Source organism: Phalangium opilio, unplaced genomic scaffold (genome assembly GCF_054372755.1).
Source record: "Phalangium opilio isolate 3A_F unplaced genomic scaffold, DU_Popi_V2 ptg000209l_1, whole genome shotgun sequence".
Classification (NCBI taxonomy): domain Eukaryota; kingdom Metazoa; phylum Arthropoda; class Arachnida; order Opiliones; family Phalangiidae; genus Phalangium; species Phalangium opilio.
The window spans coordinates 21,899,077-21,960,611 of record NW_028324217.1 but is presented as its reverse complement, the minus strand read 5'-3'; the positions used below and the strand labels follow the sequence as shown (position 1 = coordinate 21,960,611).

At 38.1% G+C, this 61,535-nt stretch overlaps 5 protein-coding genes across 5 annotated transcripts; all 5 read left to right on the top strand.

The window, feature by feature from the left end:
• The first annotated feature begins 7,184 nt into the window (after nucleotides 1–7,184).
• Nucleotides 7,185–12,881, top strand: LOC149621270 (uncharacterized). The gene is made up of 7 exons (XM_089855935.1): nucleotides 7,185–7,471; nucleotides 7,964–8,045; nucleotides 8,104–8,166; nucleotides 8,522–8,653; nucleotides 8,737–8,853; nucleotides 8,907–9,024; nucleotides 12,402–12,881. Exons 1-7 carry the CDS (start codon nucleotides 7,425–7,427, stop codon nucleotides 12,878–12,880), a joined length of 1,038 nt encoding a protein of 345 aa, XP_089712061.1. The 5' UTR covers nucleotides 7,185–7,424; the 3' UTR covers nucleotide 12,881.
• Nucleotides 12,882–21,841: 8,960 nt separating this feature from the next.
• Nucleotides 21,842–25,407, top strand: LOC149621269 (uncharacterized). Its single transcript, XM_089855934.1, has 6 exons — nucleotides 21,842–21,916; nucleotides 21,990–22,052; nucleotides 22,422–22,514; nucleotides 22,641–22,786; nucleotides 22,849–22,892; nucleotides 23,898–25,407. The coding sequence occupies exons 1-6, from the start codon at nucleotides 21,842–21,844 to the stop codon at nucleotides 25,004–25,006; spliced, it is 1,530 nt and encodes a 509-aa protein (XP_089712060.1). The 3' UTR covers nucleotides 25,007–25,407.
• A 4,214-nt stretch (nucleotides 25,408–29,621) lies between these two features.
• On the top strand, nucleotides 29,622–33,711 carry LOC149621268 (uncharacterized). The gene is made up of 3 exons (XM_089855932.1): nucleotides 29,622–29,661; nucleotides 30,733–31,685; nucleotides 31,827–33,711. Exons 1-3 carry the CDS (start codon nucleotides 29,622–29,624, stop codon nucleotides 32,766–32,768), a joined length of 1,935 nt encoding a protein of 644 aa, XP_089712058.1. The 3' UTR covers nucleotides 32,769–33,711.
• A 9,158-nt stretch (nucleotides 33,712–42,869) lies between these two features.
• Nucleotides 42,870–54,326, top strand: LOC149621267 (uncharacterized). Its single transcript, XM_089855271.1, has 3 exons — nucleotides 42,870–43,406; nucleotides 54,002–54,100; nucleotides 54,165–54,326. Exons 1-3 carry the CDS (start codon nucleotides 43,133–43,135, stop codon nucleotides 54,224–54,226), a joined length of 435 nt encoding a protein of 144 aa, XP_089711397.1. The 5' UTR covers nucleotides 42,870–43,132; the 3' UTR covers nucleotides 54,227–54,326.
• LOC149621266 (uncharacterized) lies at nucleotides 54,288–55,140 on the top strand (the record flags this gene model as incomplete). The annotated part of the gene is made up of 2 exons (XM_089855931.1): nucleotides 54,288–54,293; nucleotides 54,382–55,140. Coding segments are annotated over exons 1-2 (765 nt in total), but the record flags the coding sequence as incomplete, so codon positions are not given.
• Nucleotides 55,141–61,535: the final 6,395 nt, after the last annotated feature.

Sequence of the window (61,535 nt, the reverse complement as noted above, 5' to 3'; positions counted from 1 at the left end):
TTGCTCAACTGATTGTCGAAGTCAACAAGCTGCCCCAGCAGAAAGGACACTCGTGCGGGATATGTAAGATAATAAAAAAGTGAAACAATAGGGGCTAAAAAAGCGAGCATTATATGAAAATTTCTTTTCTAGACGCCATACCTCCAGTTGTGAGAGAGTCTAATAAATATAAACAGCAGAACTCGCAGCAGACAACTCCTTCTAAAGAATTAAGCTATCCACCTGCACCATGCCTAATGCACCGCTCGCCACCTCCTTAAACCAAGGCACCATCTCGGGCTTTGGAGGAGGCGGAGTCTATTTATCCTTTTTTGTAGCTTCGCCTAGAGTTCGTTCTGGTGGAGTCACCAAATAAGTGTTTACTTTAAAAAAACTCGAAATCGGAGTGACGGGGATGAAAACCCCCGAACACATGGTATTCCTGTCGCCATGCATTGCCAAAGCTACGCTAGAGAGACCTTGAAAAACCGGGACCAATACTCGTGCGAGGGGGGGATTCTCCCCCGCACGAGTAAAAACATTTGGAATGGTCCCTTGAAAGAAATATGGAGATCGATTCAATTATAGACTCTTTGTTTGAAAAACTAGAAGCACAGGAATCTAAAAATAAGTTTCATGAAAATGGAAATATTGAACCGATCTACGGTTTACCGGAAATGACCCCGGTTGATCTGGAAAGCGACTTACCGGTTATACCGCTTGAACTGAGAGATTAGCCGGAGGTGCTTATACATAGATTACAGGAATGGAGATTTGCTACCATTAACACAAGGAGACCCGCGGCCGTATTCTGCAGAAATTTAAAGTTAAGCTCCTCCTTCTGCCCTTGGCTCGCTGGTTGGACCGTCAACCATTGCCTTTTAATTGGCTACGTCTACCGATGACGTTACTTGCCTACGCTCAGTGATTGGAGGTTCAACCGGCAAAAATAAGCCTTTGAATTCAGTTCAGTTTGAGTTTCAAGTTGAACCAAATTTCGGTGTAAGGTACAGTGTAAATTTGTCGCCAAAGGTCAGTGCTGCAACCTTTCACCGGAAACGTTTAAGCTATTAACGCCACCTATCATATGAACTGAATAGTAATTTCGTGCCGTCTGCTCTTTTTTAATTTTAAATGACGTCAACGTATTTGAGACAGCCGCTTGTTAAGGTAACATCGTTTAATGTTGAGTAAGTTATATATTTTCACGTAAATAATGTGCTTGACATATTTGTATAAAAAATTAAAAACCAATTGTAATTGCCGAGTTAAGTATTAATCGTCAAATCTTTCCCTTTTTCCATGTTGTTACTTTGATAACATCGAACCACAACTACCTAAGCCTAATGAAGGCATAACGTGAAGGGCACACAGATTTTTGTGTCAGTAATTTTATTGGTAATGGTGAAACAGTAATTTTTTCATTCCTGTGTAATTTATCTTCAACTTTTGAAGTTGTAATTACATGTATATTTATATTTTCTAACATTGGTAAGATTTATTTGTAGTTATTGTATTGAATTATACATAGTAATGAAAAATGTTTAAAAAACTGAAAAAGGCGCCGCATTCCCTCTGAGTTGAAGGTTGTACCCTTATTGGTCATCAGTGACTTAGGTAACACGCCCGAAGAGAGGACAACGATGTGATAACATATCACAAAGCAGGTAAATGATGTCCACCGCTAACGCAGAACCCTTTCCCGAGGTGACAATGAAAGGCATTCCTCAACAATATTCCACTTGTTATAGAAGAACGTGAAGCTCTGCGTATTGCAAATTTTGTAAGTTCTCGTATTGTATTAACCATGTTATTAACATTATTTTTTGTTGCAGGTGGGTGCAAGCTTCTTGAATAGCCTTCCTCCAGTTTGTGCTGAAGATTACTCAAAGAGCCTTCTGCTTTCCATGAACATGGTGCTCATCCAATTCCACTGAAGAACACAGAAATGGTCATAAGAATGGTTTCTATTCGACGTAGGGTATAATAGTCCACCTTCTGAAAATTTCATTTGGACATTTTTTTTTGAGATAGAGGGTTGCTGCAAAGTCAGTTAACCATTAACATTTACTGCGGTGTCCTTTTAATCTTACTCTTCACTTCAACATTTCATTGTTCTTTTTCCAAAATTCCTTGCTATTGTTTCTGCATGCATGGCCTTCCTTTATTGTTTCATTTATAAATGGGCTAAACTTTCTTATAGCTTAGTCGCTGCCTAGTAAGAAAAGCAAGAAACGCTCATAGCTTCCGCTAATGCATGTTTGGAGGCCCTACTCATGTTTGCGTCTGTTTGGCAAATAATTACTGAAAATGAAAGGGCTAGGAATGAATTCGAAAAGCTAAGGTTTGAAAATAAAAGGTTTAGACTGAAAACCGAGAGTATTCAAGCCAAAATCATGACCGAAGTGAAAAATTGCAGCCTGAAAATAATGACTAGTTTTGTTTTTGGAAGACATGCTCAAGCGAAGCATGTTCTACTTTACTGTAGATAATTTTCTAAATGCCATGATAGGTTGTTTGAATAACGTTTCCCTGTATTTCGATTATTTTCAATGCTCAATTTGGCATGTCTGAAATACGTTGACGTCATTTAAAATTAAAAAAGAGCAGACGGCACGAAATTACTATTCAGTTCATATGATAGGTGGCGTTAATAGCTTAAACGTTTCCGGTGAAAGGTTGCAGCACTGACCTTTGGCGACAAATTTACACTGTACACTGACCTTACACTGACCTTACACCGAAATTTGGTTCAACTTGAAATTCAAACTGAACTGAATTCAAAGGCTTATTTTTGCCGGTTGAACCTCCAATCACAGAGCCAAAGCATGTAACGTCATCGGTAGACGTAGCCAATTAAAATGCCAAGGGCAATGGTTGACGGTCCAACCAGCGAGCCAAGGGCAGAAGGAGGAGCTTAACTTTTCTGCAGAATACGCAGTTTATTTTCGATCGAGGTAGCCGAAAGAAAAATAATTTTCGTATAATTTAATAATAATAATTTCCAGCCATAGAGATGGCTCCAGCGGTACTCGCGTTCCCTCTGAGGCTCTGAGTCCTCTCAAGGCCATGTTTGTAGTGTTACTAGCATGCTCTATAAAATTAGGGGCTCTTACACCTGGAAATATCAGGGAAAAACCTATGAAAAAACCTGGAAATATCAGGGAAATTGATTTTCCAGATTTTGTATGAACCCTGATATTATACAAGTAGCAAATTGCCTTGTTACTAGGGATGGCAAAAATTCCGGAATTCCGGAACATATCCGGAATTTTCCAAAAAATTTCGGTACGGAATTTTCCAAGTTGAAAACCGGAATTCCGTATCATACGGAATACCGGTTTGTACGGAATTCCGGATCATACGGGATACCGGTTTGAACGGAATACGGGATACCGGTTTGAACGGAATACTGGATCATACGGGATACCGGTTTGAACGGAATACCGGAAAATACGGAATACCGGTAAATACGGAATACCGGTTTGTACGGAATTTCGGATCATACGGAATGTTTTCAGCCAACATTACTCAAGAATCAAGAGTAAGACACACCACTATTGTCTTCAATCTTCATCTCTTCAAATAATACAAATGGAAACCTTCCATAAACGGCGTCACTCTCTTAAGGGGGGGGAGTTTCTGAATTTGTGACAGTCCGTGACAAGGGGGAGGTTGGCGTAATGCTATTCGTGTCGTCGCATTCAACTTTAATTTTGTTAGGAAGTCGGTGAATAAGAGGGGCGGATTGGCTCTCTTTCGTGTAAAATAATAAAAACAAAATTCTAAATTCCACCGTGGGAAACAAACGCAACAATATACAATAATAGCTAATGGTGTTTAGCCTATTTGTCTGTCCATAATTTAATAAAATTTATTTTCCTTGCCTTAATTAGTTATACATATAGCTAATGTAAGTTATAGCTATATAGTTAATGTTGATATCTCCGGTTTTGATATCGGTTAAATTCCGGATTTGGTGTCGGTGTAATTTTGGTTTTGATTCCGAAATTGAAGCCGGTTTGATTCCGGAATTGAAACCGGTTTGATTCCGGAATTGAAACCGGTTTGATTCCGGAATTGAAACCGGTTTGATTCCGGAATTGAAACCGTTTTGATTCCGGAATTAAAACCGGATTGATTCCGGGATATTTCGGAGTGTAAAAAGATTCCGGAATTCCGGTAAATTCCGGATTTGACATCGCCAAATACCGGTTTCGGAATTTTCTGAAAACCGCCATCCCTACTTGTTACACCTTAAGTCTAATAAAGACAATGAATTAATTATTTTACTTAGATAAATATTCGTAGGTTTTCATTAATAATAATTTTCCGTCGTGGAGCTATTTCTTCTTGGGAACATCCATCGAGGAGGCGCTATCTCTTTCCTCGTTGCAATTTTTTTCCGCACCATTTTAACCGTACAATAAAGGTAGAACTTGATATTGTTACGAGTTACTAATTCGAATAAAACCGCATAATCCTCGCAAATCTTGATATTCAAGCGATATAAAACTATTTGGCCCGCGAAGTTTTAAATTAAAAATAATCGAATTTATCCTTACCGCATTTAGTGTATAGTTCCTCTTCTCTCACAATCCAGCAAAGCAACTGATTTAATGATTTTGGCTTACACAATGCTTTTATCTCCGAGCACCAATCTTTTAAACGTTTGCTCTAAACGATTTTGTAGGCTTTAAATATAATGTAGGTAATTAGCACGGCTGTCTGTTAAATGTATTTTGGTGTCATTAATATTTTTAGAAATTCAAGATGTCGGACAATATGCCAATAGAAACTATAAGGCGCACCTAATATTCTTCGCAATCTTCTGAAAAACAATGTACCTTGTCAAAGGCAGGAACCATTTATAACTCATTCACGAGGGTGGAGCTAAAACTAGCCTTTGCTAAGCTTAGGGAGCCAGTTAACTCCACCAAAATTTAGTATCATTTCTTTAAACCACAGTCGAAAAATGAGGGGGGGGGGGTAGGCAACCCTCAGTATCGGGACAAACAAGGGGGATGATACATTGCCGTTTTTGCGAAATCTCATGACACAAATTAAAAGCAAGGTGGAAGGCAAAGTTTTACCCAAGTGTCTTTCCCTTTTAGTTACATCGAAATGGTCTATTGACAACGAGACATTTTTTTAGGAACGTCAATTTCACTTCGAAAATGCTAAAATTTAAAATTGTCCCTTCCCTCCAAGAATTAAGAGTAGGTTAAAACCAGACTTGCTGAATCTATCTTTGACTGGAAACTTTACATCTGTTAGTCAAGTCACGAAGAATATTTCGTAATATCTGCTTGTGTGTGTGTGCACTGTTTTGTGTCGCGGCGTGGTCAAACTGAACTTTCGATGGATATCATGTACAATATAAACACTTCATGGTGAACGAGATATCAACGCTGAAATACCTATTTTCCTCCAGTTCGAAATTGAAAATGATTTTAGTTAATTGTTGTTAAGATAAATTTCAGAATTTCATTTAGATCGCGAGCTTGACGTTAAAAATTTTCTGGAATCCCATTTTTTCCGAGCACATTAGTTAATCAAGTCACGAAAACTATTTCGTAATATCTGCTTGTGTGTACTAATTTGTGTCGCGTGTATATCTTTATATCCTAGGTGTTAAATTGCTACACAATACCCGAGTTTTCTAACACTGCACATATATAGTTTTCTATCTTGGAGGATTAACGTAGGCAACGGATTCATACTTATACACAAGGGCTAGTGGGCTACAAAAGTGCAGACTTCATTGTCCTCCACGAAAATTTTTTTATAGGACATGTGTCCAGTGGTACCCCCTTTGACTGGAAAATTTATAGGACATTGTCCACTGAAGTGCGCAAAAATTGCGTCTCGTATTCATAGTCAAGCTGTCAAAACGTCGGAAAAATTTACTGGTCAACCGCCGCGTCTAGTGACCCCCCTTAGTTTTTAAAACATTTATGGGACATTTTAAAATTTTATTGGACAATGTTGCCCTGCCTCCAAGTAGCTTGACCACCTGGTATGTATGCTCCTAGTCTGAAAAGTATGCATAGAGTAATGGCAGTACTACTTGTGCAATAGTCATATCCTTCTATCTCACACCTCAGTGTCACCTCCATACAAGAGCGCGCCCAGATGATCTACACACCTCTCTACTGCCACTAATCTAATTATCATTCGGAAATTTAAAAAATCCGAAGGGAATTAGTAGAGAGAGATGGCTCACTATTATTTCATTCCATTTACTACTTTCTGGCGATCCGAAAACTTTTTCGATTTCTATTTAGAGTTGTGATTTTTCGCCTTCTTTGAATTTTCCGCCGATAATCCGGGAGTTACTTGGGCCAGTTTAAAAAAATCCTTATTTCTCAGCCTGCGCAGCACCTTCAGACTGAGACTACTGTCAGAGAGGGTATTTGGTCCAGTCTGGGAAATAAGGATAATTTTTAAACTAGTCCTTGGGACCAGTGATCCCCTGGTGTCCTAAATAATAAACTGGTCTCCGGAGTGGTCCCAGCCTTTGTTCTCCTATAGAATTGCAATTAATAAACTGGTCCCAAGGACCAGTAAACCCCACTTCTTGAATTTAAAAACTAGTCCAAGCAATTAATAAACTGGTTTTGGACCAGAGGAAGTGTGCTATTTCCCAGACTGATTTGGTCGTGAACTCGTGACTCTAGCTCGAGAGGTAATCAGATAAGTATTGTATTTTCTAAATGCCACTCCAACCAATAACAAAAATATTACTACCTCCAAGCCCGAAGCAGGCTAGGAAATAAGACAGGTTTACAGGTCAAAAACCAGTTTATTAATAGCTTGGACCACTTTTTTTATTCAAAACGCGAGGGTCACTGGTCCCAATGACTAGTTGATTAATTCCTACTTTTATGAAAAATTGATATGGGGACCTCTTTAATTATTTTCATTTTAACATAAATTTCGACTCCAGGAGTCCAGTTGTGTATACAACCCTAAGCTGAGAGAGATTTTTTTAGAAGAGAGAACGACCACAAGTCCTGGGACCAGTAGAAAAATAAATATTGGAAGGGTTACTGGTCCCGGGACCAGTTTCATATTTAAGACATCAGGGCTCACTGGTCCGGAGGACTAGTTCAGAAATAGACCTTATTTCCAAGCCTGGCCCGAAGCTGGGAAACTTACCTCTCTCAGGCTGTCTGCTAGTCATTCTTATTATGGCGCGAAAAGCGGTCAACGAGACAACGAACATCGTAGACGGAAGCCCTTAAATGTGTATTACTAAAATTATTAATCCGTAGTACCAGAAATAATATTTATAAGGGAAGAAACTCTTTCTCCAAAAAGAACAAAAGGCATTAGTTACTAGTAACAAGAAAACTTTTCAGTTAGACGATAAAGGGCTTGACTTTTAGCCTTGAATGATTGGTTTAATCAGATTGGTTGACGGGTAAAAGAGGACAAGTAGGATGGATTCTTTGAAAGATTGTGTTGTTACGTTGAAACCTTTAAGCTGGTAAGTAATAAAAATATTTCGGAAATTTGAAGGATACCTCAAGAGGTTAATGGAACTGCCCTGGCAAAACCTAACCTAAGTTGATCTAATCCGGCGTAAAACAGGTTTCAGTTTTTTGGCCGATCTATCTTAGAAAGGCCAAATGGGTCAGAAAATCAAGAAAAGATTTGCTTTGTACTTACTTTATTGTACAAAAAGGGAAACTTTAATGGTCAATTAATATTTTTTGGAAAATATTTCCAAATCTTGAGTTGATTGAAAAAAAGACAGTTACTATGGGAGCTAATTCTAACAACCAAAAACATGAAATCTCGTACGCTTCTCGCGAAACCAGAATCAAAGATGAAATTATAATTCGCGAAATCATTGAAACTAAACTTGAAAAAAAGATCTCTAAATTAATTAGAAATTCATTTTTCTCCATTCCTTTGCTTGTTTTTCAAAGAATGTTCCATGTTTCGAAACATATCTTCATTCAAAGTTTAATTTTAGGGAAGAAATGTGTCGTCACAAACTGTCTTTACGCAACGCCTATATGAATTTGGTCAATTTTCAAAGGAATATTCAAAGACAGGTATATGAGAAAATATTGTTCTACCGCGCGAAGTTTAACATTACAATGAAAATTTTAGGAAATGGATGAGAATGATGGTTTCTTAAGCAAAGATGATAAAATGAAGAAACTGAGGAACAAGGTAATAATTGACAAAACAAGAACACTTACAAAATATTATTTCCATAGAAAAAGCATTGCAAGGAAATCTGATGGGAAGAACGAAACTAGGGGTGCTTTCGCTATTGTCTGGAGTTCAATGCTCATCAGCCATTAAATGGCTGATGAGCATTGAACTTTTGTAAATGTCCTGCCAATGAAAAATTTCACTCTCATTGGCTAGAAGTTTAGAGGATAAAGGTCCCTTGTTTAAATCATCATTAAAAAATGAGGATCAACAATGTTCTTTAAACGACATTGGTTTCCCCTCTCTCTTGTTTGTCCTATAGGTCCCATGGCTAGCTGTTATAGTAATGAAATGTTATTTGAATTTTTAGTTTGACGTTTTAATTTCAAACGTGAGAAAAGAGAGGATGGAAAATGAGCCAACTATTAGTGAACAACGAGGTAAAATTGACAGGCTCAATAAGGTCAGAGAAGAATTGAAAAACAAAGTCAAAGATCTTAAGGTGCGCGACATTGTTCATTTGATGAAAACGCAAATATGAGATTAGATATTCTTTAATCATCGTTAATTGTTTCCAAAAATTAGGGGAGAAATGGAGAAATTGAAAAGGTTAACAATGTATCAGTAAAAGTTGAACCAGTTGATTATGATTCAGAGCCAAAAGTTGAACCAGTTGATAATGATTCAGAGCCAGATAGCCAAGCATTATCCCTACCAGTTGCGGCACAGCAACAACCTCAATCTCAAAATGAAAGGTATTGCGAGAGAAAAAAGGGTGTATTGATTTTGTTGTTTACACGTGTTTTTTTATCATAATTTATCTGTGTAGTTCGGAAGGAGTCCCTACTGAGGACCGGAACCACAAGCAGCCTGGTGCGTAAATTTTTATATATGTAGAAATATTGTAGGTCTCCCCAAGACACTTGCTGGGTGCATAATCCTTTCAACCACTTGTTTCTGTAAGATTTTTGAGTTAAAATGTTGGAAAGTGTTAGTGCCCTTCATTTTCAGCATTAGCCCAAAAACTCACCCCTAGGTCCAAATAATTGGTTTCTTTTAAACTTTCATCTGTTTTAAAGATTATCGCTATTGTAAATGAGCTTCATTATATAAGGAAATAAGAGGAGAATTAATGGATAATCTCATTTGAAAGATGGACACTTTCCAACTTTGCTAAGGGGAAATAGTTTGACCCTATGTGCCCACAACAAGCCTCGCATTGGTTTGGAGAGAAAGCAACTACTTCTTTTCTTTAATAGTGTGCGCCTTCATATGCCCCTGCATTCCTTATTTTTTCATGTGCGCTTGCAGAACAAAGCATTTTTTATGTTAATTTATAAACTACGCATGAATATTACCAAGAAAAAATAGATGCGATTCTTTGAAAAGTGGGCGGATACTTTAGAAAGCTCGTGACTAATTAAAGGGGCTGGCCGGAGCTGTTGGGGTGAAGGGGGGTCAAACTGTTGGTTAGCATATTGCTTACCCGCCCACCGGTGGCGCCATGTCTTATGGCCAAAGAGCTGGGTGTTTTCTCCCTGAACTAAGGGCGGACTTCACTCCAACAGCGCCGGTCAGCCCCTTTAAGGGGTGGGTCATTCCATGTGATATGAGTCAAGTCGTTAACCATGGGTCGGCGGATTTTGATGAAATTTGGCACAAATGATCTTGTGGCTATTAGAAAAGAGAAACCGGAATAGTTTTTAAAAAAAATTAGCGGTTTATTTTTTACGTCAAAATTTGTATCACCCCAGAAAAACGGTGTTTCTCAAAAGTCATTTTGGTACCTTTTAGAAAATCTGCAATAACTTTCTAGTGTTCTGTGCGAATTCAATCAAATTTGCATACAATACGTAATATAACCCAGGAAATTGATTAAGCGACTAAAAATTAGCGTATCTAGTTTCGTTCACGAGTTACAGAAGCATTTTTGAGAAAAAAATAAATTTTCGGGGGTCTCGTTTTTGGGCCTATGGAGAAAAACGTCCAACTCGAAAAACCTTATAAAATATCCTGAATTATAGAGCTCGAAGAGACCTTTCTCACGGTGTATTAATATATTAGAGTATTTTGTTCCTCGTAGCCTAAATATTTAATTTAAATAAACACAAATTTTTCTTCAAAATATAAAATATTTATTTGCTTTAATGGTAAATTACGTTTTGATAAGAGCATGAAACATTTTTTGAACTTGCTTAGGGCAATCATCATCTAGTTTATAGTATCTTCTAGAATTGCTAGAAGCCTGTGGCTCGGGTAATTCGCATATAACATTATTAAGTGGGACAAGTTAAAGCGCTCGTCAGTTGTCTTAGGCCATGTGAGCAAATTCGTCTGTGAGTCCCTCACCATAAATTTCAGCATGAAATCGCTTTCATCCTTAAAGGAGGCCAGCACAAGGGCAACGTACCACTATTGGTCGTTTTTATAATTCGAGAAACAATCCGAGTCGTAATTTGTTTTATTTTAATATAACTGATGGAAAAAGCTTATACATTTGAAAATTTTCGGAGAGCTTACTACGCGTCTTCTTTCGTTCGTTTTTACATTGCCTATGACCATATTTTTCTATATTTCTTTAAAATTTCCGTACCCTAACAATAGGTAGTCTTTGCCTGTAGATATAAATTACAAATATTTCATAGGTCAAGTTACCCTTCTTGGAAAAAATTATATTTCTGTTGGTCATTTTATGGTCAGATATTTAAAGTATTTTAACGTTAATAATTTGAAGTAAATTTTATAAACCTTTCATTACAAATCAATATTACACTTTTTTAAAACAATAAACAAATTTTAAACTTTCTTAAAAAGTATGTCTAGTCGCGACAGTCGTAAACAGCAACATATTGTCCCACTGATATATCCAAAAAAGCAATAGTGTTTTTATCGTCATTTATCCCAATAAAAACTTTTGTGCTGCAAGTATCTGATGATACGCGGTACATTTCAATTTGATGTTGAATTTCTTCTTTAGAAACCCAAAAAAAATCTAATCCGTTTTATATTTTCTTTCGACCACTCAAAACATTTATTCGACGTGACTATTTGTTCTGTAATGGCAATTGCACAGAAGCTCTGGCTACAATGCGTTTTGCCGTACCTCCTATGCCGTCGCAAGCACTCTTGCCATGGCTGGTAGCTAAAAAGTTCCATTCTGCTGTTATTCCGAAATCAATTTCGTGTTGACATAAATTAATATAATTTTTCCGATTTTTATACTGTGACCTTGCATCATCGCTAAGGTAATTAACAATATTGCTTATTTGGATATATCAGTGGGACAATATGTTGCTGCTATTTACGATTAAGAGTTGTTCGTTGCCCTTGTGCTGGCCTCCTTTAAGGATGAAAGCGATTTCATGCTGAAATTTATGGTGAGGGACTCACAGACGAATTTGCTCACATGGCCTAAGACAACTGACGAGCGCTTTAACTTGTCCCACTTAATAATGTTATATGCGAATTACCCGAGCCACAGGCTTCTAGCAATTCTAGAAGATACTATAAACTAGATGATGATTGCCCTAAGCAAGTTCAAAAAATGTTTCATGCTCTTATCAAAACGTAATTTACCATTAAAGCAAATAAATATTTTATATTTTGAAGAAAAATTTGTGTTTATTTAAATTAAATATTTAGGCTACGAGGAACAAAATACTCTAATATATTAATACACCGTGAGAAAGGTCTCTTCGAGCTCTATAATTCAGGATATTTTATAAGGTTTTTCGAGTTGGACGTTTTTCTCCATAGGCCCAAAAACGAGACCCCCGAAAATTTATTTTTTTCTCAAAAATGCTTCTGTAACTCGTGAACGAAACTAGATACGCTAATTTTTAGTCGCTTAATCAATTTCCTGGGTTATATTACGTATTGTATGCAAATTTGATTGAATTCGCACAGAACACTAGAAAGTTATTGCAGATTTTCTAAAAGGTACCAAAATGACTTTTGAGAAACACCGTTTTTCTGGGGTGATACAAATTTTGACGTAAAAAATAAACCGCTAATTTTTTTTTAAAAACTATTCCGGTTTCTCTTTTCTAATAGCCACAAGATCATTTGTGCCAAATTTCATCAAAATCCGCCGACCCATGGTTAACGACTTGACTCATATCACATGGAATGACCCGGGTGTGACACGAGCTCCGTCCACATCTCATAGAATCATCGCGGTTTCCTTGTGTCGAATCTATGTTTTCCAGATGTTACATTTTCTGAAAGAAATGTAGTTTTGCTTTGTGTAGGTAAATCCAAGAAAAATCAAAATATTGAAGATAAAAGAGGAGTAGAACATCGCTCTAAAATTCGTGCTAGAGAACAAAGCTTCAAATGTGATCAGTGTAAATTTTCCAGCACACACAAAAGTAATTTGTTCAGACATCAACGACGTAAACACATTGGTGGAAAACACTTCAAATGTGATCAGTGTGACTACGGCAGCAAGCTGAAGCGTGATTTGATCAAACATAAACGAATTCACAGTGATGGAAAGCCCTTCAAATGCGATCAGTGTGATTATGTCGGCACAATGAAGAAATATTTGATCAGACATAAACGAATTCACAGTGCTGAAAGACCTTTCAAGTGTGATCATTGTGACTATTCCACCAGACTGAAAACTACTTTGATCGTGCATCAGCGAGTTCACAGTGGTGAAAGACCTTTTAAATGTGATCAGTGTGAATATGCCTTCGCGCAGAAGCATCTTCTGATCGGACACTAGAGCATTCATAGTGGTGAGAAACCCTTCAAATGTGATCAATGTGACTTTTCTAGCCTGTGGAAGTATAATTTGATCGAACATAAACGGATTCACAGTGGTGAAAAACACTTCTCATGCCATCAATGTGACTATCAATGCACGCGGAAGAGTAGTTTGATCACGCATCAAAGCATTCACAGTGATGGAAAACCATTCAAATGTGATCAGTGTGAATATGCTAGCGCGAGCAAGAATTTTTTGATTAAACATAAACGCTTTCACAGTGGTGAAAAGCCCTTTAAATGTGATCAGTGTGGCTATAAATGTACGCAGCAAGGTGGTTTGATTTTACATAAACGTATTCACGGTAATGAAAAACCCTTCAAATGTAATCAGTGCGACTATGCCTCCATAATTAAAAGCCAGTTAACCGTACATCAGCGCATTCATAGTGACGAAAAACCCTTTAAATGTGATCACTGTGACTACAGTGGCGCCGCCAGAGGTAATCGCGGTAAGCGACTGCTTACTTCAAATTTTGAAGGGGGCCTAATTTTGGAGGAAGGGCCTCATTTACAAAAATACGATTTTACTGAAAATATTCAAAATTTAGTCCTGGAGTGAGGAGTCGCAGGTGGAATACCGCGGTGGCTATTACAGGTTTGGCCGACTTTTGTCGCTATCATACTGGGATCGGGTTAGGTTAGTAAAGAATGCGCTTTGGGGATGGGGACCTTTAATCCTACCGGGCCTAGAAGTGAGAGGCGAAAATACTTTCACTTGATAGAAACCTCCTTCAGGTAGGAATTTATTGGAAGCGAAAGAGGTAGCTAAACCGAGCACTTTTCACTTCGACCAGCTCTATTGTGTTACTTTTTTGTGTACTGATAAGGATCGTCAACGGGACGGCGCTGACTCGAGGATTATTATAAGAGAGTTTATGCTGCACTACTTGTAGGCTTCTACGGTGCAGTTGTCCAATGCACTGTAGAACCTTACACGTATTGCAACTTAAACTCTACTGTTACTTCTTATTTCGAAATAGTAAATACGAAGAGGAGAGAAAGAGGGAGATAGAAACGCGCTTTATAAAATCCGCCGAAAAATGGGAAAATAGGGGGTAGTAAAAACAATTTTCGGTACGTTCAGTTTTAGGACGCACATCCTTTGCGCATGGGGGGATTGACCTCCTCGCCTTATCTCTGTCATCCTCTACGTCAACTGTGCGCGAGAAAGCAGCGCTCAGGCACCGCGGTGCACCTTAGATTTACCCCCGTTTTCACCACGCATGGATCACGGCTGGGTAGGGGGCCCATACACAAAATACCGCTTACCCCGCAAAAGTTTCTAGCGGCGCCACTGTGTGACTATGCTGGCACACGCAAGAGTCGATTGATTGACCATCAGCGCATTCACACTGGCAAAAAACCATTCAAATGTGATCAGTGTGACTATGCCAGCAGACAGAAGACTACTTTGATGACACATAAGCGCATTCACATTGGTAAAAACCTTTAAAATGTGATCAGTGTGACTATAAATGTACGTATAAGAGGAATTTGATGGTACATCGACGTACTCACAGTGGTGGTAGTGAAAAAATATTCAAATGTGGCGAGTGTGACTACTTCAGCACAGGGTTGGCAAAAACCCGGCAAAAACTAGTTTTTGCCGGGACACGTGGAAAAAACCGGTAAAAACCGGCAAAAACGGAAAAAACCGGCAAAAACTAAATTCATGGTTACAAAGTGGTAAACTAGAGAGTTTTAAGTGCATTTTCGTGATGTTTATTATTGTTATGTTAGAAAAATAACAATAGTATTTTTAATTTTTAAATTTCAGGTGGTTATTACTCTATTAAATTTTTAGTATTCAAATTTGCCATGTTTTTCGCGAATATTTAACGAATAATTAGTCAAATACTTCACACAGCAACTGGAAAAAACCTTAAATAGTGGAAAAAACCGCGGAAAAAATGGTTTTTGCCACCGGTTTTAACCTGGTTTAAACCGCGCGGAAAAATTAGTTTTTGCCACCCGGTTTTTACCAGGTAAAAACCGCGGTTTTTTCCACCCCTGGCAAAAACTTGCCAACCCTGCTTCAGCAAGAACAAGCATCACTGGATTGCCCATCAATGCATACACAGTGGGGAAAAACTCTTCAAATGTGATCAGTGTGAATATGCCAGCACGCGGAAGTGTCATTTGGCCTCGCATAAACGCGTTCATAGTGGTTAAAAACCATTAAAGTTTTAACATTGCGATGATGTGTCATCACACCAACGTAGAACGAATAGAATGGATTTGAGGACTGGTAAAGAGTAAATTCAAGGAATGTTTTTATTGTAAGACCTATTTGTATAATGAAAAATTTCCAATCATTGTAAAAATCGAAATAAATTGAGATTTCGCTATTGAATGAAACGATGTTGCTTTGACAAATTCCTAATAACCTTTCCGTTGCACGCACTATATCGGGCAATATTTTGTTCATGGTGTGATGAAAATTGCGCCCAACATTGATTATAACCCGAAAACTTTGTTAGCTTTCATTTCAGGTAGATTACATAACTGTAATTAGACATAGCTGTCTAATTACCTATGAAATCTATATTTATTTTGATATTTAAAATCATTGAAAACTATCACGGAGTTGTAATGGATGATACCATTATCCAATCTTCAATTACAAGTTAATTCTGAAATAATGTAAATTGTTTTCTTGATATTCTGATTTTGATTTATTGTAAATGAATTTTCACTAAGATTAAAATTTTTAAAATCTGCTTAAATGATATCAGTTTTCAGATGGTAATTTCAATTGAAGTAAGTTACCTAACCTTTGGGGGGCAACATCATACAAAATAGCGTACAAACAAATGAAAACGTTTACGCAGGGATAGATTTAATTTTATAAGTAGGAATGGAGAACAGTGTAATCTGGGCGCGCGTCAAAGTTCCGGACCCCCTTCCACGGGACGGAGGGGTATGAAAGATGATTTTGGGTCATAGCGAGTTAGCGACAGAGGTGAAAAAGAATTACGTAGTTTTCGCCGTTCCCGTCAGCAACGTCATCAAAACGTACTCTAAGTGAGCAATTAAGATAATTTAAACTTTTCGTTACGTATTGGAGGGAGGGGCTCTATACTGGGCTATGAGTCGGACTGAAGTAAATACTAACCGTTCTCCATTCCTACTTCTAAAATTAAATCTATCCCAGATTTACGCAAATCACGCTTTTATTTTATTCATTTATTACAAGCACACGCTCACCAAATGTACTTTATTTGTAATTCAAATATTTCTGAAAACAGTTGTGGATCCCCTATTGTATGATTCTTAAAAAGCCACTTGTTCCTGAAAAATTAGATCCATCCTGCTTAAAGCCTGACAATAGCTTAAAAACTTGAGTGTTATGATTATTGTCGTGATATACTACTCGATCTCTTTCAAATCAATTAGAGCTGTCATTGGCAATGGAGGAGGTATGGGAATAGCTAAGAATTGATCAATGCTACTAAAGGCGAAGTGAAGGCGAGCCTTTAACCAAAGTTGTTGCTCTTGAAATTCGGTAACCAGAATTGTAATTGTTATCGAAAGCCTGATACTCTAGTCTAGAAGTTATTAATTGACGAATTTATGAGACATACCTCATGCGATTCATTGAGCTGTTGATAAGATAATTCATTATAATAACATTATGAGTATTCATTTTAAATAGTGTTGAAGGTTTAATTATTATTAACCCATTAATCTAGTTTAATATAATAAATAACGTAATCAAAGGGCGGGTAAAGCTGACTGGGTTTGGTATTGGAATAATTTGTATGTCATTTTGCCATTTGTTTCAAGGTCTGAAATTATTTTTACGTCGCGAGTCCGGCAGAATTTCAGTTCTTTTTTTCCGAGCGAGTTTGCGTCGTTGAGTGCGTGATCGAGTGGGCTATGGTTTTTGAAAACTGCTGTCGCATATTTCGCGATGACGGTGATTGAAAGGCCGTCAATTTGCCAGAACGCAAAAGCAATTTGCAAAACCACCGTGGCCAAACTAGCCCAGAAAAACCGAACGGAAATTTCTGCCGGACTCGCGCCAAGACTGAGAATTAGAAATAAGGATTTTTAAAATGGACATTTTTCCAGGGCCACCACCTTATTTCTCACATTCTCAGCCTGCTGAGTCTAGAGATTAGTCAGATAAGTATTGCATTATCTTAGCCAACATTATTAATACTGTTGGCAAAGGTTTTATCTAAATTCCACTCCAATAATAAAAATAATACCATCTCCAAGCCCGAGGCAAGGAAACTTAGCTGTCTGCTAGTCATTCTTATCTTATTATGACACGAAAAGCAGGCTTGGAAATAAGGTTTATTTCTGAACTAGTCCTCCGGACCAGTGACCCCTGATGTCTTAAATATGAAACTGGTCCCGGGACCAGTGACCCTTCCCCTATTTATTTTTCTACTGGTCCCAGGACTTGTGGTCGTTCTCTCAGGGATAAGGGAGTCAGATGGATTGGAAATGATGATGGGCAACCTGCGGCACCATATCTCTCCCAGTCTACCTCGCGCACGCCCCTACCCTTCCGTAGGCGATTGCTAAGTGCTGCGGCGTAGCGCCATTTTATTTGAATGAGAACTAGCTTCTATTTTTGAGATAGAGGGAGCGTCCTTTACAATTTCGTCCGGCACGACCCTACCTAACCGCTGGGGATGATGGGAGGACTATGGTGCCGTAGGTGGGGGTACAAAGGCAACGCTTAAGGTATGGGGGTTTCCACTCCATTACTCTCTCCTTCAAGGTTCTCTCTTCTAAAAAAATCTCTCTCGGCTTAGGGTTGTATACACAACTGGACACCTAGAGTCGAAATTTATGTTAAAATGAAAATAATTAAAGAGGTCCCCATATCAATTTTTAATAAAAGTAGGAATTAATAAACTAGTCATTGGGACCAGTGACCCTCGCGTTTTGAATAAAATAAGTGGTTCAAGCTATTAATAAACTGGTTTTTGACCTGTAAACTTGTCTTATTTCCTAGCCTGACGAAAAGCGGTCAGCATCAACAAACAAAGTAGACGGAAGCCTTTAAATGCGCATTACTAAAATTACTAAGGCTCAGTACTAGAAATACTTTTAGTAAAAGAAGAAACTCTTTCTCCAACTAGAGCAAAACAAGTAGTAAATGCAAAACCATTCAGTTAGACGATATAGGGCTTGACTTATAGCCTTGCCTTGAATGATTGGTTTAATCTGATTCTTTGGCGGGTAAAAGAGGACAAGTAGGATGGATTCATTGAAAGATTGTGTTGTTACGTTGAAGCCTTTAAGCTGGTAAGTAATAAAAATATTTCGAACTTGAAGAATGCCTCAAGTGGTTTAATGGAATTGCCCAGGCTAAACCTTATCTAAGCAGACCTAATCTGGGCTAATGTAACCAAACATAACACGAAACAAGTTTCAGTTCTTTGATCAAGCTATCTTAGAATGGCCAAATGGGCCAGAGAAATGAAAATCGTTAAATTAATTACAAATCACGAACTCTTCAAAAAACACGTCATGATGTACATTCCCTCACTAATCACGTCGTGATGTACATTCCCTCACTAATCACGTCATGATGTACATTCCCTCACTAATCGCGTCGTCATGTACATTCCCTCACTAATCGCGTCGTGATGTACATTCCCTCACTAGTCGCGTCGTGATGTACATTCCCTCACTAATCGCGTCGTGATGTACATTCCCTCACTAATCACGTCGGGATGTACATTCCCTCACTAATCACGTCGTGATGTACATTCCCTCATTAATCACGTCGTGATGTACATTCCCTCATTAATCACGTCGTGATGTACATTCCCTCATTAATCACGTCGTGATGTACATTCCCTCACTAATCACGTCGTGATGTACATTCCCTCACTAATCACGTCGTGATGTACATTCCCTCACTAATCACGTCGGGATGTACATTCCCTCACTAATCACGTCGGGATGTACATTCCCTCACTAATCACGTCGGGATGTACATTCCCTCACTAATCACGTCGTGATGGACATTCCCTCAATAATCACGTCGTGATGTACATTCCCTCACTAATCACGTCGGGATGTACATTAACTCACTAATCACGTCGTGATGTACATTCCCTCACTTATCGCGTCGTGATGTACATTCCCTCACTAATCAGGTCGTGATGTACATTCCCTCACTAATCACGTCGTGATGTACATTCCCTCACTAATCAGGTCGTGATGTACATTCCCTCACTAATCACGTCGTGATGTACATTCCCTCACTAATCAGGTCGTGATGTACATTCCCTCACTAATCACGTCGTGATGTACATTCTCTCACTAATCAGGTCGTGATGTACATTCCCTCACTAATCACGTCGTGATGTACATTCCCTCACTAATCAGGTCGTGATGTACATTCCCTCACTAATCACGTCGTGATGTACATTCCCTCACTAATCAGGTCGTGATGTACATTCCCTCACTAATCAGGTCGTGATGTACATTCCCTCACTAATCACGTCGTGATGTACATTCCCTCACTAATCACGTCGTGATGTACATTCCCTCACTAATCACGTCGTGATGTACATTCCCTCACTAATCACGTCGTGATGAACATTCCCTCACTAATCACGTCGTGATGTACATTCCCTCACTAATCACGTCGTGATGTACATTCCCTCATTAATCACGTCGTGATGTACATTCCCTCACTAATCGCGTCGTGATGTACATTCCCTCACTAATCACGTCGTGATGTACATTCCCTCACTAATCACGTCGTGATGTACATTCCCTCACTAATCACTTCGTGATGTACATTCCCTCACTTATCGCGTCGTGATGTACATTCCCTCACTTATCGCGTCGTGATGTACATTCCCTCACTAATCAGGTCGTGATGTACATTCCCTCACTAATCACGTCGTGATGTACATTCCCTCACTAATCAGGTCGTGATGTACATTCCCTCACTAATCACGTCGTGATGTACATTCCCTCACTAATCACGTCGTGATGTGCATTCCCTCACTAATCAGGTCGTGATGTACATTCCCTCACTAATCAGGTCGTGATGTACATTCCCTCACTAATCACGTCGTGATGTACATTCCCTCACCAATCCCGTCGTGATGTACATTCCCTCACCAATCCCGTCGTGATGTACATTCCCTCACTAATCACGTCGTGATGTACATTCCCTCACCAATCCCGTCGTGATGTACATTCCCTCACTAATCACGTCGTGATGTACATTCCCTCACTAATCCCGTCGTGATGTACATTCCCTCACTAATCCCGTCGTGATGTACATTCCCTCACTAATCACGTCGTGATGTACATTCCCTCACTAATCACGTCGTGATGTACATTCCCTCACTAATCACGTCGTGATGTACATTCCCTCACTAATCACGTCGTGATGTACATTCCCTCACTAATCACGTCGTGATGTACATTCCCTCACTAATCAGGTCGTGATGTACATTCCCTCACTAATCACGTCGTGATGTACATTCCCTCACTAATCAGGTCGTGATGTACATTCCCTCACTAATCACGTCGTGATGTACATTCCCTCACTAATCACGTCGTGATGTACATTCCCTCACTAATCAGGTCGTGATGTACATACCCTCACTAATCAGGTCGTGATGTACATTCCCTCACTAATCACGTCGTGATGTACATTCCCTCACTAATCACGTCGTGATGTACATTCCCTCACTAATCACGTCGTGATGTACATTCCCTCACTAATCACGTCGTGATGTACATTCCCTCACTAATCACGTCGTGATGTACATTCCCTCACTAATCACGTCGTGATGTACATTCCCTCACTAATCAGGTCGTGATGTACATTCCCTCACTAATCACGTCGTGATGTACATTCCCTCACTAATCACGTCGTGATGTACATTCCCTCACTTATCGCGTCGTGATGTACATTCCCTCACTTATCGCGTCGTGATGTACATTCCCTCACTTATCGCGTCGTGATGTACATTCCCTCACTAATCAGGTCGTGATGTACATTCCCTCACTAATCACGTCGTGATGTACATTCCCTCACTAATCAGGTCGTGATGTACATTCCCTCACTAATCACGTCGTGATGTACATTCCCTCACTAATCACGTCGTGATGTACATTCCCTCACTAATCACGTCGTGATGTACATTCCCTCACTAATCAGGTCGTGATGTACATTCCCTCACTAATCAGGTCGTGATGTACATTCCCTCACTAATCAGGTCGTGATGTACATTCCCTCACTAATCACGTCGTGATGTACATTCCCTCACTAATCACGTCGTGATGTACATTCCCTCACTAATCAGGTCGTGATGTACATTCCCTCACTAATCACGTCGTGATGTACATTTCCTCACTAATGACGTCGTGATGTACATTCCCTCACTAATCAGGTCGTGATGTACATTCCCTCACTAATCACGTCGTGATGTACATTTCCTCACTAATGACGTCGTGATGTACATTCCCTCAGTAATCACGTCGTGATGTACATTCCCTCACTAATCACGTCGTGATGTACATTCCCTCACTAATCAGGTCGTGATGTACATTCCCTCACTAATCAGGTCGTGATGTACATTCCCTCACTAATCACGTCGTGATGTACATTCCCTCACTAATCCCGTCGTGATGTACATTCCATCATTAATCACAGTTCAATGACATTTTATGAGTGTTAAATATAAAAAATATTTTATTAAAATTTAATATTAGACACTAATCAGTCGGAATTTGTAACAATGCTCTCCCACTAATCAAACCTTTCAGCCTTGAGCCGGTTTGTCTCACAAAAGTTTGGCAACACTGTAAACTATTATTAGTTTAAAAAATCAACATTTTTCTCCATTCCTTAGCTTGTTTTTCAAAAAATGTTTCATGTTTCGAAACACGTCTTCATTCAAAGTTTAATTTTAGGAAAGAAATGTGTCGACATAAACTGTCTTTACGCAACGCCTATATGAATGTGGTCTATTTTCAAAGGGATAGTCATAGAAAGGTATTTGACCATAAATTGAACTATTCCTTGTTCTACCGCGTGAAATTACAAAAAAAACTGCTGTTTGTTCTAGGAAATGGATGAGAATGATTGTTGCTTAAGCAAAGATGATATAATGAAGAAACTGAGGAACAAGGTACTTTTTGACAAAACGAGAAAACTTCCCAAATAGTGTTCCCATAGAAAAAACATTACGAGGAAATCTAACATAAAACATGCTTGACCGAAAGCGCCTAGATTTCCTGTCCCCTATGAAGTCTTTATGAGATTCAAAATATCATTGTCTACCCCCATTAAATGGCTGATGAACATTGAACTTTTGCAAATGTCCTGCCAACGAAAAATTTCACTCTCATTGGCTAGAAGTTTAGAGGATAAAGCTCCCTTGTTTTAAGAATCATTGAAAATGAGGATTATAAATGTTCTTTAAAGGACATTGGTTTCCTCTGTCTCTTGTTTGTCCTGAAAGTCACATGGAAATCAGAATCTTAATTAAATTTTTTAGTTTGACATTTTAGTTTCAAACGTGAGAAAAGAGAGGATGGAAAATGAATTAACTATTAATGAGCAAGGAGATAAAATTGACAGGCTCAATAAGGTCAGAGAAGAATTGAAAAACAAGTCATGAGTCTCAAGGTATACAACATTGTTTATTTGATGAAAACGAAAGATGAGATTAACAATGATTAATGAATATTCCTAAAATCTAATTGTTTAAAAAAAGGCTAACGATGTATCAGTGAAAGTTGAACCAGTTGATTATGATTCAGAGCCAAAAGTTGAACCAGTTGATAATGATTCAGAACCAGATAGCCAAGCATTATCCCTACCAGTTGCGGAACAGCAACATCCTCAACCTCAAAATGAAAGGTTTGCAAGTGAAAAAAAGGTGTATTTTATTGTTTTATTTTATCATAATTTTAATTGTATAGTTCGGAAGGAGTCCCTACTGAGGACCAGAACCACAACCAGCCTGGTGTGTAAATTTTTATATTAGTAGAAATATTGTAGATCTCCCACAAGTCACTTGCTAGGTGCACAATTCTTTGAACCCCCCACGGATAAGCTACAACTATAGCCCCGAGCAGTTTTACGGCAATTTCTAAAAGCCTTATTAGTCAGTGGTGATGGTATGAAGTTGGGCAAACACATTGTGGAACCCTTTAAGAATGTGCATTATACATAATTTTTATGTATTGAACTGATTTGCATAATTTGATGGCTTAACATACAAGAATGAAATTCATTCGACCCCTGTTGGCGAAAGTAGCAAATGTGATTTTATTTCTGAACTCTACTGCTGATGCCAATCACAAAGATTAAGGCATCGGCCCAAAATAGAAAATATTTCGAATTTCTCAACAGTCTTTTGAGGATTGACAGAGCATGCTGGGAAATAACTTATGATAATCTCATTGAGCTAAGATGGCACAGAGAAAGGCTTTAAAATATTATAACGGCAAAAGCAATAAAACCAGAGCTTGAACGCCTCAATTTTTATCGTTTATGATCAGATTAGAATTTTTATATGATAAGTGAAACAAATGTAGGCTTTACTTACAGCGAAATTACGTATGTTCGATTTTGGGAAAGGATAAGGGATTATTAAGTTATTTGGCCACTAGAATACTTATTTCTGTGAAATATTTGAGTTAGATGTTGGGAAGTGTAAATTTGCCTCGTTTTCAGCTTTAGCCCAAAAACTCGCCCCTAGGTCCAAATATAAGTGTGCTTGCAGAATACAGAATTTTTAATGTTAATTTGTGGACTACGCGTGAATATTACTTAGAAAAAATAGATGCGATCCTGAGAATCTTTCACTCCTAGTCCCCACTGTGTGTGAAAAGTGGGCGGATACTTTAGAAGGCTCGTGACTAATTATGGGGTGTGATACGAGCTCCGTCAAATCTCATAGAATCATCGCGCTTTCCAGATGTTACATGATTTTTTCTTTATGAAATGTATTTTTTGATTTGTGTAGGTAAATCCAAGGAAAAACATAATATTGAAGATAAAAGAGTTGTTGAACTTCGCTTCAAAATTCATAATAGAGAACAAATCTTCAAATGTGATCAGTGTGAATTTTCCAGCACACAGAAAAGTAATTTGATCAAGCACAAACTCATTCACTTTGGGGGAAAAGGAAGACCCTTCAAATGTAATCAGTGTGATTATGCCAGCAAGCTGGAGAGTAATTTGATCGCGCATGAACGCATTCATAGCGGTGAATTACCCTTCAAATGTGATCAGTGTGAATATGCCTGCACACGGAAGCATTATCTTATCGCACATAAAAGCACGATGCATATTGAAACACCCTTCAAATGCGAGCATTGTGACTTTAGTAGTGTGTGGAAGCATTGTTTCATTAGACATCAACGTCTTTACCATGGTGTAAATCCCTTCAGATGTGATCAGTGTGAATTTGTAACCACAGAGAGTGGTCATTTGATCAGTCATCAGATCAGTCATCAGCGCATTCGCAGCAGTGAAAAACCATTCAAATGCGATCAGTGTGACTTTGCTTGTACTCGGAAGTATGATTTGGAAATACATCAAAGCATTCACAGGGGGGAAAGACCCTTCAAATGTGATCTCTGTGACTTTGCAAGTATTCGTAAGATTGGTTTGATCAGACATCAACGCGTACACGGTGATGAAAAATCCTTCAAATGTGATCAGTGTGACTTTGCAAGTATTCGTAAGAATGGTTTGATCAGACATAAACGCGTACACGGTGATGAAAAATCCTTCAAATGTGATCAGTGTGACTTTGCAAGTATTCGTAAGAATGGTTTGATCAGACATAAACGCATTCATGGTGATGAAACACCATTCAAATGTGAGCATTGTGAATATGCAACCACCCAGAGGAGTAGTTTGAACATACATCAACGCATTCACAGTGGTGAAAACCCCTCCAAATTCGATGAGAGTGAATACGCTATCGCGTGGAAGAGCTTATTGATCAAACGTCCACGCATTCACAGTGGTGAAAAACCCTTCAAATGTGATCGGTGTGGCTATGCATGCACGCATAGGGCTCATTTGATCAATCATCAACGCATTCACAGTGGTGAAAAACCATAATAAACCATTCAAATGTGAATAGTGACCTATGTTAGCGCGTGGAAGTCCTTATTGATCACACATCAACGAATTCATGGTGGTGAAAAACTTCGTATGTGATCATTGTGATTTTAGGTGAGCTGAAAGAGTAGTTTTATCAGACTCGTGAACGCGTTCACAGTAGGGAAAAACACTTCTAATGTGATCATTGTGACTTTACCAGCAAACCCTTAGCACGTGATCGCAATAAATATTCAAAACCATTGACCATAACTAAATATTCAAAAGAATTCTAAATGAAATTTATTAATAAACAGTAGTGGAGGAAGCTAATGTATAATCTTCATTATAGGTTAATACTACATAATTTTTAACTTTTTAATTTTTTTACTTACTCTGATTTTATTATAAGTGAATTTTAATTGTTTGAGTTTCATTTTTGGAAAGAAAGTTGGTTGTACAAGCCTTTGATATTGTAACGAGTATTAAAATTAATAAAAATCTGTTTAAATGATATCAATTTTCACTTGGTAATTCAATTGAAGTGCGTAGCCTTGTCATACTGAGATAAATATGGCCTATATTCGTTTCATTTGGCAATATCATATCTCTTTCCTTTGAGATATTAACAAATGAAGTTTTTGAGCAGTGCAGGACTGTATTCGAGGTTTAGTATATGAATAGACCATTCCATAGTTTACTTGAAGAGAAACCAATAGACAGCGTATTCCCCTAAGCCAAGAAGCAAAGCAACGTCCCGCCGACTCGTACTGCCTCGTCGAGCGCGTCAAAGGGCCAGGCTTTCCAGCGCTGTTAGTCAGGCGTCGCTAGTATCAACTTGCCTACTTTTTTGTACAGGGAGTTGCACATCCTATAGAGCTTCGAATGTTTTTCACGCCCATCCTTTATCCATTGACCTCCTTTCTTTATTGTGATTATTTTCATTTTTGGTAACTAAAATTGCCTCAGCGCCGCACTTTACAAAGACTACTCTCCTTATCCTGGAACTAACTGCAAAAATTCACAGAAAAATGTACCTTCAAACAAAATAGCTATTAGAAAACTGTAGTCTCTCATTGAAAAAGCAAGAAGTGACCTTGCAAAGACGCAAGTGCAGGTATTTTACAATTAAAACATCATCGCTCGGTCTACCAATAATTTAAACCATTTTTCCTAACGTAATAATGAATGTAAATCCTTTATTGTTTAGTAATAAACAATGTATATGTTGTGTTTAAAACATGGTGGGAAATATTTTAAAATCTATATAATAACACAAATATTCACCTTTTTATTAAGATTTGAACTAACATTATCTATAGCAACACCAATGATTTAAAACTAAGCATTTTAAATTTCGCGCCAAAGAGTAGATTTTCTCGCTATTTACGTGTTGCTGTTGGAAGTAAAACATCCAGTGGTTATTGCGCATGTCAATGGGCGGGGCTTTACATTTCCCCACTCGGTCTATATCCCACTCTAGCCGCTGCGACTGCGAGCAGCTTGTGTCCAGGAGCGCATGATCGAGTTGGCTATGGCATACCCCAGGTGCCAGCCCCGGCCCCCAGTCGAGCCGTCCTCAAAAATTAGAACCTTCTGAGTCTGCTAGAGATTAGTTTTTGGCGGCAATTGGTGTAGTTATCTTTTGTTCCGAAATCCGTAACTACTTCAGTTAAGTTTTAGCCATACAGCTGGAAAACGGTAAATAAAAGAGGAATCTATCTCTCCAAAGAGCAAGAATATCAGAACAGTGTAAGTGATAACTGATAACATTATTTTTATAGGGTTTAATCAATAATAAAAGAAATGCACATGGGTAAAATAAATTATTATAAAAGTTAAAAGGAGGGTGAAATCAAGCGATTTTTTTATGGACTCTTCTACTAATTATAAGACCAGTCTACATTATGAAATATTCAGGAAATACCTCCAAATGATTTCAAAATTCAAATTAGGTTGAGATTTTATGGATAATTTGAAATAAGCACCTCCGACCAATCGCATAACGCTTTGCATTCCTGTTAAAAAAAAATTCGTTGCACCCTCTACATCTCCCACCCAATTTTAAAAAATCTTGCGCTAAATTTCATTCGACATGAAGCACGTACCGCGAGAATTTTGTTATCAAGAGGGCAGGGTGGTACGCAATTGCCCAGAGGTGCTTATTTCAAATAGTCCATAAAATCTCAAATAGGTAAAAAAAACACTTAACCATGGACATGAGTAATTTTAAAATTTATGATAACACTATTACTAAAATAGTATATTTTTTAAGCCTCGACTTAGAACTCTGTTGTACTAAACTTATCTATGCCAAATCTTGATTTACATTTATTTTTATTATATTAAAACTTTTCGTGTCAAAGGTCCTTGACAAAGAGAGAAAATCGAGATATTACATCGCAGTCCATGAAAGTGTGAGTTCCTCAACTGAATGTCGAAGTCAAAAAACGATTTGGAATTGTCCCTTGAAAGAAATATGGAGAACGATTCAATTATAGAATCTATGGAAGCACAGGAATCTAAAAATAAATGTCATGAAAAAGGAAATATTGAACCGAGCTGCGGTTCATCTGAACTGACCCCGGTTCATCTGGATAGCGACTTACCGGATATATCGCCTGAACCTAAAAACGATACTTCAGTGCCCAACTTAGACGCCCTTGAACCTTGCACGACAAACTATTCGTCTGCTAGTTCGAAAATTGGTAAGTTATTTTCTTCTTAAAAAGTGTGGGTACCTAGAGAGAGAATAGCCCGAGTCATACTACTGTGTTTGAAAATAACCTTGAGCAATGTATCCACTGAAGCTGGTAAAAAGGGTGAATTTGAAAAGTCCGTCAATTATGAGGGATCGTGTTTATTGGGAACAACTGAGTGAAAAGTATCAATGAACATGGGGTGTACATCAATTGGTTACAGATATATGCCCCCCCCCAAACATTGACCATTATAACAAGGAAATATCCAACAATGTAGAGTACGACTTTAATCCGAGTAACCAGCTTGTTTAGAACTATCAGACAATTTCTATAACTTTGAATCTAAGTTAGATTCAAAACCTTTAACTAGCTTGTTGATGGCACTTGAAAACGACGGGGTTTCTTTAGTAACTGGGTCAACTAGAAAATTATGCAGCTAAAATGGTTACGTAGATAATAGTATGGACTGTGTTCAGATCTATGCAACATTGTACTAACAATAGTATTTGGACAAAGTTAATTTTGTCTGTTTTCCATCGAATAAAATGAAAATGTGGGGAATATTTTTTGATAATTCGAGGCAGAGTGTAATACTGTAGCCAGTAAAGACAATTTTAACTCAATATTACGATAATTTTGGTTAATTTTTGCATTTCAAAATGTGTTTTGATCCTAACTTAGCTAGACCAAAATGGATATATATACTAAGCCAAATCATCTCCACGGCACCGAGCTCAGTATCCTAAGCTTGGAGCAGGTAAATCCAGCTGCTTCGAAATCGAGGCTTTAACGGTCTGGAGTGGACCGAAAGTTAATTACACTCTTAAATTATGCCTATATTTAAGATTAATGGAATAGTCATATTTCTTTACATGGTCTCTCTTATTTCAGGGTTATTAGGGTCATACACATTTTTAATACATCTTTAACACATCTAAGCATTTTTTTTGGAAAAGGTGGCAGCTAATTAGTAGCACAATATTGTGGGAAACGTGACAACGAATTATTGGAACCATTGTTTTGGAAAAGGTGACACCTAACTATTAGGAAAATATTTTGGAAAAGGAGGGAACTAATTAATAGGTGAATATTTTGGAAAAGGTGACAGCTAACTATTAGGAGAATATTTAGGAAAAGGTGGCAACCAATTAATAGGAGAATATTTTGGAAAAAGTGGCAGCTAAACTGATGATGGAGGAATACCAAATTGGGGGTGAGGGTTTGGTGGTAGAGATAGACGAAACCAAAAGTACCATCGAGGCTGTAAACTTGACGGACAATGTATAGTTGGGATGATAGAACTTCAAACTGGAAGCGAACGCGGTGGAGGAAGGTTCCGCATCGAATTATGTCCGGATAATCGCCACGATAGTACTACATTATTGAGGAGTTGTTCAAACCAAAGACTTGGACATGCACCTATGCGAGTATTTGTTGCACCGTGAAGCTTTACGATGTGGAGACGACGTGTTTTATCACTTTCTTTTATGCGTTAAAAATGTGGATGACCCTAATAACCCTGAAATAAAAGAGGTCATGTAATGAATTCTGACTATTCCATTAATCTTAAATGTAGGCATAATTTAAGTGTGTAATTAACTTTCGGTCCACTCCAGACCGTTAAAGCCTCGATTTCGAGGCAGCAGGATTTACCTGCTCCAAGCCTAGGATACTGAGCTCGGTGCCGTGAACATGATTTGGCTTAGTATATATATATCCATTTTGGTCTAGCTAAGTTAGGATCAAATTCATTTTGAAATGCAATAATTAACCACAATTATCGTAATATTGAGTTAAAATTGTCTTTACTGGCTACAGTATTACACTCTGCCTCGAATTATCAAAAAATATTCCCCACATTTTCATTTTATTCGATGGAAAAACAGACAAAATTAACTTTGTTAACGTTATGTCCAAATACTATTGTTAGTACAATGTTGCATAGATCTGAACACAGTCCATACTATTATCTACGTTAGTATATTGGCTTCATAATTTTCTAGTTGCCCCAGTTATTAAAGAACAGCCAAAACGACTGTCGTACCTTTTCAGCACCGCGGTTAGCTTCCATTTTCTGTTTAGTTTGCTCGAGGTTTTTTTCTCTAGTCGGAATACGTCATTCGTGTCTGTAAGACCTATCCCCCTTGGGATCCAATGGGAAAGGGCGGAGTAATGACGGACATGAAAAGGGTTTACTTGTCCACTGACACCGGCGTAAGAGTAGAAGTTAATGATCTCGCAACTTATACCTTCTTATAGTATATTCCTTTTTGTTTTAACCATAGCTAAGTTATTAATTTGCAAAATGTGAAAATATCTCAGGGTTTGAAATGATTCTTAAAAGGCCTATCGAATCACTCGTCGCACAGTGATACCATAATTTCATAAGACATGTTACATATGTTTCTCAGTTGTTACTGAACACTTGTCATTAAGTGACGTTGGTGAAACAACATAGATTCTCGAAAATTGACGCCTGGTTATGGCGATGTCAAAGGCTTAGTTCCGACTAAATAGGATGATGAAACTACTGCAAAACCGCGTGTAGTCAATTGACGTGTCGTTCGCGAACTAGCTCTCATTATGTCTCTAGCATTACGAAGTATTAGAAGTGTCATACTTATGGAATATTTCTTATAAACTTATGGTGATACCAACGAACCAAAATTATGAAGTAAGGTCTGCATGGTGAGCAACTGATCACCAAAACTGGTCAGGGATATCTTGCAACAGCCGACGATTTTTCATCGGAAAATTTCGTCCGAAGAGTATTTTTTATACTATTTATACTCCTATTTTTTCCTATGAGGGATTTACATTTTTGGCTGGGCTCCCTTCAACTATAATTTTCGTGATAATTAAACTTCTTCAGAAGTGAATGATAATCCGCTAAAACTTTGGAAATTCATAACCTTTTTGAAAACAAACCGAACGTTATATTATCTGGAAAATTTGTATCAAGGAGACACAAATTAACAGAGGGTTCAGCTTTTTGTGCAAACTTCGATTTAAACTTATATTCAAGGGTTAATTTTCTTTCTGTAGAAAAATCCAAGAATGAACTTTCAACTCGATGCAAATACTCTAAAAATGATCAAGAACGTCACATGCGAAAGAGGAACGTTGAAGAGATCTTCAAATGTGATGAGTGTGACTTTTCCAGCAAAGAGAATAGTCTTTTGATCACACATCAACTTATTCACAGTCGGGAAAAACCATTCAAATGTGTTCAGTGCGAATATAAATGTTCGCACAAGAGTAGGTTGATCACACATCAACGCATTCACACTGGAGAAAAACCATTCAAATGTGATCAGTGTGAATTTAAATGTACGCAAAAGAGTGGTTTGATCACACATCAACGCATTCACACTGGAGAAAAACCATTCAAATGTGTTCAGTGCGAATATAAATGTTCGCACAAGAGTAGGTTGATCACACATCAACGCATTCACACTGGAGAAAAACCATTCAAATGTGATCAGTGTGAATTTAAATGTACGCAAAAGAGTGGTTTGATCACACATCAACGCATTCACACTGGAGAAAAACCATTCAAATGTGATCAGTGTGAATTTAAATGTACGAAAAAGAGTGGTTTGATCACACATCAACGCATTCACACTGGAGAAAAACCATTCAAATGTGATCAGTGTGGATATGCCAGCAATAACAAGATTAGTTTAATCAGACACCAACGCATTCACAGTGGGGAAAAACCATTCAAATGTAATCAGTGTGAATATAAATGTACGCAAAAGAGTGGTTTGATCACACATCAACGCATTCACACTGGAGAAAAACCGTTCAAATGTGACCAGTGTGAATTTAAATGTACGCAAAAGAGTGGTTTGATCGCACATAAACGCATTCACACTGGGGAAAAACCATTCAAATGTGATCAGTGTGGATATATATGTTCGCAAAAGAATGCTTTGATCACACATAAACGCATTCACAGTAGTGAAAAACCCTTCAAATGTGATCAGTGTGATTATGCCTGCACGCAGAAGAGTGGTTTGATCACACATATACGCATTCACACTGGGGAAAAACCATTCAAATGTAATCAGTGTGAATATAAATGTACGCAAAAGAGTGGTTTGATCACACATCAACGCATTCACACTGGAGAAAAACCATTCAAATGTGATCAGTGTGAATTTAAATGTACGCAAAAGAGTGGTTTGATCACACATCAACGCATTCACACTGGAGAAAAACCATTCAAATGTGATCAGTGTGAATTTAAATGTACGAAAAAGAGTGGTTTGATCACACATCAACGCATTCACACTGGAGAAAAACCATTCAAATGTGATCAGTGTGGATATGCCAGCAATAACAAGATTAGTTTAATCAGACACCAACGCATTCACAGTGGGGAAAAACCATTCAAATGTAATCAGTGTGAATATAAATGTACGCAAAAGAGTGGTTTGATCACACATCAACGCATTCACACTGGAGAAAAACCGTTCAAATGTGACCAGTGTGAATTTAAATGTACGCAAAAGAGTGGTTTGATCGCACATAAACGCATTCACACTGGGGAAAAACCATTCAAATGTGATCAGTGTGGATATATATGTTCGCAAAAGAATGCTTTGATCACACATAAACGCATTCACAGTAGTGAAAAACCCTTCAAATGTGATCAGTGTGATTATGCCTGCACGCAGAAGAGTGGTTTGATCACACATATACGCATTCACACTGGGGAAAAACCATTCAAATGTAATCAGTGTGAATATAAATGTACGCAAAAGAGTGGTTTGATCACACATCAACGCATTCACACTGGAGAAAAACCATTCAAATGTGATCAGTGTGAATTTAAATGTACGCAAAAGAGTGGTTTGATCGCACATCAACGCATTCACACTGGGGAAAAAAGATTCAAATGTGATCAGTGTGGATATATATGTTCGCTAAAGAATGCTTTGATCACACATAAACGCATTCACAACAGTGAAAAACCCTTCAAATGTAATCAGTGTGATTATGCCAGCAATTACAAGATTAGTTTAATCAGACACCAACGCATTCACAGTGGGGGAAAACCATGCATTCAAATGTGATCAGTGACAACGTTAGCGCGTGGAAGTGCTTATTGATCACATATCAACGAATCCATGGTGGTGAAAAACGTCGTATGTGATCATTCTGATTTTAGGTGAGCTGAGAGAGTAGATTTACCATGTTTTACCAGACCCGTCAACGCGTTCACAGTAGAGAAAAACCCTTCTAATGTGATCAGTGTGACTTTACAAGCAAACCCTTAACTGTGATCGCATAAATATTCAAATCCATTGACAATAACTAAATATTCAAAAGAATTCTAAATGAAAACTATTAAGAAACAGTAGTGGTGGATGCCAATGTATAATGTTCATTATAAGTTAATACTACTAAATTTTTAACAATTTAAATTTTTTACTTCATACTCTGATTTTATTATAATAGTATTTTAATTGTTTGATTTTGTAACTTCGACCCATTTCATTTATTGAAAGAAAGTTAATTGTACAAGCATTTAATATTCGAACGAATATTAAAGTTCATAAAATCTATTTAAAGAAGATCAATTTTCAGATGGTAATTCAATTGAAGTAGTGCCTAACCTTGTCATATTGTGAAAAATATAGTCAATTCATCTTGAACAAATCAACGTCCCGCCGACTCGTACCAGGGAGTAAGGAACGTTAGAGGGAGTGTTGATCTAATGCTAAAAAAACCGTCATACAGTGGCAAATGGGAAAGAAAGTGGGGCGGGGGGGGGTAGGAATTTTTATCTCCGTTCCTCAATTTTAGCTAACGCGCAGGCGCGAGTGACGTCGTTTACTACCGCCAGCAGAGAGAATTTAAAAATTCTCTCTGCCGCCAGCGCCAGCTTCCGCTTCCATCGACTGCTGCCCCACTCACTCTGTTCAACGAACAATCAACGTCTGTTGGGAGGAAACCGAGGCTTAATAAAAATGCCAAATTGTTTTTGCAGGGTTCCCACCAGGTCCCTAAAGTCCCTATTTCCCTACAAGGTCCTTAATCTACCCTAAAATTGGTATTCGGTCCTTAAATCACTATATTTTTATAAACCTCAGAAAAAGAATAAGGGTGACCTGAAAATGTCTTGTCTGAGATTTTAGCAGAGACCCAAATTTGCGGAGCTCGCTTCGCTCGCGCCGGTTATTTATGATTTACTTAATGTTAAATTTAATCGAATTAATTGGCCAATTTTTATAACAACAAAAACGGGTGAAAAATATTCGACTGAATTTAGACTGGTTTTCATATATGTTCGCCATGTACGTTATTGCAAATGGTCAGAGAAATTTGTTCAAGTTAGTTAGTAAACATGATACGAAAATAGTTACTTCTAATCAGAAAACCTACCGTTCCCTAAGAATAAGAATATAAACAAAAGAAAGTCAGAAATAATATCCTATTTTGTCGAAAAAATAGAAAAGAGTAATAGGTTCCTAACTGTTTGTGATATTTTCACAGAATAGATATCATTTTGCTTTACCAGTGGTCCCTTTTTGGTTCCTACTTTTAAAATTTAGGTCCCTATTTTACCCTATTTTTATCGTGAAAAGTCCCTTTTTCCCCTATTTATTTTTGAGATTTTGGTGGGAGCCCTGTTTTTGTAACGGTTGTAGGAATGATTCAAGGTATTCGCTTAAAAATATATGAAAGGAATATTCTTCCACGCGTTCCCAAAGCCAAAAACCCAGATAGAAAAATGTAAAAGATGGATATTAGCTTGTGAAAGACCGATTTCCACTAGCTTCTACTCACTTTCAATAAATTTCAAGCTTTGTTTTTAGTTTGGGAAATGGTTTGAAAACGATATTAACCATGTCGGGTCTTGTTAAATACTTAGGGTTACTTGAACAATTAAAAAACAACACTTCTTATAGTTAACCATGGCAGAAATTCAAACACGACCTTCCCCTTCTAGTTCAAAGCCGGTTTTTAAATTTGACGCATGCGCGCGGACACCGCAATGAGTCCCCGAGTCAGCGCCAGAGAGAGACGAGTTTAGCCAGGAAAGCGAACGAACGCGCCTATTCACTTTAACGCTCCCTCTCAAGTCTCTCCTCCCTGCTCGTACTGTCTCTAAACGCGAGTAGCTTGCTTCGTCGAGCGCGTGAGCGAGTGGGTTATAGCCCAGAACTTTCAATTAATTACGCAAGGCAGGGTGGGACATAATAATTTTTATTAAACTGGACATTTGGCCAGCGACCCCCCCTGGCCTGAAATAAACTGAACCATGACCATTGACCAGTTCGCGTTGTTTGCTGAATTTTAGAAGTGGATAATAAAAATAGTTGAGATAATGTCTGGACTCTGGTTAGCCTTGAATTTTCCGCGGATTTAATTTATAATCTGGTCCAGGCACTATTTAAACTGGTCATTTGCCCTGTGCCACTGCCTTATTTCCCACGCTGATTAGTAGACGCCTTTAAATATATGCCACTTAAATTGCTCATATCCGTCTCGAAGATTTCTTCCATTACAATGGGCCATGCCCACAAACTATTGAAAAGCCCCTCAAACACTTGTCCACTACTCTCTGTCTAACTCACTTCACCCATTTCTTATATATATTCAAATTCCACTCCAATAATAACAATATTACAGCCTCCATGTCTTAGTCTGGGAAACTTAACTGTCTGGTAGTCATTCTTATTGGCGCGAAAAGTGGGAGACAAAGTAGACGCCGAAAACTCCGCTCGACCATTATGATTACACTCCATCAAACTCACTTCACCATAAATTTCCCTTGACTGCACTCCAATTAACTGACAAATCGAAATTACGGAAAGCCCTCTCTCCCCACTACTCCATAAATCATAACTTCTTTATCGCATAATTACTGCACATAAAACAAGATGGCCCCGGCCAGATTAGAGCCCCATCGTTTTTAAGGCTCCAGCTATGTAAAACATTTTACATGTAAAAAATGCCATAATCTTTGAAATCCCAATCGTTCCCCCGCTACATAGATCGAAAAGAAGCCCAATTTGGGCGGTAAACCGACCATCTGGAAACTGTGAAGCTATTTCAGAGAAAGTAAGTAAATAAATACTAACAAGTTGGGAAACCAAAATAAACCTCCCCGAGCCGAGACGAATTTACTTTCTAAACACAGGTCCACCAGCCAATGAGAAAAACCGGAAATACATAGTTCAAATTGGCGAAATATTGCCAAGGTCTTTAGCAAAGGCTTAAGCGTTTAACATTTTCCTTTGTATCCTCAATAATTCTAATGAGGACCTAAAATGTATCACTGAAGGGTGTATTTAACTTTCGGCTCACTCTGAACCGTTAACACCTCCTATAAGAGGAGGCGAAACAAGGTCATTTCTAGTTTAAATCTAGAGTATCTTATTTCACAACCCAATCGTTTCAACACTTGTGGATAGATGAAGAATTAACATCCATATTATCTAATTAATATAAAAAATGCGATTACACTATATATAAATGTAGTAAAGCTGAATTAAAAAGTAAACACCAAATTTGAAATGTTAATATCAAAAGATGTTCTTGGAATATTAAGATGAAACAGAGCTTTATAGCTACACAACTACTTAATGAATCGTAATGCCGAAAAATATTTAAAATATTTCCATTAAATATTCTGCAAAAAGGAAATGTTATCGTTTTGTAAGAGATCTTATCATTCTACTCGCTTTATATTAACTTTGATGTGCGTGTAGTGTTTCGATTCATTCATTACTCGTTCTATATAAACTCTCACTTGTGTCATTACATATAAATAAGTTTATCTTAAATAATTAATTAAATATAAATGATATTAATTATTTTAATCGCCAGTAAATAACTTTAAAAATAGTTAAATCGTTTAAAATAAAGTTGTTCCTATCATCTTTCGAAACTTTGCTAATATTGACGTTTAAAGTGAAGGGTACCCCTCTTGCCCGCTTTCTTCAAATTTTGGGGTATATATACGATTCGTTTCCATTATAATAATAGATAAAAACGCATTCGCGTGAACCGATGGTGGAAGCCCTGCCATTGGGAGGCTAGACGTTTCTCGTAACCCTAGCCGATCGCCGCGTATATCTTAAAACCAAACGATAACGATGGAGAAGAAGCCGAAATGGACAAAGACCTGAAGACGGTGGTGCATAGAAGCTGGTGTCAATGTGGGATTGACGAAGAACAGAAGATGGTGGTGCTTACGAGCCAGAAAGTACAGGCTAGTGTCCATGTGGGATGGACAAAGACTAGCAGATTGTGGTCCTTAGAAGCCAGTTAGTAAAGACCGGTGTTGGCAGATGAATGGTCAAATTTTCGTGAACCGCGAACGCGTTCCGGAAATCGAGTATTTGTTTGCTCCGATTTGTAAACTGCGAACGCGGTCACGTGGGGACTGACAGACAGACAGACAGACACACAGACAAAAACGGCCAGTGTTATACCTCTCCGTGACGTCATCGTCACTCGGAGAGGTAAAAAGGGGGAAAATCCAATGAAGTAAGTCGTACACTCATGAATATAGAAATAAATACTTCAACAATATACTGATGAAGTCGAGAGGAATGGCAAATCACGGCTATTCCATATTCATCGGATATATGACTAACCTAAGGACACAATTAGATTTGGAATCTACGTATCCGAATGTATGAAAAATTCCCCAAGTATATACACTCCTGAATATAGCAATAAATATTATACAAAAACGTCTTTGTTTGGACCAAGACCAAAAAACCAACGATATGAGTGAGTTTTATCAATTGACTGAAGTTTTAGATATTGAAATTTTTCTTTAAGTATTTCTAGTAGTTTAATCCTTAATCACTATTTAATTCAATCAACTGATTTTACTCTTAATCGATCTATTCCCTCTAAATTTATTCAAAAAATTGCATATCTCCGCTTTTTCAAGAACATTTCCATTTTCCGAAAACATTTTATCATGAAATTAATTATTTTGAAGGGATTTCGTGTCGTTGCACATTAACTTGTAAGCACCTTGACGGACATTGGTTTAAATGTTAGTGGCTTGAGAAATTTTCAAGTTTGCACCAAAAAATGTTTTTTCAATGGTTACAATTTGCTGAGAAGAGTAATTTATTTTTCTCGGACTAATAAAATAATGTCGTTTATCAAAGGAAAATTAACAACTTTTGTCCCATGTGGTACCTTTTAGTAGGTAGCTCTCCTTTCATGGACGGGAAAAATATTTTATAAGCATAAAAATAACCAAAGGTTAGTGTAAAGATTCCATAAAAAGAAAAATTTCTCAGTACTGTACAATGTCATTTTATATTCTTTTCAGCGGAATTAATACGTAAATGACTTCACTTACTTTGCAGTCATCCGTGCTTGCAGTGTATGGGTGCTCTTATTAGAAATTCAGTGGAATATTACAAATATTAATTATTGATCCCTCTAAACGTACTCCCTTCAAAATAATTAATTTCATGATAAAATGATTTCGGAAAATGGAATTGTTCTTGAAAAAGCGGAGATATGCAATTTTTGAATAAATTTAGAGGGAATAGATCGATTAAGAGTAAAATCAGTTGATTGAATTAAATAGTGATTAAGGATTAAACTACAAGAAATACTTAAAGAAAAATTTCAATATCTAAAACTTCAGTCAATTGATAAAACTCACTCATATCGTTGGTTTTTTCGGTCTTGGTCCAAACAAAGACGTTTTTGTATAATATCTGTCACTTCAGTCTTAAGGCAGTAGTCAACTCTTAACAGGCTGAAAATGTCATTTCCCGTCCCTATTATCTAAGGAACCAAAAATGCTATTAGTTAGCGGTTTTGAATAAAATATAAATCGAAATCATCTTTGGTTTGTCATACATTATTGATAATGATGGCACGAGATATTAGTGAGTATTAAATAAAATTAATAGCCTTTTCAAAATCGTAAAGTTAATTTCGTAGAACTGTTTACTTCTTAAATAAGTGCATTGATTATGGCTAAAAGTGCGCCTCTTTTTAGGGTAGAAAGAAGCTAAAATACCATTTTTTTTTAGAAAATTTGTGGCAATAAACAAGATAATTAGCAATAATCAGGGGTAAAAACAAATCCAATTTAGTAAAATTTTGGAGCAGGGGAAATATATTCAGTTGATAAAACTTGATAATTCCAAAAACAGGTGAACATTTAGCCGCTCATAACAACCTAGCCTAACATAAGCTTAACCCTGTATCTAAACCTAACATGATCTATTACTTCATAAATCAAATGGGTCTTAGGTTGCCTATTTATACCCTTGATAATCTATACATATTCTTGATTATTATAATAATTTGCCCTAATATGATAAACTTACAGTTTTGGAGACTTGGGAGACCACAAAAATCCGAAATTGCGTTTTAACATATGAATGCTCACTGAGAATAGCCAAAATAAAATTAATATAAAAATTAAAAAATAATGAAACCCTGTATACCTCATATGGAAGTGTTGAATTAACTGCGCTTACTTAAACACCACTGTCTTAACTGCCAAGCGAAAACACTTTTTGTCATCTTTCCAGTAGTATTTTAAGTGTAAAACCTAGGGTTGGGAACTTAGGATATGTTTCTAGCATGAAACGAAGCAGACTAAATCAAATTCCAAAACAGAGCTGGAAATCAGCTTTTTTTATAATCATAAAGGACGAAAGACGCTATAAAGAGTATATTACACAGACTTACCAAAATTCAACTTAAGCCTTGGCCAAAACGAACATCGAAAAATTACTTCAAACGATATTAAAACCTCTATTTACTGTAATTATTTACCTGAATTACTTTTTTAGACGAAAATTGGACCTGATAAAAACAATTTTGGTTTTTAAGGGCGTTATAGTTCATATAGAAAATCCAAATAAAGGTGTTAAAGCTCGGATGAAATATAAAAAAAATAATTAGCGTTGCCTTACAGTCGTCTGCTATCTTAGCCCACTCGATCACGCGCGTCACGACGCAAGCTGCTCGCGCTCGAGCAGCGCAGCGTCCGGGAGCGCGGATCGAGTGGGCTATGCTGCTATGAAATAAACTTTCTTACTGTCGTCTGCTATGAAATAGGGAATTCGAGGCATAATTAATTAGTTAAATTACAAAAATTAGACTTCAATTATTTAAAAACTAAGCAGGTAAGTTTCTCATTTAGTAAATGCTTGTTAATTTGAAAGTATTCCGAAAACTAACTTCGCTGTAGTTTTTCCGTATCGCCTATGACAATTTCCCCAAAAAACCGGGTAAAATGTAATGCTTTTTCTATGGGACGCTAACCCTAAAAAGGTGATTTTTTCGTTTAGCATTACAAACGGGTATCAAGTCATATCTACAAGGGCCTACCGGCCCTGTAGAATTTCAATAAGGTACAGTAGTTCTAAACAAGTCGAAAGCAATGACAAATCACGGTGATCCATATTCATTGGATTTATGACTAACCTAGTTCACAATCTACGCGGCGGAATGCATGAAAAATTCCCCAACCCCAGAGAAAGTTTACTGTGGATGTTTCTGAGTCATAGGACGATTTCCCTGCTTGAAGCATTAAAGACTGCTTTTTTCTTTCACTCTTTATTTTGGGCACAAAAAATGGAAGCAATGTATTGGGCACAAATGTAAACTTATACCATATACTTATGATACTGGATGTAAAATCTACTTATGATACCGAATGTAAACTTATACCATATACTTATAATACCGAATGTAAACTTATACCATATACTTATAATACCGAATGTAAACTTATACCATATACTTATAATACCGAATGTAAACTTATACCATATACTTATAATACCGAATGTAAACTTATACCATATACTTATAATACCGAATGTAAACTTATACCATATACTTATGATCCCGAATGTAAACTTATACCATATACTTATGATACTGAATGTAAAATCTATTTATGATACCGAATGTAAACTTATACCATATACTTATGATACCGAATGTAAACTTGTACCATATACTGCTCCATATACTTATGGTACAGAAGAACTGGTTTCTCTCCATTTCTTCGGTTAACGAAAAAAATCTCGAATTTCATATGAAAGCTTCTTGGCTATTTGGATAGCATGCTTGATTGTGGGCGGTTGGGTCGGGGTTCAAATCCCGACCCGACTTCGAAAAAAATTTCTTCATTTAATTATTAAATTTAGAAGTCCACCTGGGATTTGAATAGTCGACTATAAGGAAGACAAGTTGGGAAACCAAAATAAACCTCTCCGAGCCGAGAGGAATTTACTTTTTAAACACAGGTCCACCAGCCAATGAGAAAAACCGGAAATACATAGTTCAAATTGGCGAAATATCGCCAAGGTCTTCAGCAAAGGCTTAAGCGTTTAACAATTTCTTTTGTATCCTCAATCATTCCAATGAGGACCTAAAATGTATCACTGAAGGGTGTATTTAACTTTCAGCTCACTCTGAACCATTAACACCTCCTAAAAGAGGAGGCGAAACAAGGTCATTTCTAGTTTAAATCTAAAATATCTTATTTCACAGATCCAATCGCTTCAACAGTTGTGGATAGATGAAGAATTAACATCCATATTATCTAATGAATATAATAAAATGCGTTTACACTATATATAAATGTAGTAAAGCTGAATTAAAAAGTAAACACCAAATTTGAAATGTTAATATCAAAATATGTTCTTGGAATATTAAGATGAAACAGAGCTTTATAGCTACACAACTACTTTAAGAATCGTAATGCCGAAAAATATTTAAAATATTTCCATTTAATATTCTGCAAGAAGGAAATGTTATCGTTTTGTAAGAGATCTTATCATCCTACTCGCTTTATGTTAACTTTGATGTGCGTGTAGTGTTTCGATTCGGATGCAATCTTCATTACTCGTTCTATATCAACTCACATAGAAATAAGTTTATCTTAAATAATTAATTAAATATAAATGATACTGATTATTTTAATCGCCAGTAAATAACTTTAAAAATAGTTAAATCGTTTAAAATAAAGTTGTTCCTATCATCTTTCGAAACTTTGCTAATATTGACGTTTAAAGTGAAGGGTACCCCTCTTGCCCACTTTTTTCAAATTTTGGGAATTATATACGATACGTTTCCATTATAATAATAGATGAAAACACATTCGCGTGAACCGATGGTGGAAGCCCTGCCATTGGGAGGCTAGACGTTTCTCGTAACCCTAGCCGATCGCCGCGTATATCTTAAAACCAAACGATAACGATGGAGAAGAAGCCGAAGCCGGAATGGACAAAGACCTGAAGATGGTGGTGCATAGAAGCTGGTGTCAATGTGGGATTGACGAAGAACAGAAGATGGTGGTGCTTACGAGCCAGCAAGTACAGGCTAGTGTCCATGTGGGATGGACAAAGACTAGCAGATTGTGGTCCTTAGTAGCCAGTTAGTAAAGACTGGTGTTGGTAGATGAATGGCCAAATTTCCGTGAACCGCGAACGCGTTCCAGAAATCGGGTATTTGTTTGCTTCGATTTGTAAACTGTGAACGAGGTCACGTGGGGTCTGACAGACAGACAGACACACACACAGACAGACAGATACGGCCGGTGTAATACCTCTCCGTGACATACGTCACTCGGAGAGGTAAAAATCTTTTCTAGCGTCGTTCAAAAATGACGAACTATACTGCCAAAGGCGGGACTGTGGCACTACTACGGCCCCAGTGAAACTAATATCCTCATCCGTAACAACTTCAGTTAATTTATATTTTTTTAGCCATACAGCTAGAAAACGGTAAATAAAAGAGGAAACAATTTCTCCAAAGAGCAAGAATATCAGAACAGTGTAAGTGATAACTGATAAAATTATTTTTATAGAGTTTAATCAATAATAAAAGAAATGCACATGGGTAAAAAATATTATAAAAGTTAAAAGGAAGATGAAATCAAGAGTTTTTTTTACCGATTCTTCTACTAATTATAAGACCACTCTACATAATGAAAATAGGTTTTGATTTTATGGATAATTTGAAATAAGCACCTCCGACCAATCGCATAACGCTTTGCATTCCTGTTAACAAAATTTTCATAGTACGCTCTACATCTCGCGCAGTTTTAGAAAAAATCTCGCCATAAATTTCATTCGACATGGAGCACGTGCCGCGAGAATTTTTTTTATCAAGAAGGCAGGGTGGTACGCGATTGCCCGAAGGTGCTTATTTAAAAAAGTCCATAAAATCTCAAATAGGTAAAAAAATCACTCAACCATGGACATAAGTAATTTTAAAATTTATGATAACATTATTACTAAAATAGTATATTTTTTAAGCCTCGACTTAGAACTCTGTTGTACTAAACTTATCGATGCCAAATCTTGATTTACATTTATTTTTACTATATTAAAATTTTACGTATCAAAGGTCCTTGACAAACAGAGAAAATCGGGATATTACATCGCAGTCCAAGCAGTGTGAGTTCTTCAACTGAATGTCGAAGTCAAAAAACGATTTGGAATTGTCCCTTGAAAGAAATATGGAGAACGATTCAATTATAGAATCTATGGAAGCACAGGAATCTAAAAATAAGTGTCATGAAAAAGGAAATATTGAAACGAGCTGCGCTACACCGGAAATGACCCCGGTTGATCTGGAAAGCGACTTACCGGATATATCGCCTGAACTTGAAAACGATACTTCAGTGTCCAACTTAGATGCCCTTGAACCTTGCACGTCAAACTATTCGTCTGCTAGTTCGAAAATTGGTAAGTAATTTTTATTCTTAAATAGTGTGAGTACCTGAGAGAGTCGTACTGCTACCGTGTTGGAAAATAAGCTTGAGCAATATATCCACTGACACTGGTAAAGAGGGTGATTTTGAAAAGTCCATCAATTATGAGGGATCGTGTTTATTGGGAACAACTGAGTGGAAAGTATCAATGAACATGGGGTGTACAACATTTGGTTACAGATATATGCCCCACCCCAAACATTGGCCATTAAAACAAGGAAATATCCAGCAATGAAGAGTACGACTTTTGTTATGAATCCGATCTAAATAGTTTTTTATGAATGTAACTCTTAAGCTTGTTAATCAATAGTTTTTTATGTATGTAACTCTTAAGCTTTGTTAATGTAATAATAGTTTTTTTTGGCCTATTCTATACTATTTAAACTAATACTCCCTAAAGAATCGGGGTCTTGGTCCGTGGGTCACGATCGGTGATAGTTGTTTGTTTGTTCTTTTATTAATAAAGTCATTTTATTACATAATGAGTTGTCGAGGTAAAAGTTCTTAACGTTTTGAGTAACCGACAAACTCAACAGTGGCGACGGAGGCGAGATATCGGCCTTGGGTGTGAACTCTACATTACCTTCTTCTAGTAATGTCTACTCTGGAAGACCTCTTGCGCGTACTTATCAAGCAGAATGCGGAATCGGGGAAGCGTCACGACGAGCTACTTGATACTCTGCTTCCTCGCACTACGGGCTTGCAGGATAAGGATTCTGTGGTCAGCCCACCGCGTTTCAATGCCATCGACGTTCCTCTTTTCAGTCCGGAGGACGATGGTTCCAATTTGGATCAATGGCTTAAGCGGTTCCAGTACTCTTTGGATGTCAATGCCCCGACTATGGATGACGAAACTAAAGTCAAGTGTCTCCTTGCCAAGCTGTCGATGGAAGCATTCAATGAGTATGACAAGTTCTGCTCTCCCAAGGAGCCGACAGATTTCGACCTCGACCAAACAATTACACACCTGCGCAAGCTCTTCGGTAAAACGCATACGCTATTCATCGAACGGTTTAACACCATGCGTATTCAACGAAGCTTGGACGAAGACTACGCGCGCTATTTCAACCGCGTCAAGTATCAGCTTAAACGTTTTAATTTCGGCGACCTCACGGAAGAACAGTTTGGGATTCTGATTGCTCTCTCTGGGTTATCTCGACCTGAGGACGAAACTATTCGGACACGGATTCTGCAACGCTTAAACACAGAAGCCTCCGTGGCGCTAGAATCAGTTATCGAGGATATCCTAACTGTGGTAGCCACCAAATCCGAGCAGACCGTGTTTCAAGACCGCACGGCCCGACTTAATGTTGTCCAGTCTACCACTAAGCGTCCAAAGGGGAAGCCATCTCGAAGCCGTGCGCGGTCTCGTGCTCCACGGTCCGGCTCACCGACCAGCTCCGCAAGCGGAAGTGGATCTCTCAAACCACCACCCTCTCCTTGCTATCGATGCGGGGAATTGCATTGGATCCGGGACTGCCCCTATACACATAACGTCTGTCACAAGTGCGCCAAGGAGGGCCACTTGGAAAGTCAATGCGAGAAGTGGCGGATACATAAACAATTCCCCAGGAGGTCCCGCAGACGGGTCAATTGCCTCGCGGTTCCAACGTTACGCCTCAACTCCGTTCAGGGGTCAAGACTAATCACGGGGAAGATCTTAGTCAATGGAGTGCCTGTCGAATTCCTTATGGATAGCGGTGCAGAAGCTAATATCATTGATGAAACGACTTACGAAGCTATAGGAAGGCCGTCACTGCAACCCTGCGAGGATGTTGGCCTCCTCTTTGATGGAACTACTGCTTCCTTCCTTGGAAAGGGTCTGGCGACGTTTCAACTGGGTCCCATCAAAGCCAAACAGTCGTTCTTTCTGGCCAAGAACGGAGCCTTAAAACTTCTAGGCGTAGGAACACTGGACGTGTTCGGGCTCCTTGATCAACTACGACGACCGTTCCAGTCTCTGAACCCTTGCATGCTACAGCGGCAGGAAGATGACCTCACGTCCCTGCGGAACGACTTCCCGGATGTCTTCGCAGATGGCTTAGGCCGCTGTACGACAGTAAAAGCCAGTCTAGAGGTCATTGAGGGGGCAGTGCCTGTTTTCTGTCGGGCCAGGCCAGTCCCATACGCTTCCCGGGAGGTGGTAGATGCCGAAATAGACCGACTACTTACTCTGGGCGTTATTACACCTGTCGATCACACCGAATGGGCAGCGCCAATTCTGGTAATACGGAAGGCGAATGGGAAGACACGACTCTGCGTTGACTACTCCACGGGGTTGAACGAAGCTCTTCGACCAAACCATCATCCACTCCCATTACCGGAAGATATTTTCTCCACTCTCAATGGCGGTCAAGTATTTTCCCAACTCGACCTATCGGATGCGTATCTCCAAGTCGAGCTGGACGATCCGTCAAAACGTCTATGCGGAATCTCTACCCACCGCGGAATGTTCCAGTTTCAAAGGTTATCCTTTGGAATTAAGACAGCTCCAGCTATCTTCCAAAAGATTATGGACAACATGCTCGCCGGGCTACCCTTTGCTGCGGGTTATTTGGATGACATCATTGTGGCAAGCAAGAACGCCGAGGATCATAGAGATCATTTGCGGCAGGTTCTTTCAAGGATTCAAAGTTTTGGTTTCCGTTTGCGCCTGGATAAATGCTCTTTGTTCAAGCCTTCAATTAAGTATCTGGGCATGATAATCGACAAAACGGGAAGAAGACCAGATCCAGCTAAGATCGACGCTCTCACTCACATGCCAGAACCTACCGACGTTCCTGGGCTTCGCGCATATCTGGGCATGATCAATTACTATCAGGCCTTCGTAAGCAACATGCGTCAAATACGGGCGCCACTGGACGCGTTGTTGCAGAAGTCCCAACCATGGCACTGGTCCCCACGTTGCCAAAAGGCGTTTGATGATCTGAAAGGGATCTTACAGTCTGATCTGCTTTCTACGCATTATGATCCAACCCTGGAAATCATCGTAGCCGCCGATGCGTCTGAACAAGGAATTGGGGCTGTTCTGCTTCACGTCTTCCCGGATGGGACCGAGAAAGCCGTAACCCATGCCTCACGGTCGTTATTACCAGCCGAACGTAATTATGGGCAAATCGAGAAGGAAGGCTTAGCGCTGGTTTTCGCCGTCAAGAAATTTCACAAAATGCTTTACGGCCGGCATTTTACCTTACTTACGGATCACAAACCTTTGGTTTCTATCTTTGGCAGCAAGAAGGGAGTACCTATACACTCTGCTAATCGACTTCAGCGCTGGGCTGTCATCCTCCTTGCGTATGATTTTCGCATTGAGTAGCGCGGAACGACTATCTTCGGTCAGGCGGATGCGTTGTCTCGCTTGATATCATCTCAGAAGTCGACAGAAGACGAGGTCATTATCGCCCACATACAAGTTGACTCTGATATGCGGGCAACCATTCGGCACCTCCCGTTGACTTATAAGGACATCCAGGCCGCCACTAGAGCTGATGATCTCCTGCAACGGGTCATGCACTTTACAAAAACCCGCTGGCCAGATTCTCGATCCTTGGGGTTCGGCAAAGGCAACGACGAGCTTCACCAATTCTTTCGTCGACGTAATCAATTGGCCATACAAGAGGATTGTCTTCTATTTGATGATCGTATTGTCGTCCCGAAGCTGCTCCAACGAAAAGTTTTGGAACTTCTCCATAACGGACACCCTGGCATTAATCGTATGAAGTCCTTAGCTCGACGCTACGCGTACTGGCCATTCATGGATCAGCAAGCTGAAGAATTGGTCCGTTCCTGTGCCAAATGCGCTCTAGCAGCCAAACTACCGACCAAAACTTCCCTCAAGTCTTGGCCTAAAGCGTCACGTCCGTGGGAGAGGATCCACATAGACTATGCAGGACCACATCATGGGGACTATTTCCTACTGGTCGTGGATGCCTATTCTAAATTTCCGGAAATCTTCCTAACGAGGTCTACAACTACAGACGCTACGACAAAGATTCTAAGAGGCCTTGTCGCTCGTTATGGACTTCCAGACACTCTCGTTAGTGATAATGCTCCGCAATTTACCTCAGAAGCCTTTGCTACGTTCTGCGCAAGTCACGGCATTCAGCATGTCTTTTCGCCACCGTATCATCCACAGTCAAATGGCCAAGTGGAACGATTTGTGGATACGTTTAAACGGGCTCTACTGAAGCTTGAAGGCCAAGGCAAGGTTCAAGAGCTGTTGGAAGTTTTCCTTACGACGTACCGGACTACGCCAAATGACCGTATTCAAGGTCAGACTCCTGCGGAACTATTCCTTGGACGCAAACTCAGAACGTCCTTGGACCTTCTTCGTCCACCGGCCAAGCACGTCGCTGTCCGTGACATGGAAATGGAGCGCCAGTTTAACCGACGACATGGGGCACGTCTTCGCCGTTTTAATGCTGGTGATCTGGTCTGGGCAAGGAACGCCTTAGTACCCACTTGGACTGCCGGTCGGGTAACAAAATCCCGAGGGCTCGTGTATACGGTTCAACTCCAGGATGGAGTTTCTCGTGCCTTTCATGCAAACCATCTTCAGCATAGGGCTGAGGCAGAAGAAAGCAGCGACCCTTATTCCATTATCATGGATTCGTTCCAATTAACACCATGTACGGAACCGTTGGAAGTCACGGAAAACCCGGAACGTCATGTTCAATTTAATTTGCCGCACGACGCGGTCGACGAGGATCCGGACACCATCCCGCGCCGGTCGGGCCGCGAAGTTCGCAAGCCATCGCGTCTTCAAGTCAATCCGAGCCAGCGATGCTATACCTAATCTCGCGCTTCGCTCCCTCGAGAAAGGGAGATGTTATGAATCCGATCTAAATAGTTTTTTATGAATGTAACTCTTAAGCTTGTTAATCAATAGTTTTTTATGTATGTAACTCTTAAGCTTTGTTAATGTAATAATAGTTTTTTTTGGCCTATTCTATACTATTTAAACTAATACTCCCTAAAGAATCGGGGTCTTGGTCCGTGGGTCACGATCGGTGATAGTTGTTTGTTTGTTCTTTTATTAATAAAGTCATTTTATTACATAATGAGTTGTCGAGGTAAAAGTTCTTAACGTTTTGAGTAACCGACAAACTCAACAACTTTAATCCGAGTAACCAGCTTGTTTAGAACTATCAGACAATTTCAATAACCTTCAATCTAAGTTAGATTCAAAACCATTCACTAGGTTGTTAATGGCACATGAAAACGACTGTCGTACCTTTTCAGCACCGCGGGCAGATTCCATTTTCTGTTTAGTTTGCTCGAGGTTTTTTCTTTAGTCGGAATACGTCATTCGTGTCTGTATGACCTATCCCCCACGGTATCCAATGGTAAAGGGTAGAGAAATGAGCTGTTCTTTAATAACTGGGGCAACTAGAAAATTATGAAGCCAATATAGTAACGTAGATAATAGATCTACGCAACGTTGTACTAACAATAGTATTTGGACATAACGTTAACAAAATTAATTTTGTCTGTTTTCCATCGAATAAAATGAAAATGTGGGGAATAGTTTTTGATAATTCGAGGCAGAGTGTAATTCTGTAGCCAGTAAAGACAATTTTAACTCAATATTACGATAATTTTGGTTAATTTTAGCATTTCAAAATGTGTTTTGATCCTAACTTAGCTAGACCAAAATGGATATATATACTAAGCCAAATTATCTCTACGGCACCGAGCTCAGTGTCCTAAGCTTGGAGCAGGTAAATCCTGCTGCCTCGAAATCGAGGCTTTAACGGTCTGGAGCAGTGTTTCCACTTTGCGGCGAAAAAGACCGTTTTCGGCGAAAATCTAGTCTCTGAGTACCAAAATACTGAAAAAAGGCGAAAAAGCGGCGAAAACTTTATTTAGATTTTTTTTATGGTTCAGTTCTTTTCATCACACATTTTTGCTCAGTTTTTATAATATCTAGTAGGCTATGGGCTCAGGGTCTGATTAGGCTCACATTTGTGGTAGTGATTGGTGAATTTGGTGCCATTGCTTGGCGGTCTTAAATTATAATGGGACGCAACAAGCGTGATCGATTTGGCTCAACTTGGCTACGCTTTGTGTTTCTCTCAAGCACAGCCAACTCCATCGCGCTATAAAAGCCCCTTCAAACAATTTTTCCTATGTAAATGCGCGTATCAGGAATTTTCGGCTTTTTAGCTCGAAAAATAAAAGGAGTCAGCTTTTAACATGATCGTCTATGGGAGGAACACCATTTTTTGACCCTTATTTTAAAAATTTGGTTCATATTTCTTGAAATTTAAATGAGATGTGAAAATTAAAAGCGCAAATTGCTGATCTGGGCTTTTACATAGCGTTTGCAGCCTAACCCTATAGAGTGGGCTGTGGTTGGACCAATATAAAGAGAAAAAAATTACGGGATTTTTTGCGGCGAAAATCTACTACAGATGGGGCGAAGAACAGCACTTTTGCACCTAAAATGGGCGAAAATCCTAACCTTCGAGTGGAAACACTGGTCTGGAGTGGACCGAAAGTTAATTACACACCTAAATTATGCCTACAATTAAGATTAATGGAATAGTCAGATTTCATTACATGGCCTCTTTTATTGCAGGGTTATTATAGTCTGTCAAACGAAAGAAGAGCCCTGAGAAATTTGTCCAAATTGGTGTCGCCACCATCGACCCCATAGTACTTTATCAACTTGTTTTGTTTTGTCAATAGTCGTCTGTAATATAGTCTGCTATAAACAGATAGGCTTAATCGCAATAGAACCAATACATTTTGCAATATATATTTAATACGTTATGTTTTTTACGATCATCGACTATTAAAGAATATAAAACAAAATTAACGACAAGACACCAGTTTTATCTTTGTTGAACTAGCATTGCAACATATATTAATGTCATAAGTTAAAGTATCTGTATATAGCAGACTATATTACAGACGACTATTAACAAAACAAAACAAGTTGATAAAGTACTATGGGGTTGATGGTGGCGACACCAATTTGGACAAATTTCTCAGGGCTCTTCTTTCGTTTGACAGACTATAGGGTCATACACATTTTTAACACATTAAAGAAAGTGAAAAAACACGGCATCTCCACATCGTAAAGCATCACGGCGCCACAAATACTTGCATAGGTGCATGTCCAAGTCCTTACAAATACTTCTTTTCAATAAAATAATAGTCAATAATATAGTACTATCGCGGCAATTATCCGGACATAAATCGATGCGAAACCTTCCTCCACGGCGTTCGCTTCCAGTTTGAAGCTCTATCATCCCAACTTTCCATTGTCCGTCAACTTTACGGCAGAGCTGTGCTAATTAGCTGACAACTAATTGAATTAGAATTAGCAATTAGGTAAATATTTATGAACTAATTAATTAGCCAATTAGCAATTGGACATAGAAACTAATTAAATTCAATTAGAAATTAGCCATTTATTTATCAAACTAATTAATTAGAATTACTAATTTCTAATTAGTTACTTGTCTAATTAATAAAAAAAAAGAAACCATAAGTAAACACAAAAGTTTATAAGTGCCCATGGATTTAGTACTTTGGTAATGCAAAGTTTAATGTTTTAATGCCATTAAAAAACGGGTACGGAAGCCATGAATTATTCTCGAAAAATGAGACAAGCCTCGAGCCTTCCGTCATGTTAAAATTTGTTTCATTTCTTCATTTTCTTGCCACAGTTCCTATAATGGACTCCTGAGTAGTAAATCCATGGGCACTGCTTTAAATTCGAGTAGGAAAAACAGTCGAAATTTCAAAATGGGACAGTTACGATTTACGAAATTTGCTACTAGTACTAGTATTCTCTCATGTTTTGAGGAGCTGAAAAATTTGGAGTAGCACTAAGGTTTCCTCATCGATATAATAAGGCGTTTTCATATTCAAATAGATGAATCAAGAGTTAATTCCTCGATTTTTAGTTTTTACTAAATTAAAAGATTAATTGAAAATCCAATTGGATAATTAGTTAATCCTAAATCTAATTAAATTTTAATTAGATAATTACCTTTCCTATTCATACTAATTAATTAGAATTACTTCTCAATTAGCACTAAGGTAATTAAAATTCAATTACCATTTTCAATTAGTAAATGTTGCTAATTAATTAGAAATTCAATTAGCTAACTAATTAATTAGCACAGCTCTGCTTTACGGCCTCGATGGTACTTCATTTTGCCAATTTGGGTTTCGTCTATCTCTACCACCAAACCCTTACCCCCAATTTTGTAATCCTCCACCATAATTTTATCTGTTGTCCTAATAGTTAGCTACCACCTTTTCCAAAATACTCTCCTATTAATTAGTTGCCACCTTTTCCAAAATATTCTCCTAATAGTTAGCTGCCACCTTTTCCAAAATATTCACCTATTAATTAGTTGCCACCTATTCCAAAATATTCTGCTATTAATTAGCTACCACCTTTTCCAAAACATTCTCTTATTAATTAGCTCCCACCTTTTCCAAAACATTCTCCTACTAATTAGCTGCCACCTTTTCCAAAACATTTTTAAATGTGTTAAAAATGTGTATGACCCTAATAAGCCTGCAATAACAGAGGCCACGTAATGAAATCTGACTATTCCATTAATCTTAAATGTAGGCATCATTTAGGTGTGTAATTAACTTTCGGTCCACTCCAGACCATTAAAGCCTCGATTTCGAGGCAGCAGGATTTACCTGCTCCAAGCTTAGGATACTGAGCTCTCAGCTCGGTGCCGTAGAGATGATTTGGCTTAGTATATATATCCATTTTGGTCTAGCTAAGTAAGGATCAAAACACATTTTGAAATGCTAAAATTAACCAACATTATCGTAATATTGAGTTAAAAATGTCTTTACTGGCTACAGAATTACACTCTTCCTCGAATTATCAAAAAATATTCCCCACATTTTCATTTTATTCGATGGAAAACAGAAAAAATTAACTTTGTCCAAATACTATTGTTAGTACAATGTTGCATAGATCTGAACACAGTCCATACTATTATCTACGTAACCATTTTAGCTGAATAATTTTCTAGTTGCCCCAGTTACTAAAGAAACCCCGCCAGGGATATCTTGCAATAGCCGACGATTTTCCATCTTAAAATATCGTCCAAAAAACTGATAGGAATATCCATAAATAAAGCTATTATTATTATTATTATTATTATTATTAAGAGTAATTTTTATACCGTTCATCATCTTTTATGCATAATCAGATGCATGTGCTAAAATGATAACCCGTAATCCTTACTTCAATAAATTTATTTATGTCATGATTGTAATAGTGCGACGCAAAGAGAAACTTTGAATGATGCGCTACCCTTAACATTGCTAAAATGTTTACCCGTCAGTCCATTCTAAAAACGAGGGGTTACATTTAACAATGCTAAAATGATTACACATAAGTAACCCTAAATAGAAGAAGAGAAAGTTCTAGTGATTACTACCTCGATGTTCGAATTACCTTTAACAGTCAAACTAAGAGACTCATCGTATATGTACATCATACGATGTGGCTAAAAACAACCTTAAATTGATTAAAACAAAAAGAAACTTGTTTGCGCCGCAATATGAGAAGCCCTCCTTTATCCAAAAATAGTGTCGTAGAGGGGCTACGTATGATTATCTTATCTTCCCAACCGTAGCAAGGGGGTACAAGCGGTGAATAGACTCATAAAGTAGCAGATGTACCAAATGTAAAATGATTTTTTAACCTTGTTTAAATAATCACAGTAGTTTTTTGGCACCTTCTATAAAAAACTTTGTTGTTTAATGAAATGACTTTGTCTTTGGCATTTAAAATGGAAGCGATGCGCTTCAGTTCCTGCGTCACTAAATCCATTTTAATTGTCATTCCACCAATTTCAAAAATTATTATTTATTAAATTTAATTAACTCCATTTAGGGCAATTGGAATGGGAAAATATTAAATAACACTGACCAGCGTCCAAACTACAGGGAACCCAGGGGTCCTATAATTCCAACAAAATTCTATTTTTTTGCACTTGACCTATATTATCAAATAATATCCTAAAATTTTCGAGGTTTTCGTATAGTTTTGCATCAACTTTATCAGTATTCAGCTCAGTAATCGAGATCCCATTTGAACAGACACCGAACTTGCTGAACTCCCTTCCCTTGCTCAGGATTTTTTATTTATTAAATTTTATTTACCTAAGTTTCTCTGTTCAAAGTAAAATCAAATTTTGCAATTTTTTGAGATTTTCCTACATAGTCTTAACCAAAGGAATATTATATATGAGCATTTTTTGTCCTATGCTTTCCTATAAAAACACGTTTTATTTCCTATGAAATCCTATAATTCAGGAAAGAAGAAATTTACATTTTTGGCTGGGTCCCTGCAACTATCATTTTCGTGATAATTAAACTTCTTCAAGTTTACTGAAATGAAATGAATCCGTTACATTCGTAACCTTTTAGATTTTGAAAACAAACCGAACTTTATATCATCTGAGAAATTTGTATCAAGGAGACAAAGGGGACACAAATTAAAAGAGGGTTCCGCTTTTTGTGCTGACTTCGATTTAAACTTGGGCATATATTGATGGGTTAATTTTCTTTCTGTAGAAAAGTCCAAGAATGAACTGTTTACAACTCGATGCGAATATTCTAAGAATGATCAAGAACTTCAAATGCGAAAGAGGAACGTTGAAGAGATCTTCAAATGTGATGAGATCGACTATTCCAGCAACAAGAAAAACCTTTTGATCACACATCAACTTATTCACAGTCCGGAAAAACCATTCCAATGTGATCAGTGTGAATATAAATGTACGCAGAAGAGTGGTTTGATCACACATCAACGCATTCACACTGGGGAAAAAGCATTCAAATGTGATCAGTGTAAATATAAATGTACGCGGAAGAGTGCTTTGATCACACATCAACGCATTCACACTGGAGAAAAACCATTCAAATGTGATCAATGTGAATATAAATCTACGCAGAAGAGTGCTTTGATCACACATCAACGCCTTCACACTGGAGAAAAACCAATCAAATGTGATCAGTGTGGATATAAATGTACACTGAAGAGTAATTTGATCAAACATCAACGCATTCACACTGGAGAAAAACCATTCAAATGTGATCAGTGTGAATATAATTGTAGGCGGAAGAGTGCTTTGATCACACATCAACGCATTCACACTGGAGAAAAACCATTCAAATGTGATCAGTGTGAATATAAATCTACGCAGAAGAGTGCTTTGATCACACATCAACGCCTTCACACTGGGGAAAAACCATTCAAATGTGATCAGTGTGGATATAAATGTACTCTGAAGAGTAATTTGATCAAACATCAACGCATTCACACTGGAGAAAAACCATTCAAATGTAATCAGTGTGAATACAAATGTACGCAAAAGAGTGCTTTGATCACACATCAACGCATTCATAGTAGTGAAAAACTCTTAAAATGTGATCAGTGTGCTTATGCCAGCACTCAGAAGAGTAAATTGATCACACATCAACGCATTCACAGTAGTGAAAAACCCTTCAAATGTGATCAGTGTGATTATGTCTGCACGCAAAAAAGCCACTTGGTCACACATCAACGCATTCACACTGGGGAAAAACCATTCAAATGTGACCAGTGTGATTATGCCTGCACGCAGAAGAACCATTTGATCGCACATCAACTCACTCACAGTGGAGATAAGCCATTCAAATGTGTTCAGTGCGGATATGCTAGCACTTACAAAATTAGTTTAATCAGACACCAACGCATTCACTGTGGAGAAAAACCATCCAAATGTGATCAGTGACAACATTGGCGCGTGGATGTGCTTATTGATCACACATCAAGGAATTCACGGTGTTGAAAAACTTCGTATTTGATCATTGTGATTTTAGGTGAGCTGCGTGAGTAATTTTATCAGACCCATCAACGCGTTCACAGTAGAGAAAAACCCTTCTAATGTGATCATTGTGATTTTAGGTGAGCTGCGTGAGTAATTTCATCAGACCCATACACGCGTTCACAGTAGAGAAAAACCCTTCTAATGTGATCAGTGTGACTTTACCAGGCAAACCCTTTGCACGTGATCGCAATAAATATTCAAAACCATTGACCATAACTAAATATTCAAAAGAATTCTAAATGAAAACTATTAAGAAACAGTAGTGGAGGATGCCAATGTATAATCTTCATTATAAGTTAATACTACTACATTTTTAACAATTTAAATATTTTACTTAAAACTCTGATTTTATTATAAGTGAATTTTAATTGTTTTAGTTTGTAACTTCGACCCATTTCATTTATTGAAACAAAGTTAGTTGTACAAGCATTTAATATTCGAACGAATATTAAGGTTCATAAAATCTATTTAAAGAATATCAATTTTCAGGTGGTAATTCGATTGAAGTAAGTGCCTAACCTTATCATATTGTGAAAAATATTGTCATTTTATTTGGAAAATCATACTCATCTGTCTCTTTCCTTTAAAATATTAACAAATGAATAGTTTTTGAGCGGTGCAGGACTGTATTAGAGATTTAGTATATGAATAGACCATTCCATTGTTTACTTGAAGAGAAACCAACACACAGGTGGGTAGTCTACTTTTCAGCGTACTTCCCTCGCGCCAAGAAGCAAAGCTTGAAAGCAACGTCCCGCCTACTAGTGTTGCCTTTAATGCGAGCAGCTTGCTTCGTTGAGCGCGTGATCGAGTGGGCTATAGCCCGGTACTTTTTACCTCTCCGTGTGACGTAGTCCAGGAGAGGTACTGTAACGGCCGTGTCTGTCTGTCTGTCTGTCTGTCTGTCCGTTGTTACACCCACGTGACTCAACTCATCCAGCGTCTATTCACACGATCCAACTACTTGATTCAACTCGAGTTGACCCGTCAAGCTGAGCCAAAAAGTTGGATCGTCTGAAAGAGCCTTAAATATACTTCAAACTAACTTTATGCCAAGTTTAATGCTTTCTTGAAAAAGTGCATGATTATTTCAGCTATCCTCCAGACTATTTTTAGTACAGCGAGTTGCACATCCTATAGACCTTCGAATGTTTATCACGCCCACCCCTCTCTTTTGAAAATTGTTATAGATAGTTTTTGCGGTCCAAGTCTGGCAGAATCTCCGATATTTTCTCGACATGATGCTTCTAGAGAACCACAGTTCACTCCATAGCAGCGACAGTAGTCTTCAGCACACTTCCTCTGGTTCAAAACCAGTTTATTAATTGCTTGGACTAGTTTTAAAATTCAAGAAGTGAGGGTTACTGGTCCTCAGGACCAGTTTATTAATTAAGAACAAAGGTGGGGGCCAGTCCGGAAACCAGTTTATTATCTCGGACACTAGGGGGGGGGGTCACTGGTACCAAGCGGCGTGGGAAGTAAGGCGGTGGCATAGGGCGAATAACCAGTTTAAAAATTGCCAGGACCAGTTTAAAAAATTGCCAGGACCAGTTTAAAAAATTGCCAGGACCAGTTTAAAAAATTGCCAGGACCAGTTTAAAAAATTGTCAGGACCAGTTTAAAAATTGCCAGGACCAGTTTAAAAATTGCCAGGACCAGTTTAAAAATTGCCAGGACCAGTTAAAAAATTGCCAGGACCAGTTAAAAAATTGCCAGGACCAGTTCAAAAATTGCCAGGACCAGTTTAAAAATTGCCAGGACCAGTTTAAAAATTGCCAGGACCAGTTTAAAAATTGCCAGGACCAGTTTAAAAATTGCCAGGGCCAGTTTAAAAAATGCCAGGACCCGTTTAAAAATTAAATCGGAGGGGGGTCAGTGGTGTACTTGACCACTAATAAAATTCATGTGTAACTGGGTAACCAGAGTCCAGATATTATCTCAACTATTTCAATTATCCACTTCTTTATTTTAGCAGACGACGCGTTCTGGTCAATCTTCATGGATCAGTTTATTTATCCCAGACCAGGGGGGGGGTGGCTGGCCCAGTGTCCAGTTTTAAAAAATCCTTCTTATTTCCCAAACTGTACTCCCAAGGACTAGTTTAAAAAAAATCCTTATTTCCCAGACTGATTGACGGCGGTTAGGAAAAGCTGTCTGCTAGACGTTCCCTTTTTTTTGGCGTTTGTACTTTGTAGTGATAAGTGAATTCCTTTGTTACGGTAACGGTTCCTCCTTTAAAGGCTTTAATGTATTTTTATTGATTATTTAAAAGAGTATCTATATACAAGAAAAGCTCTTAATAAAAAACCCCTAAAACAGAACTGAGGGAAACGCCCTTGGTAACACTAAATCTTTGTTTATGGCCATATTTTTATTATTATTAAAATGTTACGTATATTATCTTAACAGGGAAACTGTACAAAAAGTGATGGAATTTGTTAAAGAATGTCGTGTTATGGTCGAACGTTTAAACTGGTAAGTGATGAATATAATGCAACTTGGATGATGTCAACAAGGCATAACGGATCCAAACCGATTGAAACTATTATACCTTGAAAAGAAATAGATCTTTCTTGCTGTTTAAAAAATTAACCCCTTCAAATGTGGTCAGTGTGATTATGCCGGTAGAGATAATAGCAATTTGATTCCACATCAACGCATTCACAGTGGTGAAAAACCCTTCGTATGTGATCAGAGTGACTATGGATGCACTCAGAAGAGTAATTTGATCAGACACAAACGCATTCACAGTATGTGATCAGTGTGACTTTGCAAGCACGTGGAAGAGTAGTTTAGTCGCACATCAACGTATTCACAGTGGTGAAAAACGCTTCAAATGTAATCAGTGTGACTATGCAAGTACGTGGAAGATTCATTTGATCCGACGTAAACGTAGAAAACACATGCATGAATAGGTGGATGTATTGGACAAAAACCGTATTTGCTCGTCTTCTGTAATTAATGGGCCGAAACTGTGGATGTTTCTTCATTCTAAATTGTATTAACGGAAGCGCCTCTCATTTTCAGAGGAAATAATCTTGGTGCACTATACCCAGTTGTAACAACTCCATTTTCAGAACTAATTTTATATTAAATGTAATAAAATTCACGTAGAGGATGTTAAAATAAACCAGGTACTTTTTTGAATTGATCCAAACGTATGAGCTTTTCTTCTTTCGAACCATTTTCATTTCTGTTACCAGCCCACTCGGAACTTTCATTAATTTAGAATAAAAACTATCAATATAATATTTTTTTGAATTTTGGTAAATAAGTTCAGCTAGCTAATTGGACCAAGTCATCTTGCGACTTATTGCCACTTATCTAACGCCTTTACAATGCATAGAGGGGTGGTGGCTAGCCCCTATGCCACAGCTAACCGACAGCGTCCTATACTAACTATTACCGTTAACCATTTTTCTAAATTACCGTTATTTTTGATGGATCTTCATTTGCGTCTTTAATTACTTTAACTTCGTGATCAGCTTTCAATAGAAACAACACAGACACGAAAATTGTCGAATTATAAACTTGTTTTTCCAGTACTGAGTATAGGCGTAGTTGTTTGTTTGAATTTATCTTCTTTCCGAATATGACCAAGCCGCCTGGTTTATATCGGTAACACTATGGGGGTGTTTTAGAAGTGGTTTGATTGAGTTCTTCTCTAGACTGGTAATGCGACGAACCCCTAGCCTGTTAAGAGCCTACTATTCTGAACCCGTAACGTATTTAACAAAACGTTCACACATTTTAGCCACATCGTTTGATGTACATCTAACGATGGGGGTATTAGTTTGACTTGGTCTGAAGAAGAAGTATCGTTCGTCTTTATAAAGGGAGAGTGAAAAAGGGATTTTTGGGTGGGGATTATGATTTGTCTATAACAGTGCAATGCGAATGTACAACGCACATGTTAATGAACGCACTTAGAATGAAAAGGGATAAATTGTGTTAAGGTGATATTTTTCATTAATTGCTGATTTTAAAGGGGAAAGGCTTATGATCCATCTCTAACAGTACAATGCGGACGCAGTGTGAAAATATTAATGAACAAACAGCAATATCTGTAGTCTTTTATGAACACGCAAATTTATCATATTGCCTCACCTAAAACGAGAAATTTCATTCTCTCATTCCGAACTTTCTATACAATAAAAAGTTCGGGGTTTACACAAAGAAAGAACTCAAGTTGGGTGTTTTACCGAATTCTTTCTCTTTTAAACGCTTCTGGTCAAGTCCATGTTTTCAAACGCTTCTGGGCATAAGCCAATGTTATAAATTTATAAGATGCGATATGTATGCGTCGGCATAAGTCTATAATCACTGTATAAGTTCATGTAGTCTATGTTGTAAACTCACCGAGGGGATAATCCCTAAAAGTATCTGTTCTTCTATTTTGGGATTGAAGATTATTTGGGGGGTTTCGAGTAGTCATAAGTCCATGTTATAAATTTATAAGATGCGATGCGTCCGCATAAGTCTATTTTGTCAACTCATAATCACTAAAACCAAGGACGCCTCTCTAAAACTATCTGTTCTTAGATTCGCCGGAATATTACAATTACAGCATAAGTAAATTTATACGTTGCGTCGGCATAAGTCTATAATCACTGCATAAGTTCATGTAGTCTATGTTGTAAACGTCAGCATTTCATGCCACGGATTAGCCATTTTAAAATAATTTCCCTATTTTATTTTTTTAAATCTTTACTACAAGTATCGCCTACGAATCACAACAAATTATTTTTTCTCTCAAAACTTTAGATAGGTCTAGGCATTCCAACATGTTAACACAAAAAATCAGCTGATTTTTGGGTTTTTACTTGAAAGTGTTATTGGGCTTGAGATATGCATAGGTCTATGTTAGAAGTTTTTTCAAAATTTGAAGAAATCGTAAAACAAGTATATACTGAAAACATTTTCGAGTAGTAATCGTCCAAAGAACATGAATCCCTTAACTTATGGCCCTTAACGTGTCTACTTTCTTTACCTCTAACCTAATCCTTGGTCAAAAATTCATGTCTGGTCCCAGTCAAAAATATATTTTTAGTCACAAGTAATAGCGGTTATATATGGATGAGTTATGAATATATACGGCAATTTACTACCGCACCAGCAAGAAATTTGTTGCTTCCCCTTTTTGAAAATCCAAAACTTCGCAATTTTTTGTACGTTCACATTTAAAGACTTAACTAACGCCTTTTGTACATACAGTGTGGAAGAGATCAGAGCAACACCTACCTTTGTGGAAAACCCCCAAAACCCCTGACGGACTACTTCACTGCAGTACATTTTCGAGCTCGTATACAGGGTGTGACATGTGTCATTGTATGCAAATGAGAACGTGCAACGAGTATCATAGTGAATATCTTTTAATGATACGCACTTTGAAACGATAAAGACCTACGATTAAGCTTAGGAACTAAGGCATCACACTACAAATTAAAGGGCTGTTTGGTAAACCCATCAGCGTAAATGTTCGATGTGCCTACCGTCGTGGTGTAGGCACTCTTCAAGACTATTGTCCATTTTTTACGTTTTCTAGCATTTGAGGAGTGATTCGTTCAATTGCGCTTCGAATTCTGCCCTTCAAGTCGTCTACATTTAAAGGTTCTGTTGCAAACACCTTCCCCTTAACATATCCCCATAAGAAGAAATCAGGTGGAGTTAGGTCAGGGGATCTTGCTGGCCACGGAATTGGTCCACCTCTACCGATCCTACGGTTTGGAAAGTGCTCAGCCATTGGCGAACATTGACCGCCCAATGTGGTGGCGCACCATCCTGCTGGAACCACAGGTCCCGCATCACTGCTAATGGTAAGGCGTCTATCGCATCACTAAACTCGTGGCGCAGGAAGTGCAAATACCTGTCACCAGTAATGTTGTCCTCGAAGAAGAAAGGTCCGATGATTCTGTTCCCCAGAATGCCACACCAAACATTTATCTTCCATCGAATTTGATGGTAATGTTGCCGTAACCAGTATGGATTTCGTTGGGTCCAGTTTTGTAAGTTAAGTCGGTTTACCGTACCATCCCTGTGAAATGTCGCCTCATCAGAAAAAAGAACCTTTCTTAAGAACAATGGATCGGCTTCAATTAGCTCGCGCATGGTAAGACAGAAGTCTTGACGTCTTAGGTAGTCATCGTCCGTTAAGGCTTGATGGAGGTGGATATGATAGGGCCGGTAGTGATGCCGATGTAAAATGGCAAGAACGGTTGAATGGCATATACCAACCT

Bases quoted from the DNA above. Each gene is read 5' to 3' on its own strand.
- LOC149621267 (XM_089855271.1), top strand. From the start codon at position 43,133: ATGTCGAAGTCAAAAAACGATTTGGAATTGTCCCTTGAAAGAAATATG. The intron at 43,407-54,001 runs GTAAGTAATTTT...TTCTTTCTGTAG, and splicing joins GTCTGCTAGTTCGAAAATTG to AAAAGTCCAAGAATGAACTG. The intron at 54,101-54,164 runs GTGATGAGATCG...ACTTATTCACAG, and splicing joins CGTTGAAGAGATCTTCAAAT to TCCGGAAAAACCATTCCAAT.
- LOC149621269 (XM_089855934.1), top strand. From the start codon at position 21,842: ATGTGTCGACATAAACTGTCTTTACGCAACGCCTATATGAATGTGGTC. The intron at 21,917-21,989 runs GTATTTGACCAT...TGTTTGTTCTAG, and splicing joins AAAGGGATAGTCATAGAAAG to GAAATGGATGAGAATGATTG. The intron at 22,053-22,421 runs GTACTTTTTGAC...TAAATTTTTTAG, and splicing joins TGAAGAAACTGAGGAACAAG to TTTGACATTTTAGTTTCAAA.
- LOC149621270 (XM_089855935.1), top strand. From the start codon at position 7,425: ATGGATTCTTTGAAAGATTGTGTTGTTACGTTGAAACCTTTAAGCTG. The intron at 8,167-8,521 runs GTAATAATTGAC...TTGAATTTTTAG, and splicing joins TGAAGAAACTGAGGAACAAG to TTTGACGTTTTAATTTCAAA. The intron at 8,654-8,736 runs GTGCGCGACATT...TCCAAAAATTAG, and splicing joins ACAAAGTCAAAGATCTTAAG to GGGAGAAATGGAGAAATTGA.
- LOC149621268 (XM_089855932.1), top strand. From the start codon at position 29,622: ATGTTGCATAGATCTGAACACAGTCCATACTATTATCTAC. The intron at 29,662-30,732 runs GTTAGTATATTG...TTCTTTCTGTAG, and splicing joins CAGTCCATACTATTATCTAC to AAAAATCCAAGAATGAACTT. The intron at 31,686-31,826 runs GCCTGCACGCAG...ACTGGAGAAAAA, and splicing joins AATGTGATCAGTGTGATTAT to CCATTCAAATGTGATCAGTG.